Source organism: Martes martes (assembly GCF_963455335.1).
Source record: "Martes martes genome assembly, chromosome: 10".
In the NCBI taxonomy this organism is placed as follows: Eukaryota; Metazoa; Chordata; class Mammalia; order Carnivora; family Mustelidae; genus Martes; species Martes martes.
The window spans coordinates 46,346,876-46,418,800 of NC_137898.1; the positions used below are offsets into that span (position 1 = coordinate 46,346,876).

The 71,925-nt window shown below is 40.9% G+C and overlaps 2 protein-coding genes across 5 annotated transcripts in view; one reads left to right on the top strand and one right to left on the bottom strand.

Moving 5' to 3' along the window:
• The first annotated feature begins 10,177 nt into the window (after positions 1-10,177).
• On the top strand, positions 10,178-32,403 carry CYP2R1 (cytochrome P450 family 2 subfamily R member 1). Of its 3 annotated transcripts, none has more exons than XR_013967506.1 (6): positions 10,178-10,474; positions 18,954-19,095; positions 19,699-20,331; positions 20,927-21,256; positions 22,084-26,196; positions 31,678-32,403. XR_013967506.1 is itself a non-coding variant. In XM_080815289.1 (6 exons), exons 3-6 carry the CDS (start codon positions 19,074-19,076, stop codon positions 22,257-22,259), a joined length of 1,161 nt encoding a protein of 386 aa, XP_080671415.1. In that variant the 5' UTR covers positions 10,336-10,474; positions 13,129-13,265; positions 18,954-19,073; the 3' UTR covers positions 22,260-32,403. The 3 variants fall into 3 exon arrangements, 2 of the variants coding, with proteins under 2 accessions (XP_080671414.1, XP_080671415.1); XM_080815289.1 differs by adding an exon at positions 13,129-13,265 and having other exon boundaries at positions 10,336-10,474; positions 22,084-32,403; XM_080815288.1 differs by having other exon boundaries at positions 22,084-32,403.
• A 28,550-nt stretch (positions 32,404-60,953) lies between these two features.
• The window catches only part of PDE3B (phosphodiesterase 3B), a 180,297-nt gene continuing 169,325 nt past the window's right edge, over positions 60,954-71,925 (bottom strand). For both annotated transcript variants that reach the window (XM_080817439.1, XM_080817438.1), the window contains 4 exons: positions 70,191-70,394; positions 68,187-68,348; positions 64,119-64,374; positions 60,954-62,692 (listed from right to left, as the gene is read on the bottom strand). In XM_080817439.1, the coding sequence (XP_080673565.1) occupies positions 62,478-62,692; positions 64,119-64,374; positions 68,187-68,348; positions 70,191-70,394 (837 nt within the window). In that variant the 3' untranslated portion in view covers positions 60,954-62,477. The remainder of the gene's footprint in view (positions 62,693-64,118; positions 64,375-68,186; positions 68,349-70,190; positions 70,395-71,925) is intronic.

A 71,925-nucleotide genomic window follows, 5' to 3' on the forward strand; every position in this document is an offset into this window, starting at 1 on the left:
TATTCATTAAAGTATCTATATAGCTTTACCACAGGGAAATTTTGGAAGCTTGACTATAAACCTAATTGTAGGATTGTGTTCTAAAGATACCAACACATAAATACAACGCCCACAAACTAAAAGTTTAGGCCAACAATGAGGTACTTACATTCTATAAATTGTTTAACTTAAATTCAGGAATGATATTTCCAACTTGTCTCAATTTAAAAATCAACATTTATGCAATTTCACCATAGGCTTTTTGCTAAAGTACATCAGCAAACAGTCTTCTCTATTTTCTCTGTTTTCTGTCGTATTTGCTAATGCATCTGGTTCTCTAGGAAAATAGATGTGTTCAAAAGAAAACACAGTCAGGTCTTTCAGAACCAGACTGATTACAGTGAAAGACAAAATGTCAGAACATAAATTACCCAAAGATATGTGTGTGGGGGATATGTACGGGGAACTTTCAGTTTTGCAGCAGAAAATTATGTATTTACTCACTTATTTCAGAGTAAATCCTAAAATTTCCTAAATAATTAAATAGATTAAAGTAAAAGAGACATTTTGCACCAGGAGAAAATTTCTCCACTCAATTTATTCTGTTTATAAATCTGCTTAACCAAATTAATCCATTTTGCTTAAACTGGAACTCAAAAATCTATGAAATGACTTTGCAGTGCCTGACATTGTCAAACCTGGTGTGTAACTCACTCTAACTCAAGTGAGGCAGCTGAGCAAAGGGAAAGAGGACAGCCCCAGGAATCAACACACTGTGTTTTTGCTTCTGCCCTCCAACTGAGTACGTGACCTTGAGTGAATCTGTCCTCTCAGGACCTCAGCTTCCAAATGTGTAAAATATAGCTTGAATTAGATTGAATGTTTCTTAAGTTTCCTTCTAATTCTAAAATCCTCTAAAGTTGCTGTAAGCATTGTACCATGTTGACCCTACTCTACTTTCCTATATCAGTTCACCCTAAGCTTTCCAGAACTGTTGCCAAGGGGTACAATGTTGTATCATTGTGGAGGGAAGCATAATCAAGAGAATTACTGCTCCATCCCCCAGATCAGAAGAGTGAGAGGTTCTCAGAAGAATGTTAAAGAGGAAAGAGCACTATGCCCTCAGACCAGGTGTCAGTAGGTCTTATTCCTGCTTTCTGAAACACAACTGCCCTTGTGTCCAGGCCCTTGCTTCTCTGAGAATAAGTTGAGTATGGATTGTGCCATGCCTTGCTGTGGACAAATGCCCCCCAAGCATTTGCCTGATGAATCAACCTAGAGACAAAACATTTCTTCTTTTGGAGCCTGCAAATTGGCTTGCAACACTCTCCCCAGAAAGCCCTCTAGTCTTGACAGAGGAGACATTCCCAGTGCCAATCATCTGGCATGGATTTGGGACTTAACCATGTGGCACTTAACCTGGCACTTAACCATGTGTAAGGATGGGAGGATTCAGGAGAATAAAACAGGAATCTTACCTTCCAGAAATCATTCTCATCAAAGGATTAATGAAAAAGAGAAAACACTGAAAGGTGAAAGCTGACCGGAGTAATAAGGGGTCTGAAGGTTGGAGCAGCTCAGATGTGTAGTTCACTATGGCCCAGAACATTTTAAGGCTCCCCAGTGAAAGTAGCCTGCTGCAGGGGTCTCGGGTGGGATAATTTGGGATAGGCAGAATGTAGAAAGCCAGGTATTCTTGTCAGAAGTCTCACTGGCCCTCCATCTCCTGTTGGCCCAGAAAATTGCCCACTCCCTCTCTCATACTCAAAATGCTGGTCTTCAAACCCCAGAGAAATAAACCTTCTGTCCCACCAGCCATGTAAAAACATCTCTTCTGAAGAACGGAAGATACTTTCAAAGTTTTGGGAAGAAAATGAGCTGAATAAGATGGTCCAAGATGCAGAGTGATGGACCAGGTTGGTCACTCCAAGAAGTAGACAGGTTCCACACATGACATCAAAGAATGGCTCAGGTTATGTTCCACAATGATTAAAATTATTTTTTGGCTCAAAGGCAGAAGCCATGCGACTCTCTTCTTGTGTCGTCTGGGAGCCACTGCTGTAAGGCTTCTTATCTTGATTGTCCTTTGTCATTGTCAGAGAATTAGGGCTCCCAAAGCAAGGTTTCTAGGTAACTGAAGTTAATCCTTCAAGTTCTAGCAGTTTCTTTGTGTTTTAGAATCTTAGCCAAACTGGGACACCTGGAGGGCTCAGTCAGTTAAGCATCTGCCTTTAGCTCAGGTAGTGATCCTGGGGTCCTTGGGTCGAGCACTTCCTTCCATTCTGGTGAAACACAGGTGTGAGTGTCCATAATGGAATGTTCAGAAGAAACGCATTTGTGCTGGTTGCCAACACTGTACACTGGGGGAGGAACGTGAGGTGAGTACCCAGGGCTCAGACAAGAGATGCAGCCATCCAAGAGCTGGCAGGGAGCCCTCAAGACACTCATCTGACACTGTCCCTCAGAATGAGCCCTGGAGGGACAGTTTCCAAAGGCCAAGAAAGAGGCCCTGGCTCCAGCCCAGCAACACTGTCCTCTCTTGAGACAGATCCACACACAGAAGTGTGCAGAGCCATATACAGGGTTTTCACATTTCCCCAGACATCCATTCCACCCTACAAACTGAAGATGGGATTCCTGCATGAAACAGTAAAATCCTTTACTTCCTGTCCCACCCAACATCCTTGTCATCAGAAAATCCATAGACAAACTTTACTGATCATTTTCTACCACTCAAGGAGAAAATACAGGAAGGGGAACAAAGTAAGCTATTTTTCTTTGCTGAGCAATGAAAAAATATGATAAATGGTGACAAGAAAGGATCTGTGTTCTGAGGGACATTTAATGGTTCCTGAAGACCCCCCCCCCCACCATGACTATCTCCCAAGAGGTGTGTGGGTGAAGGAGGAAGCAGCTCATTAGTGCTATTCATCTGTCAGACTGCTTGTCAGGACTCCAGTTATCCTGCAAATGTAGCAGGGGGGAATGCCAAAGGAACGCTCCTGACTTTAAGTGAATGGAAGGTTATTTTTGAAATGAAGATTAATTTAAAAAATCATTTAAAAAATCATTTAAAAAATAAATGATGGAATGGGACCATTCTTTAACTGAATACCATACTGAATAATAACAGTTGTAACCAGCCCAGACGTGGCACACCTGATGTTGGGAAAACAGGCAGGGCTGAATCTTAAGGAATCTCTAAAGGTAATAATCTGTCAGTCATTCGTAATAGGTAATCGATAAATATTCTGTGCCTGGAGATGCTATGAAACACCCTGTTTCAGTAGGTAGATCTTCCATACCTGGAGATCCTATGAAATAGATCTTCAGACCCTGGGGATATCCACATACCAATCAGTGAGCTCCAAACAGTTAAACAGCCAAACTCTAAGGTTACCTAATTGGCTGGCTTCATCTCCACTCTATTTGCATCAGAAATATAGAAGTGAGAAACTGGAAACACTTTCAGAAGATAGGCCTTGCTTAATATGTGGGGACCTGTGCCCTTGATACTCTCTTTTTGGAATATTTTCCCCCAGATTTCCCTAAGGTTTTCCTCCTGTGGTAAGCAGAATACTGCTCTTCCCTGCTAATATGTCCACATCTTAATGGCCACAACCTATGAATAGGTTAAGTTTCGTGGCAGGAGAAATAAGGTTGCAGATGGAATTAAGGTTACTAAACTTGGGACTCTGGGATGATCACCTGGATTATTCAGACAGGCCCAAAATAACCACAAGGGTCTTTATAAGTGGAAGAGGAAGGCAGAATAGAGTCAGATCCAGTGTGACAAGGACAGCTGGCCTGGAAGATGGAGGACTGGGGACACAAATCAAAGAATGTGGGCAACTGGAAAAGACAAGGAAATGGATTCTTAGAACTTCTAAGAAGGAATGCAGCCATACCACACTTAGCATTTAGCCCAGGAAGACCCATTTTGGACTTCTGAGCTCAAAAACTGTAGGATAATAAATGTCTTTGTGTGTGTGTGAATGTTTTAAGCCACTGTTTGTGGTAATTTGTTACAGCAGCAGTAGGAAACTAATACACCTCCAATGTCATTTTTTTCCCAAATGTCATCTTAAAGAGACATTTCTTGATGTCTCTCTCACCCACTAAGGTATCTCACCAAACTCCATTTGATTATAATTATCTGAAGTTATTTTGTTTATTCCTCTTCCTTCTCACAAGAGTGTAAATTCTAGAAGGGTGGGGACTTTGTTGCTCTTTTCACCTATGTATCTCCATTGCTTAGGATACTGGTACCTAATAGGCATCCAATAAACATTTTTTATAACGACAAGCCTTAAGCCTTTGAAGACCATAACACTCTTGCCACTGCGGATCACAGCTAGAGGGCAGCTGTAGTAGAGTCCCATGCCTGGACAGGTCCTATGTTGCAAGGAACTGCTCAACGGTAAAGAGGAATAGGAATGAATACCAAATGGGAATTCCCAAATAAGCAATCAGTTGCTTAATATCAGGTAATTTAGCAAACTTGAATAGTAAGTACTGATGTGATCTGGAGTAGTGTTGTTGGGATCCGAAGCCAACAGCCAAGAAAATTCTTGAGATGTTTTTGGTGCAAAATGTGGTTTTATTAAAGCATCAGGACAGGAGCTACGGGCAGAAAGAGCTGCTGCCCTGGGGTTGTGAGGAGCAACTGATTATGTACTTTGGGGTTGGAGGAAGTAAAAGATAAGGGAAGTTCCAAAAGGATGTTCATATGCTGAAGAAGACTCACAGGATTCCTGAGGCCTTGCTATTGTCAAACCAAGGTTATTTTTCCCTCTAGCAAGGCATTCACATTAAGACAGTTGGGAGCTTCCTAGAGGAATATTATATTCTTCCTGCTTCAAGTATTTGTCAATGGGCTGTGGGTTAGAAGGACATTTAATTTTATCTACATTTCCTTCTGCCTTTGTTTCCTACATCCCCACCCCCACCTGAATTTCGATCCTTAAATTTTTAAGGTTGCTGGGGGTGGAAGGTCTTATCTTCTGTAACTTCTTCCTGCTGAATAGGAGCATAGAAATGACCCTCTGGGTCAACATTGGTCAGTTGGGGAATTTATATATAGGAGTTAACCAAAGGCAAAGGCAGCCAATCCAAGGTAGACGACATATATATAAACCTCCTTGAGTAGAAAGGATCATTTGCCAGCTGAAAGTTATGGCATTGAAGGAATCTTGGCACCAGGGAAGGAGACACCAGAAAGGACAATAAAAGAAGGTTAGTATTATAATAAGAGAACTCTGAATAAAAAGACCTATGATCATTAACTAAAATTATCTTCCAGCCCTCCAGTTCTTTATTGTCGTTTGAAAAGAAATTTGAGGTCTTCCACAGGTTCACAGGAATAAGAAGGCATGTTAGTTTGTTCATTGGTTTCCTGTGAAGGAGATACATGTTTTTTCTAGATAAAGTGTGAAGAGTGTCCCTTTAATTGTATTGCAGTGGGAGCACAAATATGACCCACCCAATAGGGCCTCTACCATTTTGGAGTTAAATGCCCTGCTATATTAGACTTGTGATCCTCTAAATAAACCATGTCTCTGGGGTTCGTATGGGGTGAGTTGCTTGTGACTGTCAGATAAGGTTTAGGGAGGATATGGTTTGTGTATTCATTTAGAGATTTATGAATTAACCTAGTCGTAGTGAATAATTAGGAGCCTTATAGTCTCCATCTGTTGATAGGTCTGCAGTGAGAAAAGGTTTTCCAAACAGTAACTCAAAGGGACTTAACCCTATTGATTGTTCTGGGGCAATCCCCCTTCTGAGAAGCCCTATGGTAAAAGAATAATCCAGTTTTCTTGAGTCTCAGTGCTTAAAATCTAATATCTACAAAAATGTGTTATTGAAACATTTTCTCTCTATAATAACTCTCATTTTTAATCAGAGCCAAATCGGGACGAATTTGATCATAAAACAAGTCTAATTTTAATAAACTTGGCCTAATGATTTATGTAAGTTCAGCAAAAGTACTGATTGATCATATAGATCTTTTGGAATTTGCTTTGCTGGAACTTTCTATAATAAGGAATCTCTAGGTTGAGCTTTTAGTATCCTCTCTAGGCCAGAAGCCAAGCCAAGTGCTTGCCATCAGACATGCCTGTAATACCTGTAGATTTGGGCAAATTCCTCTTCTGGAGGTCCCTAGTATATCCTGAGGTTCCCACACCTGCCAGGAAATGACATTCTTTACTCACCTGATAAGACCACTGGGAACTCTGTAAGCAAGGTATCAGGCCAACTAGGCACTTGGGTGGCTCAGTCAGTTAAGTGTCTGCCTTTGGCTGGGGTCATGATCCCAGAATCCATGGATAGAGCCTTGTGTGGGTCTCCCTGCTCAGTGGGATATCTGTTTCTCTATCTTCCCCTCATCCTCTCTCTCTCAAATAAATACATAAAATCTTTAGCAACAACAACAAAAAGTATCAGGCCGACATTTCCAAGGGGTTTTATTGGCTTCATGCTTCATAAAGTCAACCTTAGTTCCTTAAAGCTGTCTGGTCATATCTGACTCTATGCATGTCTCTCAAATATGACATTCCAGCCAAAGCCTCGGTAAAATAACTAATGTCTCCAGTGGTGTCCCATTACAAGCAGAACACATTCTTACTGAACTTATGCGCATGACTATAATTGCCATGAAATAAAGAATACTTATGGAGACCTTTTAAATTTCAGAGGGTTCAGTTAGAGAGAAAGGTTAGTTTTCAGTTTGTTCACAGAAGAATATTTCATCTTATTTTTTGTGCCATAGGTATCATAAGAGGAAGTTTCCTTAGTCTGGAAGAGCAAATATTAAAGAACCAGCAATGTTTTAAACAAGAGTCACAAAAACCATAATCTTCCTCAGTTTAGTTAGTTCTGGAAATTCTTACCAATTTTAGTTTGCGGATTTTAAAGATATTAAAAAACTTGTATTTGTTATAAGTCTTTTTTATGAATCTCCTTGAAGATGAAACATGTTTTGCAAGAGAATGCAAACGATAATTATAAATGACAGAAAGACTAAAAAATGGACATGGTTGAAGATCTGATGAGAGGTTACAATATAGATGTCAGGGAAGTCTGGTTATTTCTTTGACACTTAACACTTCAGAATCAGAATATTAAATGATGGCCTTATACCAGAACATATTAAAATATTAGGAATTGCATATCATCTCTAGGATAGTTGTCGTATTTATCCAAGCAATACAACCTAAGGCTTGTGATTAGTTTAACAGTGCTTCCAGGGTAACTTAACATACCAAATAAAAAGGCCTTATGGGTGAAGAGACTTCATTTACAATTTAGATCTTGGGAAGTTTGTTTAAAACCTTCAAGTTATAACACATGGCTGAATAGGATTACGGATCATTACAAAACTTATTCATTTCACCAAGGTTACAATAAGAGATTCCAAAGGCAAATATGTAGGGTTATATAGTTATTAGCAAAACTTAGCTCATTTAATATTGAGAAGTTTTAACCAAGTGATCAGAGACAAAACATAGAAACTGGTTTTCTAGGCAGACAAAAGAGAAAAAACTTTGTTTACTTTTTCTTGTCAAGCACAGACCAACAATTCAAGAAAACTTTGTCTTTTTAACAGAGAGAAAAGTAGAATTTCAATCTTATAGCACTGTACTTTTAAAGGAATTGGAGTTTTTTATTTATTTATTTTTAAAAGATTTTATTTATTTATTTGACAAAGAGAGAGCACAAGTAGGTAGCCAGCAGGCAGAAGGAGAGAGAGAAGCAGGCTTCCTGCTGAGCAGAGAGCCAATGTGGGACTCAATCCCAGGACTCTGGAATTATGACCTGAGCTGAAGGCAGATGCTTAAAGACTAAGCCAACCACGTGCCTTTCAGTTACTTTAAATACCAAATTATGTTCCACCTGGGTCCAGTTAAGAGTCGATCAATTTGTTCCCCATTGTCATTTTTTACTGGAGACACTGGTGAGGAAATCTGAAGTGGATGCTCTTAAGTCCGAAGGGGTGCTCTTCGCTTCTCTGCAGAGAGGAAGGAGGAGCCAGTGGTGCCAGGGGCACCCAGATGGAGTAAGAACCAGTTAGGCAGGCTGCAACCAAGGTGGTGCAGAATTAGGTGGGGAGGGGAAGGCAGATAAAAGCCGAGAGTGCAGAGAAAGAGGTCTCCCGTTCCTAAAGTCTGTCAGCTTGGACAGATGAGCAGACACAGATTTTCTTTCCTTAAATCTTGCCATCCAAATTGTTTCCAGTAGGTTAAAAGTCATCCCAAGAGAGAGTTCCTGGGAACTGAAAAGAGAAGGTCCATTACCAAGAAAATCCCCCTGCCAACTCATGGGTAGTGCCCCACACTCAGGGTAGGTCAGAGGTTCTGAGTGTCAAAGCGTCAGGAAGCATCCCTCAAACAAAATCGCTAAGATCACCACCAGCTGTAAAGGTCCTGTAGGAGGGAGGCCTGCCCCTGCACACCCCGTTCCCCATCACATTCTAGACTACAGTGGGTGCTGGCATATGGAACATGAGTTTGACTTACTGTGAAGGTCCCGCCCTGAAGTGAAGGCCACAAAGAACTCACTATTTTTAATCCATGGAAAACACTAAGAAGAGTTTTACAAGAGGAAAATTCCCAATGTTGTGACTTAAGTAGTTAGCAGAGGACATTGTCAGAGAATAGTAAAGATAGAAATCTATCATGATCCAGGCGACATCCCAACACTTTAAGTCTTTATAGCCAGCTTTGCTAGGAAATGGTCCCCCACTGGGTTATAATTCAGTCAGGTACAGGTTTCGGCTGACTCCCAGCGTGGGTCTTGTGGCCAGAAGTGGCTAGACCATGGATGTGGAGGAGATCACAACAGACCAATGAAGAGGAAAACTCACACAGGAGTCTTAAGATTGGCAGCCATCCTGGTGACTGAGGTGGCCATCCCATGCTCAAGACAGACAACTTTGCATAAGGGCAGGAATAAAGAAAGGGCATCAAGTTTCTGGGTCTTATTACCATTCAGGCCAGGTTACTACCAGCCAGAAGGCAGGCAGGCTTCTCCCCATAGAGTAGTCACAGCTAAATGATTGCAGCCTGAGCAATCAACATGAAAGTTTTGCAATAAGACCATACTCCTCGAAAAACCCCTGGAATGAGTGTCAAGGGAGAGGAAAGTACTCACCAAGTTGGCACCGTGGCTCAGAGTCCAGATGAAAAGACTCCAAGCCCCATGTTCCAGCACCAAATGACGAGTTTTTGGAGTAGTGTTGTTGGGGTCCGGAGATGATGGCCAAGAAAGAATTCTTGAAAAGATGATTTTATTAAAGCACAGGGACAAGATCCATGGGAATACAGAGCTACTGCACCGGGGAATTGGGAGGAGCAACTGATTATATACTTTGGGGTTGGAGGAAGTAAATATAAGGGAAGTTCCAAAAGGATGTTCATGTTGAATACCTGAGACTTTGCTATTTGTCAAGCCAAGGTTATTCTTCCATCTAGAAAGGCATTCACATTACGACAGTTGGGAGCGTCCTGGAACAATGTTATACTCTGCCTGCCTAAAGTATTTGTCAATGGGCTACAGGTTATAAGGACATTTAATTTTGTCTACATTTCTTTCTGCCTGTTTCCTACACAAGTACCATCCCTAAGCAAGGGCAGATTACTGAGTCCTCTGTGATTGCCAAGAAGTAACCAGTTTGGGAAGACCAGAAAAGAGTGAAAAGATACATGATTAACTCAGGTTACCTGAATGTTGTGAAATCACAATTCTTAGGAGAACACATACAAAAAATCAATGCGTAAAATGACAAATGAGTAAAAAAGAACAGATAACTTTTTTTAATATTGATGAGTCAGTTCTCAAGTGTTAATTCTTAAGATTGGCAGGTTTAGTTCAAGACTGAGTTCTGATAAACTTTGCAGTTTTTTCACTCTTAAATATTTAAGAGTTCCAAAAGTTCACCTCCAGAATGGGCTGGGGTAAAGGGAGGAAGGATCCTTCTATCCCAGAGACCGAAGTTGTGCAGTATTCCACAAGCTCTGGGTTAACACCCTGGAAAAGGCCCCCACGCTCCACCTCGCCTGGAGCCACGCCCAGATCCAAAGGGTAGCACCCGCCTCCTGCGCCTAGACTCTGAGCCCGGCAGAAGGAGGAGCCACTGTCCAGTGCGGCCAACCAATGGCCAGGGAACGGGGGCGGGATCTGGGGGGTATCCGACCAATAGGAATGCGGCCGGGCAAGAGGGCGAGCCTGGTCCAAGGTGGCGGGGTTCTTAGCCCTAGCCCCCGGCCGGGCTATGTGGAACCCTCCGGGTGCTGCGGCATGCGCCGCGGCGCTCGGAGGCGCCCTCTTCCTGTTGCTCTTCGCGCTGGGGATCCACCAGCTGCTGAAGCAGAGGCGGCCGACTGGCTTCCCCCCCGGGCCGTCGGGCCTGCCATTTATCGGCAACATCTACTCGCTGGCCGCCTCCGGCGAGCTTCCCCACGTCTACATGAGAAAGCAGAGCCAGATGTACGGCGAGGTACAGCCCGACGGGCTCCGGGTTGGGAGGGCCCGGGCCTTCCTCAGGGGTGGACTTGACGGCCGCTCCTGGGCCCTACCTGTCGAGACGCCCCTTCCGTGTACTAGCGACTTGGACAGAAACGGGCTTCCGGGGTCGGGGTGGGTAGGAGTCCCACTGGAGGCCGCGCCCCGCCAGGGAAACCCCGCCCAGCCGGGACCTCCACCCTTCCGACGCCTAGCGGGATCAGACGGGGAGCCTGTGGCAGGGCTCGCGCGCCTGCGCCGTGGGTCCCGGGTCCCGAGGGCGCCAAGGTTGTGCTCCGCGCCTGCGCAGTGGGGCCCCGGGCTGTTCGGGGTGTGGTATTTTGTTTGCTTGTGGGGTTTGTTGTGGTTTTTTTTTTTTTGGTCGGCTGGTGGGTGCTAGACGTGTGTGCGGTTCTACCCGCGGCTTCTCGTGAAAATGAGACATCCAAGTTCTAGGTCCAGATTAATGTTAATCTCAGAATGGCTGGTCTAGGCGTCTACTGTGCGTATTAGAAAGCGCAGGTGAAGGCCCCAGGCCAAGATAGGCTCTGGAAAATAAGTATGAAAGAGCGAATGAATTAATGAGTAAAAATCGGTGCGGAGTCCTACAGCGCAGTGAGCAGTGTGGGCCTGACTGGCCAGGAACATCCTCAGAGCAAACACTGGGACTGCGCCGCCGCCGGGGGCCAGCCTCCCTTCCAAGGTGCCCTGACCCAAACTCACAACAGTCCCGCCGAGCTACTTCCGGCCTTTGCTACTGGGCAGAGAAGCAAAGTGCGGCACAGAAATGCTGAGGGACTTGCACACAGCCGCGCCGCTGCTCCCTGCAGAGCGAAAGGCCAGAACTCCAGCGTGTGATGGGAAGCGTGTCCTGACCTCAGAAGAAGACAGAAGTTTCCAGAGCATTGGTGCAGGCCGAGCTCACCTGTTCTGTATTGAATCCATTCGTGCCTTCACGCCTGTGCAGCAACAAGCCAGGCTCTGCCAGGTGCCGAGGATGCGGTGAGGAAGGCAGACACTGCCTGATGTTAGGGAGCTAGAGCCCAGGGAGAGAGCGCGGACTCTTAAATATCGACCACAAATTGTGAGTGCTTTGAAGGAATAGTATAGTGTTGCTGTTAGCCAATTGTGGAATTTCGGGTTGGGGCTTAAGTCTTTATTTAAACCAGTGTTTACAGGAATTATCCTAGGTTTCTGCACCTCTCTAATGGTTGACATTGTAAAAGGGAAAGTAGTCTTACGTAAAGCAGAGGCATATAATTCTTACATTTTATTGTCAACCTTCCAGTGCTTTAGGAATTGAATGGATTTCTGTGATTGCCATTGAACGTATATGATCTCTGGCGTGTTGGTACCGTAATATTCTCATAATATTCTAGAGAGGATTCTAAGGTATGGAAGCATGAGACTAGAAGTTGAGTCCTCTTGTCGGGTAAAACTCAACTTTTCTCTGAATTTTAATTTTTCCTCATGAATAATAATAATAATTAGAACCAGTAAACTGCTACTCAAATGTTCTTGGTTATTAATTGCAAAAGAATTTATTAGACCTATAACGTAAAAAGTATCTTTAAACCAGTTATGTAAAATGCTGTCTTGCAGAATAGGAAGTTGTTTTTCTTATATTCCGTGTGCTGTACGCTTTATTCCCATGACTTATTCCATAACTGAAGGGTTGCACCTCCCGCTCACCTCCATCCGTTTTGTCCACCCACCCACCCTCTCTCCTCTAGCAGTCACCAGTTCTCTGTATTTATGAGTCTGTTTCTGCTTTTGTTTGTTTTGTTGTTAGATTTTACATATAAGTGAAATCATATGGTATTTTTCTTTTTCTGTTGGACTTATTTCACTTAGCATAATAGCCGCTGTGTCCATTCATGTTGTCATCTTTTTTATGGCTGAGTAATACTCCATTGTATATGTATACATTATATTTCATCTTCTTTTTTTTTTATTTATTTGTTTGACGAAGATCACAAGTAGGCAGGCCGGGGGTAGGGGGGTGGGGAAGCAGGCTCCTTGCTGAGCAGAGAGCCTAATGCGGGGCTTAATCCCAGGACCCTGAGATTATGATCTGAGCCGAAGGCAGAAACTTAACCCACTGAGCCACCCAGGTGCCCCTATATTCCATCTTCTTCGTACATTCATGTATTGATGGACATTTAGATTGGTTCCATATATTGGCTATTGTACTTATTAATGCTGTAATAAATACAGCAGTGCATATATCTTTTTGAAATAGTGTTTTCAGTTTCTTTAGACAAATACCCAATAGTGGAATTACTGAATTGTATGCTATTTTTTTAAAGATTATTTTAGAGAGAGAGAGAGAGAGCGGGCGCATGGGCCCACACAAGTTACAGGAGGGGCAAAAGGAGAGAGGAAGCAGACTCCCTCCTGAGCACAGAGTTGTTCCTGAGGTCACTATGTAAGTCAAAACCAGGAGTCAGACGCAACTAACTGAGCCACCCAAGTGTCCCTGTATACTATTTCTAATTTTAATTTTTTGAGGCATCTCCATACTGTTTTTGCAGTGGCTGCAATTTACTTTCTCACCAACAGGGTACAAGGGAACCTTTTTCTCCACATCTTTGCCAACACTCATTATTTCTTCTCTTTTTGATACCAGCCTTTTTTTTTTTTTTTAAGTAGGCCCCATGCCCAGCGTGGAGCCACTTGGGGCTTGAACTCACAGCCTTGAAATCAAGACCTGAGCTGAGATCACGAGGAGGGACACTTAATCAACTGATCCACCCAGGCACCCCAGATACTAGCCATTCTGACAGGTATAAGGTGATAATCTTATTGTGGCTTTGATGTACATTTCCCTGTTCATTAGTGATGTTGAGCATCTTTTCATGTGTCTTATGACATGTGTATGTCTTCTTTAGAAAAATGCCTATTCAGGTCCTCTGCCCATTTCTAATTGGATTGTTTTTCTCGTGTTGAGTTGTATAATTTCTTTATATATTTTGGATATCAAACTCTTGTTGTATGTATCATTTGCAGATACCGTCTCCTATTCAGTAGGTTGCCTTTTCAGTTTTTTGTTGCTGTTGCTGTTTTTGTTTTTTTATTGGTTTCCTTTGCTGTGTAAAAGTTTTTCTTTTGGTGTAGTCCCAATAGTTTATTTTTGCTTTAGTTTCCCTTGCCTGAGGAAACCTATCCATAAATAAATTGCTAAGGGAAATGACCAGGAGATTACTCTCTATCTTCTCTTCTAGGATTTTTATGGTCTCACAACTCACATTTAAGAAAGCCATCCAGTTTCATTCTTTACATGTATTGGTCCAGTTTTCCCAGCGCCATTTGTTGAAGAGACTGTCTTTCCTCCATTGCATATTCTTTTCTCCTTTGTTGCAGATTAATTGACTATATAATCGGCAGTTTATTTCTATGCTCTCTTTTCTGTTCCATTAATCTGTGTGTCTGTTTTTGTGCCAGGATAGTAGTATTTTGATTATTATATCTTTGTAGTATATCTTGACATCTGGGGTTATAATACCACCAGTTTTGTTTTTCTTTTTCAAGATTGCTTTAGGTTTTCAGGGTCTTTTATAGTTCCATACCAATTTTAGGATTATTTGTTCTAGAATTTCTAGTTCTGTGAAAAATGATGTTTGTATTTTGATAGGAATTCATAAATCTTTAGACTGTTTTGGATAGTATGGACATTTTAAAAATATTGGTTCTTCCAATCCATGAACATGGAATATCTTTCCATTTGTGTCATCTTCAATTTTTTTTATTAGTGTTTTATAGATTCCAGAGTACAGGTTTTTCACCCCCTTGGTTAAATTTATTCTTGGATATTTTATTATTTTTGGTTCTATCATAAATGGAATTGTTTTATTAATTTCTTTTTCTGCTACTTTGCTATTAGTTATGGCAATGCAACAGATTTCTGTATATTGATTTTGTAGTCTAGAGCTTTACTTATTCACTTGTTACTTCTGATAGTGTTTTGGTGGAGTCTTTAGGGTTTTCGATGTATGGTATCATGGCATCTGCAAATAGTTTTACTTCTTTCTTACCAATTTTGGTGCCTTTTATTATTTTTCTTGTTTGATTGCTGTGTCTAGGACTACCAGTGCTATGTTGAATAAAAGTGGTGAGAGTGGACATCCTTGTCTTGTTCCTGATCTTAAAGGAAAAACTCTTTAAAGGAAAAACTCTTTTTCACCATTATGTGTGATGTTAGCTGTGGGTTTGTCATATATGGTCTGTATTATACTGAGGTATATTCCCTCTAAACCCACTTTGTTGAGAGCTTTCATTGTGAATGGATGTTGAATTTTTTCAAATGCTTTTTCTGCATCTATTGAAATGATCATATATTTTTTTAAGATTTTATTTATTTATTTGACAGACATAGCCAGAGAGGGAGCACAAGCAGGGGGAGTGGGAGAGGGAGAAGCAGGCTTCCCACTGAGCAGGGAGCTGCATGCGGGGCTTGATCCCAGGACCCCGGGATCATGACCTCATCACAGAAGGCAGAGGTTTAACGACTGAGCCACCCAGACGCCCCTGATCATATTATTTTTATCTTTCATTTTGTTTATGTGGTGCATCACTTGGATTGATTTTTGAATATTGAAACAGTCTTGCATCCCCAGAATAAAAAGAAGGAGAGTGCACCAAGAAAGGCTTCGTAGAGGATGTTCCCTAAAGACTTGGTATGGCTTAGACAGTATGGCAGTGAAGGGAGGCATTTCAAGTGAGAAAACAGCCCAAGCAAAGCTTGAAAAGTGGGAGACAGTTGTTTATCAGTTTTCATCAATGGCTCTTTTCTCATCCCTCTCTTACTAGCCCATCACCAGTGGTGTTCTGTAATAGTATACTTAGATTTATGTCTCCATATTCAACATATAGTTATCAATTACCAGCATCTGCTACATACTGTCCTAGGTACGCAGATATAGTAGTAAACAAAACAGTAGTAAAAATCCCTGTCCTAGTGTAGCTTACGTTCTCCTGGGTGCCGAGGTGGGCGGGGAGGAGATGGACAATATAAATAGAATAAGTAAATCATATAATACATCAGAGTACAGAGTGTGAAGTCAACTAAATTAGGTGGGAGGAGATGGAGAAGGCTAAGGGGTAGAATTTTAACTGGGGTTAGAGCAGGCCTCACCACAAAGAAGACATTTGAGCAAAGACTGAAAGGAAATGAAGGAGCAAACTCTAGAAATAACTGGGGAAAGAACATTCCAGGCCAAAAGAACACATACAAAGGCCATGAAACAGGAGGGTGTCGTGTTGAGAATCACATATAAAGAAACAAGTTGAGAGGCTGTTGTGATAACATGGGGGAAAATGAAGATGGCTTGGATCAGAGTGTCAGGGATGGAAGGGTAAGAAATTGCCGTCTCCTGCTTATATTCTGAAAATAGGAGCAATGTGATTCAAAGCAGTGATGCAGGGTTGGGAAGAAACATAGAGTCAACACCGGCAGTTTGGGTCCTGAACAGCTGGAAGGATGGATGGAGTGCTCATTACCGTGACACTGAAAAATTGTGGGCAGAGCTGGTTTGCAGGGAGGGGAAGAAACTTGATGACCACAGACTGACTTCTAGAAGGGAAAGAAAGTGTTTCACAAACCTTTACTCAAAGTCCTTGAAAACAGCATATACTAGAATAGATGCTACTTCAAATGACAGTTTCCCCAGTTTTTCCCTCAAATAGGGGACCAAATATTTGAGTGAAGGTAGATTGTGTAACAACTTTCTCAAGCCATGGCTCCTCCTTGGTCTTTGTAATCCAGTGTCCATACCTGGTAGCTGCCCCCTGCAATATGACTCTCCTGTTTGTTTTTGCTCCATATTAACACAGCTTTCAACCCACGGGGTCTTCTACCATTCTTGTGAAACCATCCGTCTGTTTTTTCCTGCATTGGAACAACTAACTGCCTGTTCACTAATGCCATCCTTTCCTGCTGTGATACTTGTGATTTATTATAAGAAATACATACTTGGTTTTTATTTCTTCCCTTGGAATTTCCTAAGAGTTGAAAGTAATAAAGGTGTCTTTTGTTATTCATGACAAACCCTTTTCAACCACACCTGAGTTTATGCTAAGGAGATACTTTTTGGACAGTCCCTAAAATGGGAGTTTATTGCCAGGAGAAGCAATCACGATTAGAGGGTTCGAACTCTCAGTCATACCCTCACTACCTCTGGGAAAGGGAGAGAGGCTGGAAGATGAATCAGTCACCAATGGCCCATGATGTAATTAATTTTGCATAGGTAATAAACATCCATAAAAACCTCTCAACTAGAGAGTTCAGAGAGCTTCCATGTTGGTGAATGGGTAGAGGTGAGCAGAGGATAGAAAGCATGCCTGGGCAGAACCTGGACCCTCCAGTCTCCTTTCCCCATACCTTCCCTATGCATATCTTCCATATGGCTGTTCCTGATTTGTGTCCTTCTATAATAAACCATTAGTCTAGTAATTCTTTCCCTGAATTCTCTGAATCACTCTAGGATATTAGTGGGACCCAAGGAGGAAGTCGTGGGAACCTCTGATTTATAGCCTGTTGGTCAGAAGCACCTGGACTTGCGAATGGCATCTGAAGTGGGGACAGGGAGCAGTCCTGAGGGACTGAACCCTTAACTTGTGGGCTCTGACACTATCCCTGGGTAGATAGTGTCAGAATTGAGTTAAATTCTAGGATACCTAGCTGGTGTCCCAGAATTGCTGAGGTGTGGAAAACCCACACAGCTGGTGTCAGAGAGTTAAAGTAGAGTGTTGAGATTAGAGGAGACACAGGAGAAGGCATTTTCCCTCTATATCTGTTAAAATTACACTTCTGGGAAATGACTTTAAGACCATTCCATTACTGCTTTGGGAACTGAAAGAGTCCCACTTTTGCTCAGCTGGTAGCCATTCTCTTGGCACTGAAACTCTTACACTGCCTCTTTTGACTAATGCCACTGCTTGTCACACGTAGTCCATGCTACTTCCCCAAGGTTCTGGACGTTTCTACTGCTTGGTTGGCAGAGCCTCTCCCTATGCCAAAGACTCTGTTGTTCAGCGGGTGCTTCTGTTCCTACTTGGAGGTCTTCACCACAATTTTTTTTCCTGTCATGAATTCTGCTGAACTTCTGTTTCCCATTAAACTTCCTATTTGGGTTTTTTCCCCCAAACTAGTATAAACCGTAGTTTAAACTCCTCTACTTATTTGCACAGAGATGAGGGTTGACTCAGTATTTTGGCCCTAAAAAGCTTTCAGCCAGACCCTGAGAGAGTCTTTGCACCCCACTGATAAATTAGTATTGTTCCCTCATTGGACTAGCTAGAGTAGACTACGGGAGGTGTTCTGTTGTAAGTGAACCTGAGCTGAAGTGCATGAGAAGCTCCAGCAAGACATAGGATGGATATTCTGTCTTGCCTTCCCCTTAGCTGAGGGGCACCCGCCTGTGCCTATGTGGTAAATGCCTTTTCTCCAAGATCAGATTCCCTTTGGGGCCAGCTGTGTTAACTTCATGAAAGTCAGGGACCCAAATAAAATGAGCCTTATTATAATATGTTTATACTTCAAAGTTATCTCTCAGGTAATCCCCTCCCCTATCTAAGCCTGGAGTAATAAATAATATAGAGATGATGCTGCTTCCTCACTTATCTTGGAAATAAAAACAGATTCCTAGATCTCACTGAATGCGTTGAGTTGGAATGAATCTTAAGAGCATCCGAAGCGGGGCGCCTGGGTGGCTCAGTGGGTTGAGCCTCTGCCTTCGGCTCGGGTCATGGTCTCGGGGTCCTGGGATAGAGCCCCGCGTTGGGTTCTCTGTTCGGCGGGGAACTTGCTTTCCCCTCTCTTTCTGCCTGCTTCTCTGCCTACTTGTGATCTCTCTTTCTGTCAAATAAATAAATAAAATATTAAAAAAAAAAAAGCATCCAAAGCAAGTATCATATTTCCTGCGGCTACCCTGAAGCCCAGAAAGGTTAAGGGTTCTGCCCAGGTTCCTATATTTCTTTAATGACAAAACTTAAACTAGAATCCAGGCTTTCTGAGCCCAGTACTCTCTTCCTTATACCATTTATAAGATTATGTTTTCAGGGGCGCCTGGGTGGCTCAGTGGGTTAAAGCCTCTGCTTTCGGCTCAGGTCATGATCCCAGGGTCCTGGGATTGAGCCCCGCATCGGGCTCTCTGCTCAGCAGGGAGCTTGCTTCCTCCTCTCTCTCTGCCTGCCTCTCTGCCTACTTGTAATCTGTCTGTCAAATAAATAAATAAATAAATCTTTAAAAAAAAAAAATAAGATTATGTTTTCAGGCACTGACCGGGTAATGAAATCATCATGGTTGCTATGCCTTGTAGAGAGAAGGCACTCAGAAATTGTCATTTGAATAATGCATCCTGCCATTTTCAGGGAAGTAACAAATACCTGGAAAACTGGGCTTAGCACTTGTGGATTTCCATAGTTTTATTTCTCCATTTTGTCATTTAAATGTTGTTTTTCTTTTCTTCTCAAAGATCTTCAGTTTAGATCTCGGAGGTATATCAGCTGTGGTTTTAAATGGCTATGATATAGTAAAGGAATGCCTTGTTCATCAAAGTGAGATTTTTGCAGACAGACCATGCCTTCCTTTATTCATGAAGATGACAAAAATGGGAGGTATGTTTATTTTCACCTATTTAGTGAATTTTGTGGGGACACAGACACTCAATTCATAGTATCCTCCTTTTGCCTTGAGTATTTCCACCACACTGACACCTCATCCAGGCTTCCTTAGACTCTCCCAGGGTTACCTTGGTAGTAGCATATGCCTTTAACAGGAGAAAATCTGTCTTCTAAAATCTAGAAACAGAAAAAGAAAATTTCTGATCCTATAAGGATGATTTTCAGTTGTTTTCTTAGTCCAAGATAAAATTTGCCCATAGAACATGCAGTGGTTTTTCTTTTGTAGATAACGCTTATTGTAATAGTTAGATAATAAAGTCACTGGGTTTAGTTCATCCAGGATGAATTACACAGGACTGTCTAGTTTCTTGTGGTGGGAGAATTACAGGTCTTTTCTGCCTGTCCCCAGATAAAAAGTAGGCAAGCTTTATCTGTTGACAATATTCTGTGGCAGGGAACAAGGGCTAGTTTTAGTTTTAGAGAAAGATAATTTGGAGAAGCATGACTAACCATCCTTTTTTACTCTGTAGCATTTTCAGGTGTTTGATACAGGAATGTAGGAATGATAAAGTTTTTTTAATACTTTTTTTTTTCCAGGCTTACTCAATTCCAGATATGGCCGAGGATGGGTTGATCACAGAAAATTAGCTGTAAATAGCTTCCGCTATTTCGGATATGGCCAAAAGTCTTTTGAATCTAAAATCTTAGAAGAAACCAAATTTTTTATTGATGTTATTGAAACATACAAAGGTAGACCTTTTGACTTTAAACAGTTAATAACAAATGCTGTTTCAAACATAACCAATCTGATCATTTTTGGAGAACGATTCACTTATGAAGACACTGATTTTCAGCACATGATTGAGTTATTTAGTGAAAATGTGGAACTGGCTGCCAGTGCCTCAGTCTTCCTGTATAATGCCTTTCCATGGATCGGCATCTTCCCTTTTGGAAAACATCACCAGCTGTTTAGAAATGCAGCTGTGGTCTATGATTTTCTCTCCAGACTTATTGAAAAAGCTTCCATCAACAGAAAGCCTCAGTCACCTCAGCATTTTGTCGATGCTTATTTAGATGAGATGGATCAAGGTAAAAATGACCCATCATGTACTTTCTCCAAAGAAAACCTCATTTTTTCCGTGGGTGAACTCATCATTGCTGGAACTGAAACTACAACCAATGTGCTACGGTGGGCAATTCTTTTCATGGCCCTTTATCCTAACATTCAAGGTGAGGGTCCTCTTGACCGCAGGGCTGTCCTACATCTAGGGCTCACACATGTTTTAGAGCCTTTGGCTAAGTACAAAACATTTTATTTAGGAATTTCTGCTGTGCTAGCCAAGAAGAAAAATATTTCATACTTATAAAGAGTTTTATATCCGTTCTCTCAAGTCATGTAAGAACCTCAGAGATAGGTCTTATTATGCCTGTTTATAAAGGAGGGGAGAGGCTAAGTAGCTGATTTGCCCAAGCTCAGCCCCTGGAGTGGCAGAGCTGGGACCTGAACCCTGCTTTTTTTGTTTTTAATTCAAGTTTTATGTTTCATTATTTCCCTTGCCGAGAGTGATGTTGTTCTAATTGTTGATTTATTTAATTTTTATTTTTATTACTTTTAATGTGTTTTTCACAACAAAGATACTCAGAACATTGGTTTCTGGCGGCACACAACATATAGCATATTTTCAAATAGAACTCCCAGATAGTGAAAAGTCTGAATCTGGCTGTCACCATACCTTGTTGACTTATTATAGGTTATCCAGAGGAAAATGACTTTGGATAGAATTCTAAGAATTGCATAATAACTTGAACACTTTTTCTCTGACAGGACAAGTTCAGAAAGAGATTGATTTAATTATGGGACCCACTGGGACGCCTTCTTGGGATGACAAAAGCAAAATGCCTTATACAGAGGCAGTTTTGCATGAAGTTTTAAGATTCTGTAATATCGTGCCGTTAGGGATTTTCCATGCAACCTCTGAAGATGCAGTTGTACGTGGTTATTCCATCCCTAAAGGCACAACAGTAATTACCAACCTTTATTCTGTCCATTTTGATGAAAAGTACTGGAGAAACCCAGAAATATTCTCTCCTGAGCGATTTCTGGACAGCAGTGGATATTTTGCCAAGAAGGAGGCTTTGGTTCCTTTTTCCCTAGGTAAGAGAACTTTCATAGGGATACAACTTTAGGACAGAGGGTAATGATGATTGATGATGTATGACATCTTAATCAGAAGCATTCTGTTGTAGAATTAAAGATTCCAACTCTGAAAATACAGCAGTGATTCTTGCAGGAGTGATTGGTATAATGAGAGGTCATTAACACCTGTTTCTACTCAGCAGTTAATTCGGTAATTAGAAAGAAAGTGTTGAGAAGGTCTGGCTTCTTCTGAAACTTTTTTGCTTGTGGATTTTGGCTTGTAATCAAAACCTGTAGAGCTAGAAGTCACTAACAGGTAGCTTGAGAAACTGAGACTCAGGGGAAGAAATGACATCAGAATTTGAAGTGCAACTGAAACATAGCTTTCTTGGCTCCTCGTTTATTGTACTTCGTCTCCAAAAATATTACTTCTGCGATGAGAAAGTACATGGACCACAAGACCCATGGAAGACGGACTGGAAACTCTTCCTTTCATTGGGAAAGAGTTCACTTTTAGTCATTTGAAATGAAATGCACTTCTGGTCTATAGAACAAAATAAGGCATGCCTGAGAGATGATCTTTCATGGCATATCGTGGGCTGTGTTGCAGCGTGCAAGGCAAGGGTGGAGGGGGATTAATAAGCTTACAGAAGTCCATGATACAAGAGAAGGTAAAGAAGTGGGCTCTGGGAGCTGAAGTGCCAGTTGTTATTCCTTTTAATAAGCATAACTGCCTCTAACTTTCTTTTAAATACCAGATCTCCTGAATGGTACCCATATAGTAGATGTAAATTTTGGTAAATACTATGGATTTTTAAAAATTATGTCTGTTCTTTTCTGTTTAGGGAAAAGGCATTGCCTTGGAGAGCAGCTGGCTCGGTTGGAGATGTTCCTGTTTTTCACAGCATTGCTCCAGAGGTTTCACGTGCATTTCCCACACGGGCTGGTTCCCGATCTGAAGCCCAGATTAGGCATGACATTGCAACCCCAGCCCTACCTCATCTGTGCAGAAAGACGCTGAAAGTGCCTGGACATCTTGTGGGAGAATGTTATCTGGTGGCCTTTCAGCCCTGAACCTTGTTTATCTAATCAGTGTGTGTGTTTGGACAAAAAGTCACAGCATCACAAAGCCAAACGAACACAGACATGTCTTTGAAAATAGTACTAAAGCAGTAATAAGCATTAGCTGTGGTTTTTTCCAAGCTTTTGTGACTTCTAAGTGGAATTATCTGTGGAGGAAAACAAAGGTGCAAATGACAGATGTTGCTTAAGTAAGCCGGGCCATGGATGCCCTGAGCAGAGCCTGACTTTTCAGTCTCTTGTTGAGCACCAGGTACCCCTTTTCCTTTCTTGACTCCATCTTGCTCTTGTCCAGGGGGCTTTGCTTCCAAATGCCAATGCCAGTTCCCTTCTGATAAGATATTATCATTAATGGGTAGTGTGGTAGGAGTCCAGTTTAATAGAGGACTAAAGAAATTAGAACCTAAATAAATGAGTTTGGAGTAAAGAGATATTTTAGACATAGTGGCAGGTAATAGAGGAAATATCTACGTATTTAAGAAACTGCCAGTGCTTTCAAATCTTGCTCCCTATTATGTCTGCATAAGAATTACCTTGTTCTTATTACAAATGAGGGTCCCTGTGCCCCGGGTATTCATCTGACCACCAGTTCAGTAGAAGGAAATTACAGTAATGTAATTATAATAAAAGATGATACTCCAAAAGTAATTATTCTTTATAGGCACAGACATTTTTCCTAGTACCATTTTTTTCTAAACCATCACAGCTGTTAAAGATGGAATCGTTTTACCTTTTAAAGGTCTCCAGCCATTTCCTGTTATTTTTACTGAAGAGTAAAAATACTGAAGAGTAATTACTGTTATTTTTACTGAAGAGAATACTGTACAAATCCAAAAAACATGCTTTAGAGCCCAGGTAAATGTGTACATTGGGACACTTGAGGGTGATGGGCTTCTAGTAATAATGATGCCAGGAAAATAAGCGTGAACTGTGACTGTCCTGCTCAAACTGGTATGTATATTCACCCACTTATAGTTGTTGTAACGTGATTTCTTCTAAGGTCATACATCAAGGATTTCTGCTCTTGTAACTTGGCTCGTGAATAGTTACAGCCTTAGAGTAAATGCACTTAACAACGACTTCTGTTAAGAATATGAATTTAACTTTAATATTTTCAAGTTTCTGTGTGATGAATCAGGAGTCTTTGCATCTCTGATATATTAAGATGTTTCTGGTTGCAAGAGGAAAAAGTCCTGGGCAAATTTACTTGAATGGTAAAGGAGAAATTAGGCGGTAGTGTGGCAGTTTGAGAGTAGGTATGACCTACATGCTCCACAGTATCATCAAGGATCTCTTGTTCACATCCCTCAATTTTGCCTCCCAGATGGTCTCAGCTTTATCTTAAGACTGACTTATGGAAGTACATATGCTTTGCCTCCTTGTTGACACTGAGCTTGGATTGTTTCTGGGGGAGTAAGGGAGCTTTTCAGATATTCTCCCAAAACTGTTCTTTGTGTCCCATAGGTCCTAACTAAGTTACATGCCCATCTTTTAAACCTATGTCTTTTGAGTGGGATTATGGTTCACTTAGGCCTGACTACCAGAGCCATTGATGGAGATGGCTTCCCGCAAAGTGCATGTGCTACATTGGGGCAGTATAGTTATCTAAACAAAAATAAGGAGACTTAGGAGGAGAAGAGGAACTCCTGACTAGCAGACTAATTATGATATCTAACTCACTGCCCTCTAACCACTTACTAAGCCAAGCAACTTTCCCACCTGCTTCCCTGACTCTTGACAATTGTAGTCATTCAAATTACTGTTTGATCTTTGCTTTTCCTTTGACACAGCAATTCTGTCATCCCTGGGCCTCCTACTTACTGTCATTTCTCCTATAAATGCTTAGGTTGAACTCTCTAGACTGGGGATTCTGGAAGCTTGGTGGTTTTAGCAAAGAATTTAGTGAACTGGAATAGATTATAATCCAAATTAAGGAGGTCTTATTTTGCTCTTGAGTACTATCACTGGTTTTTTTCTAGGATGATTAAGACCTTCATAAATCTACAGAGAACATGCTATTTATTTTCTTTACCGTTAGAAATTACCTAAAGGAATGTTCTACTTTTTCTTACTGAAGTTAATGCCAACCTGACAAAAATCTTTTACAAAATGTAGATTTTTAACTTGTAAAGGTAAAAGAGCTTTAATCCCACTTAATGGGCTCATGTTGTAGCCAAGAAATAGGGTTCAGATAGGGGAAGTGATTTCCCTAATTCATTACAAAGGCATGTCCCTCATCCCATATTCTTTTTACTCCTAATGATTTTTACTACGCTTTACAGTTTATTGTAAGGTTGGTTTTTATATAGTGTCATACTGCATTTTTGGAAAAACACACAAAAAAACTTTTGAATATTTAATTTATTTGAGAGAAAGAGATAGCAAGAGAGAGCAGGAGCAGGGAGGAGCGGGAGAAGCAGACTCCCTGCTGAGGGATTGCCCCCTCTATCATAAGAATCAAATCAAAGGTAATAATTTAAAACTGACAAGTAGGAGAATTTTCAGTGTAATTTAGAGTACAAAAGTAAAGGATAGTAACATTGCCTAAACTTGGATAGTGGAAGATATGGAGGAAGTACAAGCTAATGTTACTCATAAAAGAAAAGCAGATACTGGCCAAAGACACAGGATTCAAAGATATTACAGAAAGGTGGAAGTATAAAGAAAACCACTAAATCAAAAATACAAACCTTTCTAAATGTTAAAACTAAAATTACTTTTTTTAGGGCACCTGGGTGCCTCAGTTGGATAAGCAGCTGCCTTCAGTTCATGTCATGATCTGGGAGTCCTAGGATTAAGTCCCACGTTGAGCTCCCTGCTCAGTGGGGAGTCTGCTTCTCCCTCTGACTCTCCCCCCTCTCATGCTCTCTCTCTCTCTCAAATAAATAATATCTTAAAAAAACTAAAATTACTTTTTTAGTAAAGAGCAAATATGAGAGAACTAAACTAAGTCTCTACATAAAGTCACATAAAGCAATGTAGACAGGCGTATCTCCTCTATTAAAATAAAAAGGGGTTCAGGTTGGATCACAGACAAAACCTAATTCTGTATCGTGCTGTACATAAGAAACATCTAAAACAGATTAAAGGTGAAAAAAGGGTGGGCAAGGGCATACCAGACAACTGCAAATAAAAAGAAAGCAGGACTCATGGTCTTAATAAAACAAGGTACAATTCAAAGCAGAAAACATAAGCAAGACAAAGAAATGCACTTTCTAAAATTCTCAAGGAAGTTATGACAGTTATGAATAAATGTTTTACCTAATAACATAATAGCATCTTTCTTAAACCAAAAAACAACAAGAGCTACATGGAGAAATATGTAGAAGTACCTTAATACTAGGAGACTAATTCACTTCTCTCAGCCTAAGGCAAATCAAGTGGACCAAAAAAAAAGAAAAAGAAAAAAAAAAATGAAGTAAAGAAGACCATACTACATAATCAGTACAGTGGTAGATCTGACAAATACACACCAAATTCTATATGTGATAGTAGAATATGCCATTTTTACAAGTGCCATCTAACAGGAAAATTGACTTTATCAGTGGATGAAAAGTGAGCTTTGATAAATTCCAGAAGTATAAATAATACACATTTCATTCTCTGAAAATAATACAATAAGAATGGGTATTAATAAAAAAAAAAATAAGAAAGCCAGAAAATGAAGTTGCCCCATACCTTGAAATTTTATTTTCTCTCTCTTTTTTTTTAAGATTTTATTTATATGCCAGAGAGAACACAAGCAGGGGGAGCAGCAGGCAGAGGAAGAAGCAGCCTCCCCCACCACCGCTGAGCTGGGAGCCTGATGCAGGACTCAGTCCCAGGACACTGACCTGACCTGAGCCAAAGGCAAATGCTTAACTGACTGAGCTGCCCAGGTATCCCATATATCTTGAAATTTTAATAAAAATTACAAACTTTGGGTAAAGGGGAAAAACAAACCAAAATTGCAGAATTTCTAGAAAATGATAAAAACTGAATGTCAGGATCAATGGAATCCAGCTAACGAAGTCCTCGGAAGAAAACTCATAGTCCTAAATAGTTATTTCAGTGAAAAATGGAATGTTGAAAATGAATTAAGCATACTGTATTTTTAAAAATAGAAAACAAACCAAAGGAAAGCATAAGAAAGGAATTATGAATTCCTGACAGGAATTAATGAGTTAGACAATAGAGAAATAGAACTAGTAAGTTGGATCATTTTTTAAAAATTCTATTTATTTATTTGAGAGAGGGAGAGCCAGAAAGAGCATGAGCAGAGAAGAGGGCAGAAGGAGAAGCAGACTCCCCACTGAGCAGGGAGCATGACTTAGGGCTGAATCTAGGACCCTCAGATCATAACCTGAGCTGAAGACAGACACTTAACTGACTGAGCCACCCAGGCACTCCAGGTCTTTTTTTTTTTAATCAGTGCATTAGATCAAGAGGCAGCAAATTATACCCTACAGTCAAAATTTGGCTGTTTTGTATGGCCTACAAACTAAGAATGGCTTTTATATTTTTAAGTGGTTGAAAAAAATACTTTGTGACACGTGGAAATTTTCTGAATTTCAAATTGAGTGTTCCTAGTTACATTGGAATGCAGAAGCACTCATTTTTAAAAATATATTCCCTACAGTGGCTTTTTGTGCAGTGATGGCAGAATTGAGTAGTTGTGACAGAAAGTGTATGTGGCACTCTCATGTCTTATCCCTTTGCATGCTGCTTGACACACTGCACATCAGTGATATGGTTAGAACATGGCAGCATTCCCAACTCTGTGCATATCTACATGTTGTAGCATTTTATTTAAAAACCTTAAACTTAAATGTAATTTTTTTACCAGTACATATCCATCACATCAAACAAAAACAAGAAGAGAGAGAAAAGTGAATTTTAAATGTCATGCTTTTAGGATAGTGGAGTATGGATTATTTTCACCAAATTAGGTGGCAAAACATGATGTTTATTATGGAATAACACTTTAGCTCTGCCAAAAGACTACAGTCTGCTTTGACGCTACCACACCAAGCACTCCCCACGATATCCCTCACATAGGACAGCAATGGTAAGAAAAATTAGGTATTTTTAATGATATCTAACAGTCTAACAATTTCTTCCCAAAAAATGAAAATGAAGCTGCAACCAAAGTAAGTTTCTGAGTGGCTCATTTGTTATCCAAGCAGAGAAAGACATTTATTACTTGTGAATTAATTATATTTAATTGAAGCAGCCAAAGAAATGTGTCCAGAAAACAAAATTTAATAAGACTCCTAGTCGTTCAGTGAGAACAGTGGCTCAGAGTTGAGGACATTGGAGCAAGGTTGATAGTCAATTAAAAACAATACAGATGATTTTGAGTGATTTTCCAGTCTCTTGGTGAGTAAACACATGTTACCCATACTGTTCAGTTGTTTATTCAAGAAATCTATGCCAATTTTGACCAAAAATTTAGCCTGGGTGACTGGCCTGCATGGAACAACTGCAGGAGAGGATATTTTCCAAGAAGATGGGAAAACACTAATTCATAAAAAGGCACAGACAAATTGTGGCTTATCAGCAGGTCCTTTGCACAAAATACTTGAATCTGTCATGCATTACAAAACTGGTGTTGTTAACGGGAAGCTTCATTTATTCTGATGAACCTTACCATCATTAGTTTTGTGAATTTTTCTCAGAAATAGAAGCTGTCTATCCTGACTTGCTCTACCAAGCTACAATTCACTGACTTAGCAGTGATAACATTTTATGGCAAGTTTTTTAGCTCAGGACCAAAAGTGAAATTTTTCTGAATAAAAACAACCACTGTCAGCCACTGTTACCAGATACTGAATGGCTTTAGACACTAGCTTTTACAGCAGATTTGATTATTCTTAATGAGTTTAACCTAAAATTATGTGGCAAAATAGTACCCGCATAGGAAACATCCTGAGGTGAAGTTGTTTCAACAACCTAATAACACTTTGAAGCACAGTATAGTTGACCCTTGAACAATGCAAGACTTAGGGGCACCAACCCCTGTGCAGTTGAAAATCTGGGCATAACTTTTGATTTCCCAAAAAACTAATAGCCTACTCTTGACTGGAAGCCTTACTGATAACATAAAATAGTCGATTAATACTATGTTATGTATATTATATACTGTATTGCAGTAAATCAGAGAAAAAAATGTTATTAAGAAAATCATAAGGGGCACTTGGGTGGCTCAGTGGGTTAAGCCTCTGCCTTCAGCTCAGGTCATGATCCCAGGGTCCTGGGATCGAGCCCTGCATCGGGCTCTCTGCTCAGCAGGGAGCCTGCTTCCCCCTCTCTCTCTGCCTGCCTCTCTGCCTACTTGTGATCTCTGTCAAATAAATAAATAAAATCTTAAAAAAAAAAAAAGAAAGAAAGAAAATCGTAAGTGTGGTGCCTGAGTCACTCAGTCTGTTAAGCATCAAGCATCAGACTCTATTTCAGCTCAGATCATGAACTCAGGGTCATAAGATCGAGCCCCTTGTTGGGCTCTGCACTGGGCATGGAGCCTGCTTAATATTCTCTCTCCCTCTTCCTCTGCCCCTCCCCCCTTACTTAAATGCACTCACTCTCTCTTAAAAAAAAAAAGGAGAAAATACCAGTACTGTAGTTTAAAAATCTGTGTGTAAGTGGATCCGCTCAGTCCAAACCTGTGTTGTTCAAGTGTCAATTTTAACATCAAGCTATTTTATATACTTCTTGTGCTGTCAAAAGTTAAAACGAGGGGCACCTGGGTGGCTCAGTGGGTTAAAGCTTCTGCCTTCAGCTCAGGTCCTGGGATCGAGCCCCGAGTTGGGCTCTCTGCTCAGTGGGGAGCCTGCTTCCCTTCCTTTCTCTCTGCCTGCCTCTCTGCCTACTTGTGATCTCTATCAAAAAAATAAATAAAATCTTTTTTAAAAAAAAGTTAAAATGAGAAATGAGGCCTTCATCCCCACACATCTTTACAGCAGATATGTTTGTGAGCTCAAACTAAAGTTCCAGCAGCACTTTTTCAGATCTGAATGCAAATGCAAAGGAAATTTCCATATTTGAAAATTTATTTAACTATGTGATCAAAGAGCTTCCATCTAACTTCCAATTGCAGGTGATTAGTCTGTAAAGTAATGACAAGGTAAAAAAGGCAAATATTGAAGAATTTAATAGGATTCAAAAAATGCCTTCCCAGTAATTAATATACTCAATTAAAACCAGATGCTCATGGATTGATATCAGTATTTGACAGTACCCATCTTTGTGAAAAGGCACTTTCAAATATGAAATCTGTAACTCTTATTACAGATCAGCATTAACAGATGAACATTTGTAATGTTTTGATGATAAGAAACATGAACTTTGAACCCTAATTAAGCAAAATTTTATCTCCCAGAAAAGAATGCTGCTTTTCTCATTAGTGAATCAATATTATCTTTTAAGTACTTAATAATTATTATATTTTGAATGTTATCAATAAAAATTTTATAGAAAATTTTCACTCTTGTTCTATAAGTACCAACATAATATTTTGGCCTGCAAAGCCTAAAATATTTACTATCCACCCCATATAAAGAAGTGTGCTGACTCTGGAATTAGACAAGCAAACTAAGCACTCGCTAACTTGATTAATCAAGGAAAAGGGGGACAGACTAAATACTCAAAATATGAAATGATAAGGGTAAATAATCACAGAAACAGAATTTTAATAATCATTTGAAATTAACTTACATAACTCAATGCAAAGAAGTTTGAAGATCTGAATGAATCGATAAACTATGAAAATAGAATTTACCAATATTAGGGTACCTGGGTGGCATAGTCGGTTAGGTGTCCAACTCTTGGTTTCATCTCATTGTGATCTTAGGGTCATGAGATGGAGCCCCACATCAGGCTCTGCTCAGTGTGGAGTCTGCTTGAGATTCTCTCTCTCTGCCTCTCTTTCTCTCTAAGTAAATACATACATACATATATACATACCAATATTGACCCTAAAAGAAATAGGTTCAACAGATCAGTTTTCATAAAGGATGTAGTTGCCAAAAACGTAGCCTTCAAAAAACTATTTGAGCTGATACACTAATAATGAAGTAGCAGAAAAAGAAATTAGGAAAACAATCCCATTTACAATTGCACCAAAAATAATAAAGTACCTAGTGACAAACTTAGGTGGTGAAGGACCTGGACATTGATGAAAGAAATTAAAGATGACACAAGCACATTTAAAGATAGTCCATGCTCACGGATTAAAAGAAAAAATATTCTTAAAATGTCCATACTACCCAAAGCAACTTACAGATTCAGTGCCCCCCCATCAAAATACCAACAGCACTTTTCACAGAACTAGAACAAATAATCCTAAAATTTGTGCAGAACCACAAAAGACCTTGAATAGCTGAAGCAATCTTGAAAAAGAAAAACAAAGCTGGAGGTATCACAGTCCCAGATTTCAAGATATACTCTAAGATTATCACAAGTAATCAAAACAGTATGGCACCAGTGCAAAAATAGACACATAAATTGATGGTACAGAATAGAGAGCCCAGAAATAAACCCACCCTTTTACAGTCAATCTACAAGATAGGCAAGAATATGCAATGGGAAAAAGAGAGTCTCTTCAACAAATAGTGTTGAGGAAACTGGACCACTTTATTATACATATGCAAAAATAAACTCAAAATGGATTAAAGACCTAAATGAAGCCCACAACCATAAAAATCCTAGAAGAGACCATAGGCAACAATTTCTCTGACATTGGCCATAGGAACAGTTTTTTAAGTTATACCTCCTCAGGCAAGGGAAACAAAAGCAAAAATAAACTATTGGGGTAGCTGGGTGGCTCAGTAGGTTAAGAATCTGCCTTTGGCTCAGGTCATGATGATCCCAGAGTCCTGGAATCACATCCCACATCATGCTCCTTGCTCAGTGGGGAGTCTGCTTCTCCCTCTGCCCTTCCCCTTGCTCATGATCTCACTCTCTCTCTCTCTCAAATAAATAAATAAAATCTTAAAAAGAATTTCAAAAAAGCAGGGCACCTGAGTGGCTCAGTTGGTTAAGCATCTGCCTTTGGCTCAGGTCATGATCCCAGGATCCTGGGATCAGGCCCTGCACCGGGTCCCACGTCAGGCTCTTGCTCAATGGGAAGCCTGTTTCTCCCTCTCTGCTGGCCGTGCCCTCTGCTTTTTTCCTATGTGTGTCAAAATCTTTTTTAAAAATTATTTATACACACACACACACCCCCTGTTGGAACTACATCAAGATAAAAAGCTTCTGAACAGCAAAGGAAACAGTTAACAAAAGACAAACCTATTGAATGGCAAGGATATGGGGGGAAATGTATACATTTAATGTGATCAGGTGTTTTGTTTTTTGTTTTTTGTTTTTTTTTGTTTAAATAGAACTAGACATGCCATGTGACTTCCAGGGCTTGTCTAAAGGCATTGCAATTTTTCACCTTGGTCTCTGAGCTCTCATTCTGTGGGAAGCTGGCCACCATGTGCTGATGACCCGCAAGCAGTCCTGTGGAGAGGCCCGCATACAGAGAAACTAAAGGCCTCCCATCAGCTGCCAGGACCAGCCTGCTCACCACATGAGTGAGCCGCCTTGAAAATAGATCCTCCTCAAACTTTGAGATGACTACAGACCCAGCTGGCATCTGACTGTGATCTTAAGAGAGATTCTGAGCCGGAACTGCTCAGGCAGCCATTTCCTGACTCAAGAAAACTTCAATAGGCGATTATTACCAGTATATCATGGGGTGATTTCTTAGAGAGCATTAGCTAATGAATACAAAGAACAGTGGATAAAATATGTCCCCTTTTTGTATGAAGTGGAGAATAAAAGGTGTGTGTGTGCGCGTGTGTGCACGCATGTATGCACTTGGGTTTGAATAAAAAACATAGATGGATTAATACAAACTAATGAAAATGGTCAATCCTAGGACACTGAGAGAAAGGGTAAATGAAGATGGGATGGAAGTGAGACCTCTTAGTGTGTTCATCTTTTACTAAGTTTTTGATTATCAGTAACTATTTATTATGGATATAATACAAACACATATAGTGACTATAAAAATATTAGATGGATACTTATGGATAGAATTGAAACCACAAAAAATAAAGGTATTTTTGAAAATTAAAATTCATTTTTTTTTACAAAGTATTAATACCCAGATTAAATTGGAAGCACGAAGGACAGAAGTTAAGCATGGTTATTTTCAGAGGTCCCAAATGATTTTAATGTGCAACTTATATATATAGAAACACTCTCCTAGGAGAAGCTCTTTTTCAACTTTCCAGAACTAACAGGAACAGTAATGGAAAATTTAAACAGTGCTATAACTAATAAGAAATTGAATTCATAATTTTCTTTAAATGTCTACAAAGAAAATTCTAGGTCTAAATTCACCAGTGAACTCTAATGATAATCTTATACAAATACTTCTAGAGAATAGGAAAAGAACACAAACATACCCCAAATGATTTTTTTTCATGCTAGAATAACTCTGATACCAAATTCATGTATATTTAAAGAAAAGGAAATTATAAGCCAATCTCACTCATGAACAGAGATGCAAAGAAATGGGTATGTGTAAATCACACACATAACCAATGTTCTTATGAGGACACCCATCAGATCTGATTAGGGCCTCCATAATAGCCGTATTTTAACTTAATTGCCTCTTTTTAGGCCCTGTCTCCAATTACAGTCACATTCTGAGGTACTGGGGGGTTAAGACTTCAAGTTAAGGGATTAAGACCACACGTGGATTTCGGGGTATATAATTAAGCACACAACAACAAGGTAATGCAGAATTCTGGGGCCAAGATCTAAACAAAAGAGGAAATCTGGAGAAGTGAGCGTGGACTGTATCACACTCATTTTCTCCTTTAGTTGTGAACCAACCTGGGGGAGGCAACTCACAGGCTGAGAAGCACAGTTTTTGATAGAGTCACAGAGCTAGGGGCCAGAAACTTGGAGAATATAGCCTACCAAGGGATCCTAAAAAAATCTTCACTCTTACTCTGAGTGAAAAAAAGGGCTACACTGAAGTTGAAGCCCAGGTTTGATTTGCTTCAGTTGCTGGTTGGACAAAGGTGATTCAGAATTGCTAATCTAATGCCCCAGCACCTTGCCAAAGGCAAACAGATCCCCTCTAGAGGAAGATAAAAATCCTAGGCCTCAAATATTTTTGAATTGAAAAAGTTCAATTTTTCATACACATTGTTGGCACTCACTGATAACTAGCATGTCAGGAGACAAGAAAATGACTGAAACCAAAAGAAACAACAGACGACAGAAACCTTCAACAGATCCAGATAATAGAGTTACCAACTGCAAACTTGACAATAAACATGCTTACATACATACATTTGTAGCAGACACTAGTAGTCTTTTTTTTTTTTTTTAAGATTTTATTTGACAGCACACAAGAAGGGAGAGTGGCAGGCAGAGGGAGAGGGAGAAGCAGGCCCCCCACCCCACAGAGCAGGGAGCCCGATATGGGCCTTGATTCCAGGACCCCGAGATCATGACCTAAGTGGATGGCAGATGCTCAACCGAGCCACCCAGGCGCCCCACTCTTAGTCCTCTACCATGATTTATTTACTAAGTGGATTCACTCACTCCACCTATGCCCCTACTCATACCCCCAAGTGTAAGGTGCTCATACTCTTTCCCAGAACTGTCCTCAATTGATGAGGGCATCTCTCCTGGGATTCGTTAGGAAGTTAGCCTGAACCCCCTCATCCCTGCCCCAGCAGGCAGTAACTGACTAATCCAGGAGTATTTAAGTTATATAGACAGACAGCTTGCTTCAAAGAGGACAACCATGTGATGCTCTTGGTGCTTCAAAACTCCATCCTCTGGGATCAGTCTGAGGACTTCAGCCACATCAACATCTTGGGCTTCTTCCCATGCTTTATTCTGCGCTACTCAGAAGTTTTCCCGCAATAAATCAGTTGCACAAGAATCCCTAGCTCAGGCTCTGCTTCTAGGAAACCTAACATGTTCAAGATTCAAACATTCATCAGAGAAGTAAAAATCATAAAATAGAAATTCTAAAACTAAACCATAAGCTAGCTAAATTAGAAGAACTTAGTGGATAGATTTAGTAGTAGACTGAAATGTAATGAAGGAGTGGCTAGAATTAAGCACAGAGAGATAAAGGATGGAAAATGAGAAAAGTGTAAGAGATGTAAGGGATATAACAGCATTTGTGAACTTGAAAACTCAGAGGGGGAGAAGAGAAAGAATGGGACAGAAGTAATACTTAAAGATGTAATGGCTAAGAATTTTCCAAAACTAGTAAAAAGACTTTTAAGCCAGAAATTTGAGAAGCCCTATGAAGGCCATACAGGGTAAATAGGGGGGAAAAAAATCACTTCAAAGCAACAGTAAAACTGATAGCTAACTTCATAATGGGAACAGTGCCTATCCAGAAGACAAAGGCATGGTGTCTACAAATCCTGCAAGAAAATAATCTAGAATATTACCCTCAGCCTTGAGAACCTTCACTCCAAAAGGTGAAAGCCATTTCAGACAAGGAGAAGTCAGGTGAGCGCCTTCAGCAGGGAGAAGAGGGGACTGAGATGGAGAAGAGGCATGTGAGAACTTCTGGGGAGACAGCAATGTTTGCTGTTCATAGCATCTCATTTTGCTGCATGTATTTCTGTATACACCCTTGTATATTTGTATATTTGTATATTTCACAAAACATTAAATATTTTACACATTGTACTTTTTTAAAAAAGATTTTGTATATTTATTTGAGAGAATGAGAGTGGGGTGCAGGCAAGGGAGAGGGACAAGCAGACTCCACATTGAGCCTAACTCAGGGCTCAGACTCATGACCCTGAGCTGAAATCAAGAGTCAGATGCTCAAACAACTGAGCCATACAGGCACCCCTCATTGTACTCATTTTTTTTTTAAGATTTTATTTATTTATTTGACAGAGAGACAGAGATCACAAGTAGGCAGAGAGGCAGGCAGAGAGAGAGGGGGGAAACAGGCTCCCCACTGAGCAGAGAGCCTGATGTGGGGCTCGATCCCAAGGCTCTGGGATCATGACCTGAGCCAAAGGCAGAGGCTTTAACCCACTGAGCCACCCAGGCGCCCCCATTGTACTCACTTTTAATGTAAAAACATTTCATTTATTAATTATCTCCTAAAGCAGATAAGCCTTATAATGAATGAAGAATACTGAATATTTTTCGTATGTTGTTTGTAGTAATGATTAATAAGAGGTCTGCAGTGTTGAGATTTATAAGAAATATATCTAGCCGTTGATAGAACAAAAATATATTTCTCATAAATATTTGGTCTTCATTCATAGTTATCAGCTTACAGCTCCCAAAACCCTTGGAATTTCCTGAGTGATAAGAGCAAGGAGAGCATCTTTTGCTATAATTTTGTCTCTTGTCCTCAGTTTCTAAATAAATGCTTCAGAGCCATTAAGGTGAAATGGGTTTCTTGTTATTCGTAACAATCCTCTTTCCCCCAAAGCTGGGTTTATGTTAATGAGGTGACTTTAGGGTAATGCCTAACTGTGAGGACTGGTTGTCAGGGGAACCAATCATGATCCAGAGGTTGGAACTTGCAGTCCCACCCCCTGATTTCTGGGGAGGAGACAGGTTTGGAGGTTGAATCAATCACCAATGGTAAATGATTTAATTAACCAGGCTTGTGGAATACAGCCGCCATGAAATCCCAGAAGGAAGTGGTTTGGAGAGCTTCACAGTTGGTGAGCCAGAATGCTTCCCTGTGCTGTTGTGCTGGGTCCACAACTCCCTAAGGAGAGGAAGCTCCTTTGGGAACTTACCTTTGGAATCTCTTCATCTGGCTGTTGGTTAGTATCCTCTAATATCCTGTGTAGTAATATGGTAACTTGTGAGTAAATGGATTTTTTTAAGTTTCGTGAAGGACTCTAGCAAATTAATAGATCCCAAGGAGGGGGTTGTGGGAACCTCCAGTCTGTAGTCAGTGGGTTGGTCAGTGATTGGTGTCTGAAGCAGAGGACAGTCTTGTGGAACTGAGCCCTTAACTTGTGGAATGTGATGCTATTTCTGGATAAATGGGGTCAGAATCGAGTTGAATTGTAGGACACCCAGCTGGTGTTGGAGAATTAATTACTTGGTGGTAATGTGAGAAAACCACATTCCCACATTGGAATTGGTCCTGATGAAGTTCTAGAACATAGGTGAGGTTCGGTGGGGTGAGGTCCGGAGCCGATGACCAAGAAAGAATTCTTGAGACATCTTTGGTGCAAAATGGTGGTTTATTAAAGCATGGGGACAGGACCCGTGGGCAGGAAGAGCTGCTGCCCTGGGTTGTGAGGGATGGCAGGTTATGTGCCCTGGAGTTGGGGGGTGGGCCGGTAAGGAAAAGGGCGGTTCCAATAGAACTTTCATATGCCAGAGAGGGCCTACAACGTACCAGACCAGAGAGGCAATGCCAGTGTCAAGGTTGTTTTTCCCTTTTAGCAAGCCATTAACATTAAGAGAGTTGGGACTGAAAGGTCCCCCACTAATGGGTCCGTGATTAAAGGAGCGAGACTGATATAAAGTAAAGGCCAAGCAAAGCTTTATTCCACGCCAAGCATCAAGAATCGAACCGACTGGCCAGGGCCGAGCCTCTTACAGAGAGGGCGACCCCTCCCTGCCTTACAGACTAACTTTTATAGAGCAAAGGCCATGTGGTTGGGCCTGGCCACGCACAGGTGGCCAATGAAATTGTAACACACAGAGAAAGCTGCACAGTCCTGCTAGGTCACACACGGGTGGCCAGTTGAATTACAGTTTACCCTAGTAGATATTTGACTAGCCTATCACCTTGGTCAGAATTGGTGCCCAAAAGGCGGGACCCACACTCCTTGGTAGCTAGGGAGACAGTATGCGCCCCCACTGATTGGATACCTTCACCTGGCCTGACCCACCCTTATATTTGGGCTTTGTTACCTGGGACTGGTTTCCTGGGCTTGCTTTTAAGTAAGTCCCTGAGGGGAGGCAGGATCAGTTTAAGTTTTACTGCATAAACAACAAAATCACTGGTTAACCCAAGATGGAATCCCTCCGGCTAAATAGGCCCTTACAGGGACATTCCTAAAGAATGACACATTTGTCCCACCCAGGAGTGGAGGGGGTAAGGGGGAGATTGCGAGGTGTCAGCCTTTTGCTTTGTCCTCAGCCAGCCTTCTGCTCCTTCATCAGTTCTGGAAACTTTAGGTTTAATTTTGAAGTAAAACTTAACACTTAAAAATTAGAATTTTATTAAACTCTGTATTTTTGGACTTTTCTTTAAAAATGAAGTTCTGGGGGCGCCTGGGTGGCTCAGTGGGTTAAGCCTCTGCCTTTGGCTCGTGTCATGATCCCAGGGTCCTGGGATCGAGCCCCAAATTGGGCTCTCTGCTCGGTGGGGAGCCTGCTTCCCCCCACTTCCCCATACACCCCCTCCCCCCCGCCCACTGCCTGCCTCTGCCTACTTGTGATCTCTGTCTCTCAAATCAATCAATCAATCAATCTTTAAAAATGAAGTTCTGTCAAAGCTGGACTGGCGTTTGTTTTGTTCTAAGATTTTATTTATTTGACAGAGAAAGCAGGACAGGGGGAGCAACAGGCAGAGGGAGAGGGAGAAGCAGTTTGCCCGGAGCAGGGAGCCCTATGTGGGGCTCAATACCAGGCCCCGGATCATGCCCTGAGCCGAAGGCAGCCGTTTAACGACTGAGCCACCCAGGTGCCCCTGGACTGGCATTTTGAATCGCAAAAAAATTATAGCTTAGTTTTGGCTTTTTACATGATATATCCAAATTTACTGCACCAAGTCCACATCATTAATTTATAATTTCTGTCTGGTCTTGTAGGTATTTAAATATGTGGCCTCCACTTAAAATTTCTGAAAAAAGCTCTCACTTGTGTTCCACTGTGAATCTGCTTCTACAGGCTAAATATTCTAGGTTCTTTACATGATTTGGTTGTTACTATTCTTCTCTGGATCTCTTCTCCTTACTGTGGATTTGTTTGTGTATGCAAACACACTGTTTTGAGGAAGGGAGTTTAAGAAACCCCTCCACCCCACCTTGATCTTTTTTTTAAACCAGAAAAAAAAATACAGGTAAGTAACAACAGCTCCCAGTGTTTTTAATAGTAGTGGTCTTATTAAACCAGCCCTTCATTTATCCTTTACTAACAGCAGTTATTTGAACTTAAATAATGCAAGGAATCTATTCTTCATGAATTTCATCAACTCAATGGTGCATTTTCATATCTTTATTGATCTTCTGTATCTTCATTTAGCCTGATAATACTGAAATAGCTATTAGGGGAAAATAAAGATGAAACTTCAGCAAACAGATGCCTTCTTAATTGTTTTCCTGATGAAATGAACTTGAATATTCTCATTAAAATCTTATCCTAAAAAATCCGAGAAACCCCAAATGGGAATTTTGACCATGTGAAGCTTCTTCAAGAGAATTAAAATGACTCTAAGACCCTAAGTTCGGGGACCATTTCCAACCTGAAATAGGTAACAGCAGAATTTGAGACTGTTCTATAAAAATGCAGTAGAAATTTGTACACTGATAGCACATGACAAAAATGCTAAGCTTTCTTTCAATTAATTGAAAAAAAAATCCTGTTTCTCAATTCCGTGGGATTTTCTCATAAACAATGATATCATTTATAAATAATGACAGTTTTGTGTCTTCCTTTCCAATTATTATGGTTATTCTTACTAAGGTTAGAAGCTCTAGTACAATGTTGCTGAAAGTGAGGATAGTGAGCATTCTTACCATTTTAAAGGAATGACCTTTCACCATTTATATGACATTAACTGCAGTTTTTCTTCATGCCCCTATAACTTCATTTTGTTTCTATTCTAGGTTTGTCTTCTTCCCCCTTCCTACCCTCCATCCTTCTATCATTCTTGTTTTCTTCTACTTTAATGATAAAAGGGTGGATTATTTATCTCCTTTATTGAGATGATCTTTTTTCTTTTTTAATGGGCTAATGTGTTTAATTATGTTATTTTTAAATTGAAATATCACCGGTATACAATATTATACTCGTTTCAAGTGTTATCACACCGTGATTCAACATTGAAATATATTGGGAGCCCTTACCATGGTGTTTACCATCTGTACTATAAGGTTTTACAGGCGAGATAAACATGACACCAGGCGAGATAGGCGCAAGGCAAGATTTATTAAAGGCGCCCTGCGGCAAGGTTCCTCGACTCCGGAGAGGGGAGTTGGGGAAGTCCCCTGCGCGAGGATCGAGTGGGTCTTTTATCTGGGTTAAGACAGGGCATATAAGCCATATAAGGTACGGTATTTGGTGACTGGAGGGTAGGGGGAGTCCTGATGTTCCTGTTTCCTGCAGAGGTATCGGTTAGTAACGTGTCCTCCGCATATGTCCTTCCTGCGGGAGAGTCACGGGTTAAGGAAGGGGGCGGCCATTTCTATTGTTCCACCTGCATTCCTGGAGCCGCCGACCGGAGATGTACCATACAACGTTCTCACGTTATTGTCGACAGTATTCCCTGAGCTACAGTTCCCATCCGTGTGACTGCTGTATTTTATAAGCGGAAGTTCGTACCAATTGATGCCCTTCACCTACTTCACCCATCCTTCCAGCCCTCTCCTCTGGCAACTACCAGTTTATTTATTTATTTATTTAACAGAGAGAGAGACAGAGAGACAGAGACAGTGACAGCGAAAGAGAGAACACGCAGGGGGAGTGGGAGAGGAAAAAGCAGGCTTCCCGCTGAGCTGGGAGCCTGATGCGGGGCTGGATCCCAGGACCCTGGGATCATGACCTGAGCTGAATGCAGATGCAGACGCTTAGTGACTGAGCCACGCAGGTGCCCCAACTACCAGTTTGATACCTGTATTTACAAATCTGTTTTTATTTTTGTTCATTTGGTTTTAGATTGAAAATATATGCAAGATTATATGGTGTTTTTCTTTCTCTCACATATTTCACTTTGTTAGCTTAAGGACCTCAAGTTCTATCCGTGTTGTCACAGATAGCAAGATTTCTTCCTTTTTTTATGACTGAATAGTACTCTGTTGGACATACATACCACATTTTCTTTATACATTCATCATCAGTGGACACTTAGGTTGCTTCCATGTCTTGACTATTGCAAAGAATGCTGCAATGAACTTAGGGGTGTGTGTACCTTTTTGAGTTAGTGTTTTTGTTTCCTTTGGATAAATATCCAGAAGTGGACTTGTTGGATCATATGGTAGTTCTCTTTTTATTTTGGGGAAAACTTTCATATATTTGTCATAGTGGCTGTGCCAGTTTACTTTCCCACCAACAGCACACTAGAGTTCCCTTTTCTGGGGTGCCTGGTTGGCTCAGTAAGTTAAATGTCTGCCTTTGGCTTGGGTCATGACTAGGGTCCTGGGATTAAGTCTCTCATAGAGCTACCCCTGCCCGCCACTCCCCCTCTCTCTACGAATAAATAAAATGTTTTTCTTTTTTTTTTTTAAAGATTTTATTTATTTATTTGACGGAGAGCACAACCTGGGGGAGTGGCAGGCAGAGCAGGTAGAGGAAGCAGTAGACTCCCCACTGAGCAAAGAGCCCAGTGCAGGACTCCACCTGAGCCAAAGGCAGCCACTTAACCGACTGAGTCACCCAGGAGTCCCAATAAATAAAATCTTTTAAAAAAAAATCCCCTTTTTTAGGGGCAGCTGGGTGGCTCAGTCATCAAGCATCTGCCTTTGACTTGGGTCATGATCCCTGGGTCCTGGGATTGAGCCCTGCATTGGGCTCCCTGCTCAGCGGGAAGCCTGGTTCTCCCTCTCCAACTCCCCCTGCTTGTGTTCCCTCTCTTGCTGTGTCTCTCTCTGTCAAATGGATAAATAAATTCTTTTCTTAAAAAATTCCCTTTTCTCCTCTTTCTTGCCAGCACCTGTTAGAACGGTTACTATCAAAAAGGAGGGGCACTGGGTGGCTCAGTTGGTTAAGCATCTGCCTTCGGCTCAGGTCCCGCATTGGGCTCCCTGCTCCCCAAGGAGTCTGCTTCTCCCTCTGACCCTCTCCCCTCTCATGTTTGTGCACTCTCTCTCAAGTAAATAAATAAGATATTAAAAAAAAAAAAAGACAGCAGGTGCGAGGTGATCACTCATTGCACTTCTGATTTTGCACTTCCCTGGACTAGTGATGTTGAGCCCCTTTTCGTGCACGTCTTGGCCATCTGTTTCTCCTCCCTGGAAAAAGGTCCATTCAGAGCCTCTGCCCATTTCCTAAACTGCATCGGGCTTTGGTTTTTGTGGTATTTGTTTTTTTTGCTCATGAGTTGTATGAGTGCTTTGTACAGTCTGGGTATTACCTCTTATCAGATAGGGCCCTTGCAAATATCTTCTCCCACTCAGTGAGTTGCCTTGTTTGTCTTGTTGGTGGCTTCCTTCACTGTGCAGAAGCTTCCGGTCTGTTGTAGTCCCAGTTGTTTGCTTCTGCTCCTGCTGACCTATCAAAAGAATCCATGTCAAGGTTTGTGTTTTATGGTTTCATGTAGGTCTTTAATCCATTTTGCATTTATTTCGTATGTGGTGTGATAGAGTGGTGCAGTTTCATTCTTTTTGCTTGTAGTTGTCCAGTTTTCCCAGCACCATTTATTGAAGAGACGGTGTCTTCCTTATTGCTTATTTTTGCCCCAGATTAATTGACCATATGAACCTGGGTTAATTTCCAGGTTCTCAGTTCTGTTCTATTAACCTATGTGCTGATTTTTGTGCCAGGATGATGCAGTTTTGTTGTTTTGAATGCTAGTGGTCAACCATTATCTTTGTTGGTGTTTTTTTTTAATTACATGCATATTTTTAAGTAAATTCTACCCCCAACATGGACTTTGAACTCATGACCCTGAGATCAAGAGTCCCGTGCTAGAGGTTCCTGAGTGGCTCTGTTGGTTGCATCCAGCTCTTGGCTTTGGCTCAAGTCATGATCTCAGGGATGTGAGATTGAATCCTGAGTCGGACTCCATGCTGAACCCTGAGCCTGCCTTTTTTTTTTTTTTTTTTCATTTTATTTTCTTTCTTTTCAGTGTTCCAGAATTCATTGTTATGCATCACACCCAGTGCTCCATGCAGTACGTGCCCTCCATAATACCCACCACCAGGCTCACCCAACCCCCACCCCCCTCCCCTCCAAAACCCTCAGTTTGTTTCTCAGAGTCCACAGTCTCTCATGGTTCGTCTCCCCCTCTGATTTACCCCAACTCACTTCTCTCCATCTCCCAACGTCCTCTGTGTTATTCCTTATGCTCCACAAGTAAGTGAAACCATATGAAAATTGCCTCTCTCTGCTTGACTTATTTCACTCAGCATAATCTCTTCCAGTCCTGTCCATGTTGGTACAAAAGTTGGGTATTCATCCTTTCTGACAGAGGCATAATACTCCATTGTATATACAGACCATATCTTCTTCTTTTTTATTTTATTTTATTTATTTATTTGACAGGGAGATCACAAGTAGACAGAGAGGCAGGCTGACTCCCTGCTGAGCTCCCCCTGATGTGGGGCTCAATCCGAGGACCCCGAGATCATGACCTGAGCCAAAGGCAGAGGCTTAACCCACGGAGCCACCCAGATGCCTCTGGACCATATCTTCTTTATCCATTCTTCTGTTGAAGGGCATCTTGATTCTTTACACAGTTTGGCGACTGTAGCCATTGCTGCTATATACATTGGGGTAGAGATGGCCCTTCTTTTCACTACATCACTATCTTTGGGGTAAATACCTGGTAGTGCAATTGCTGGGTCACAGGGAAGCTCTATTTTTAATTTCTTAAGGAATCTCCACACTGTTTTCCAAAGTGGCTGCACCAACTTGCATTCCCACCAACAGTGTAAGAGGGTTCCCCTTTCTCCACATCCTCTCCAACACACGTTGTTTCCTGTCTTGTTAATTTTGGCCATTCTAACTGGTGGGTGTAAGGTGGAATCTCAGTATGGTTTTGATTTGAATCTCCCCAATGGCTAATGATGATGAACATTTTTTCATGTGTCTGTTTGCCATTTGTTTGTCTTTGGAGAAGTGTCTGTTCATATCTTCTGCCCATTTTTTGACATGATTGTCTGTTTTGTGTGTGTTGAGTTTGAGGAGTTCTTTATAGATCTTGGATATCAGCCCTTTGTCTGTAGTGGGCATGTGCGAATATCTTCTCCCATTCCGTGGGTTGCCTCTTTGTTTTGTTGACTGTTTCCTTTGCTGTGCTAAAGGTTTTGATCTTGATGAAGTCCCAAAAGTTCGTTTTGCTTTTGTTTCCTTTGCCTTTGGAGACGTATCTTTTTTTTTTTTTTTTGGAGACGTATCTTGAAAGAAGTTGCTGTGGCCAAAGTTGAAGAGATTACTGCCTATGTTCTCTTCTAGGATTTTGATAGATTCCTGCCTCATGTTGAGGTCTTTTATCCATTTCTAGTTTATCTTTGTGTATGGTGTAAAAGAATAGTCGAGTTTCATTCTTCTACACATAGCTGTCCAATTTTTCCAGCACCATTTATTGAAGAGACTGTCTTTTTTCCACTGCATATTTTTTCCTGCTTTGTCGAAGATTAGTTGACCATAAAGTTGAGAGTCCATATCTGGGCTCTCTATTCTTCCACTGGTCTATGTGTCTGTTTTTGTGCCAGTACCGTACTGTCCTGGTGATCACAGCTTTGTAGTAAAGCTTGAAATCTGGCAACATGATGCCCCCAGTTTTGTTTTTCTTTTTCAACATTTCTTAGCAATTTGGGGTCCCTTCTGGTTCCATTCAAATTTTAGGATTGTTTGCTCCAGCTCTTTGAAAAATGCCGGTGGAATTTTGATCAGGATGGCATTGAAAGTATAGATTGCTCTAGGCAGTATAGACATTTTAACAATGTTTATTCTTCTGATCCATGAGCATGGAATGCTCTTCCATCTCTTTGAGTCTTCTTCAGTTTCTTTCATAAGTGTTCTCTAGTTCTTCGAGTACAGATCCTTCACCTCTATGATTAGGTTTATTCCCAGGTATCTTATGCTATAGTAAATGGAATCAATTCTCTAATTTCCCTTTCTATATTTTCATTGTGGAGCCTGTTTATGATTTTCTCTTTCCCTGACCCTCTCTCCTTCTACCCCTTCTTTAGTGCACATGCATGTCCTCCCTCGCTCGTGTGCTCTCTTAAAAAAAAAAAAAATCGCATGTTCCACCAAATGCGGCAGTCAGCCAGGCACCCCCGGGATGATACGGTTTTGATTATTATAGTTTTGTACTATATCTTGAAATCTGGGATTGATACCTGCGACTTCATTCTTTTTTTTTTTTTTTTAATTTCTTTTCAGTGTAACAGAATTCATTGTTTATGCACCACACCCAGTGCCCCATGCAATACATGCCCTCCATAATGCGACTTCATTCTTAAGATTGCTTTAGCTATTCTGGGTCTTTTGTGGTTTCATACAGATTTTAGGATTATTTGTTCTAGTTCTACAAAAAATGCTCTTGGTGTTTTATTTTGTTTTTGTCTTCTTGTTTATAATTTTTATTGTTGCATTTTGTTTGTTTTATTTTTTTTTAAGATTTCATTTATTTATTTGACAGAGAGATTACAAGTAGGCAGAGAGGGTGGCAGAGAGAGGGGGGTAAGCAGGCTCCCCACCAAGCAGAGAGCCCGACCTGTGGCTCCATCCCAGGACCCAGAGACCATGACCTGAGCCGAAGGCAGAGGCTTTAACCCACTGAGCCACCCAGGCGCCCCCTCTCGGTGTTTTGATGGGATTGTATTGAATCTGTAGATCACTTTGGGTAGCATAGACCTCTTAACAGTAATCTTGCCATTCAGGAGCACGGTACATCTTTCCATTTTCTTGTGTCATCTTCCATTTCTTTTCATCGGTATGTTATAGTTTTCAGAGTATAGGTCTTTCACGTCCTGGGTTAAGCTCATTTCTAAGTATTTTATTCTTTTTGATACAGTTGTAAATGAGATTTCTTTTTCTTTTTCTTTTTTTTTTTTTTGAGGTTTTAATCATTTATTTGACAGAGAGTGAGCACAAGCAGGGGGAGCAGCAGGCAGAGGGTGACAGAGAAGAGCCTGACATGGGACTCGATCCCAGGACCCTGGGATCATGTCCTGAGCCGAAGGCAGATGCTCAGCTGACCACCCAAGTGTCCTGTAAATGAGATTTCTTAATTTCTTTTCCTGCCAGTTATTGGTTCATAAGAATCCAACAGGTTTTTGTATGTTTATATCTTGCTGCTTTACTGATTTCATTTATTCTGCTAATTTTTTGGTGATGTGTTTAGGGTTTCTATATTTGTTATATCATCAGCAAATGGTGAATTCTACTTTTACCATTTTGGTGCCTTTTATATCTTTTCCTTGTCTGTGTGCTATGGCTAGGACTTTCGATACTTTGTTTAATAAAAGTAGCAAGAGTGTGTCTTTTTCCTGATCTTCGGGGGAAAGCTTTCTGCCTTTAATTATTGCTTATTATTTAGCTATAGGTTTGTCACGTATGGCCTTTAGAATGTTGAGTTATGTTTCCTTTATACCCACTTTGCTTTTATCATAAATGGATATTGAATTTTGTCAAATGCTTTTTTTTTTTTTGCATCTATTGACGTGATAAAATGATTTTTATCCTGCATTAGGTTAGTGTAGTAATACCACATTGGCTGATTTGTGGATACTGAACCAGCCTTTCACCCCACAAATAAATCCCACTGGATATTGGTAAATTATCCTCTTAATGTATTGTTGAATTTGATTTGCTAATATTTTGCTCACGGTTTCTGCATCTATGTTCATCAGGGATATCAGCCTGTAATTTTCTTTTCTTGTGTTTTTCTCTGGTTTTGATATCAGGGTAATAACAGCCTTGTAGAATGAATTTGGAATTGTTCCTTACTTTTCAATTATTATTTTTTAATAGTTTAAGAAGAATAGGTGTGAACTCTTTAAATATTTGGTAGAATTCAACCTGGTCTTCAACTTTTTTATATTGGGAGCTTTTTGATTACTAGTTCAATTTCATTACTAGTAATAGACCTGTTCAGATTTTCTGTTTCTTCCTGATTCAATCTTGGAAGGTAGTATGTTTCTAGAAATTTTTCTATTTCTTCTAGGTTGTCTAATTTGTTGACACAATTTCTCCAGGTGTTTCTTATGATCTTCTGTATTTCTGTGGTCTAACTTCTGTCCTTTCTGGTTTTGTTTATTTGAACCCCTCACACACACTTTTTTTTTTTTTTTTGATGAGTCAGGCTAAAGTTTTATCAATTTCATTTATCTTTTCAAAAAACCAGCTCTTAGTTTCACTGATCTTTCCTATTGTATTTTTAGTCTTTATTTCATTTATCTCCACTCTGATCTTTATTATTTCCTTCCTTCTATTAACAGGTTTTTTCCTCTTTTTTTTTTTTTTCTCTATTTACATGAGCTGTAAGGCTAGGTTTGAGATTCCTCTTGTTTCTTGAGGTAGGCTGTTTTGCTGTAAACTTCCCTTTTAGAATGCCTTTTGTTGTGTCCCAAAGATTTTGGACCATTGTGTTTCTATTTTCTTTAGTCTCAATGTATTTTTGATTTCCCCTTTGATTTCTTCATCGAGCCATTGGTTGTTTAGTAGTATGTGGTTTAGCCTCCATATGTTTGTTTTTGCAGTTTTCCTCTTGTAATTTCTAGTTTGAAAAAGTTGTGGTCAAAGAAGATATGTGATAGGATTTTAGTCTCTTAAATTTATTGAGACTTGTGGACTAACATGTGATCTATTCAAGAAGATGTTCCACGTGCACTTTAAAAAAATGTGCATTTTGCTGTTTTTGGATAGAAAGTCCTGTATGTTTCTGTTAAGTCCATCTGGTCTAAGCTGTCATTCAAAGCCACTGTTTCCTTAATGATTTTCTGTCTAGATCCATTGCTGTAAGTGGGGTGTTAAAATTCCCTGCTAATGGATTACTGTCCATTTCTCTCTGTTAATATTTGCTTTATATATTTAAGTGCTCTTATGTTGAGTGCTGGAATTTACTATTTTTATTAAAATTTACCATTTTTATATCCTCTTGTTGGATTGATCCCTTTATAACATGTAATGCTCTTCTTTGTCCCTTGTTACAATCTGCAGTTTAAAGTTTACATCATCTGATAGAAGTATTGCTATCCCTGTCTTTTGTTTGATTCTGTTTACATGGAATATCTTCTATCCCTTTATATTCAGTGTCTGTGTGTCCTTAGATCTGAAGTGAGTCTTTTGTGGCAGCATACAGATGGGCCATTTTTTTTTTCTTTTAACTCCTTCAGTCACCCTATGTGTTTGTTTTTTTTTTTTTTTTAAGATTTTATTCATTTATTTGACAGACAGAGGTCACAAGTAGGCAAAGAGGCAGGCACAGAGAGAGAGGGGGTAGGAAGCAGGCTCCCTGCTGAGCAGAGAGCCCGATGTGGGGCTTGATCCCAGGACCCTGAGATCGTGACCTGAGCCGAAGGCAGAGGCTTAACCCACTGAGCCACCCAGGTGCCCCACCCTATGTGTTTTGATTGGACCATTTAGGCCATTTACACTGAAAGTAATTGTTTATGTTTAAAATTATTGATAGGTACATTTGATTTCCCTGATATGAGGAAGTGGAGATGCAATGTGGGGCGTTTGGGGGGTAGGAAAAGAATAAATGAGACAAGATGGGATCGGGAGGGAGACATACCATAAGAGACTCTTAATCTCACAAAACAAACTGAGGGTTGTGGGTGGGGTGGGGGTAGGGATAGGGAGAGGGGGGTGGGGTTATGGACATTGGGGAGGGTATGTGCTATGGTGAGTGCTGTGAAGTGTATAAACCTGGCAATTCACAGACCTGTACCCCAGGGGCTAATAATACATTATATGTTTATTTAAAAATTTTTAAATTATTGATAGGTCTGTACTTATTGCCATTTTGGTTATTTTCTGGTGGTTTTTGTAATTCTTCTGTTTCTTCTTTTTTGTTGTTGTTTTTTAAGACTTTATATATGTCTTTGTGAGAGAGAGTAAGCTCCTGAGTAGGGGAAGGGCAGGGGGAGAAGCAGACTCCCCACTGAGCAAGGAGCCTGAGGCAGGATGTGATTCCAGGACCCTGGGTCATCATGGCCTGAGTCAAAGGCATTTAACTGACTGAGCCACCCAGGCGCCCTCTTCTGTTTCTTCTTTTGCTCTCTGTTTGCCCCTGTGACTTGGTAACAGTCTTGAGCATTATGCTTGGATTCCTTCCTATTTCATCTGTGTCTATTATAAGTTTTTGGTTAGCATTTTCTGTGGGGTTCATATGCAACACTATGTATATGGCAGTATATTTTAAGTTAATAGTTGTGCTTGAACACATTTTTTTCCCCTAAAGGTTTATTTTAGAGAAAGAGTGAGAGCAAGAGCACAAGCAGGGGGAGGGGCAGTGGGAGAGGGAAAACAGTGTTCCAGGGGAGCGGGGAGTGTTGGGGCTTGATCTTATGACCCTGAGATCATGACCTGAGCTGAAACCAAGAGTCGGACACTCAACCGACTGAGCCACCAGGTGCCCGTGTTTGAACACATTCTTAAAAGCACCACAGTTTTACTCCCATTCCACCTCCTAATTTTTGTATTTGCTGTCGTATTTTACATTCTTTCACTTGTGTATCCCTTAACTAAATACGGTACATATAGTTGATTTTACTGCTTTTGTCTTTTAATCTTCTTTTTAGTTTCATAAGTGATCACTCTTGATCTACTACTTTTTTTTTTTTAAGATTTTATTTAATTTGACAGGCAGAGATCACAGGTAGGCAGAGAGGCAGGCAGAGAGAGAGGAAGGGAAGCAGGCTCGCTGCTGAGCAGAGAGCCCGATGTGGGACTCGATCCCAGGACCCTGGGATCATGACCTGAGCTGAAGGCAGAGGCTTTAACCCACTGAGCCACCCAGGTGCCCTTGATCTACTACTTTTACTACAAGTTTGCTTTTGCCAGTGAAATTATTCTGTCATAATTTTCTTCCTTCTACTTATGGCTTACTCTTATCCCACTTGAAGAATCTCCTTCACACTTCTTATATGGTCGGGTTAGTGGTGATGAAATTCTTTAACTTCTGTTTGTCTGGGAAACTCTGTATCCCTCCTTTAATTCTGAATGATAATCTTGTCAGGTAGCGTAGTCTTGGTTGTAGACTTTTTTCCCCTCCTTTCAGCACTTTGAATATGTCCTGGCGCTCCCTTCTGGCCTCCAGAAATCTATGCTGAAAAATCAGTTGAGAGCCTTAAGGGTTTTTTCCTTGTTTGTAGCTAGTTGTTGTTGTTGTTGTTGTTTTCTCTTGCTGATTTTAAGATTCTCTCTTTGTCTTTGATTTTTTGCTATTTTAATTATTATGTTTCTTGGTGCGTGTCTCTGAGTTCACTTTGCTTGGGGCTCTCTGCTTCCTGGGCCTGGATGTCTGTTGCCTCCCTAGGTTAGAGAAGTTTTCCATTATTATTTCTTCAAATAAGTTTCCTGCCCCCACTTTCTCCTGTAATGTGAATGTAGTATGCTTGATATTGTCCCAGATGTCCTTTCACCTATCCGAATTTTTAATTTTTTTCCCTTTCAGTTTGGATGATTTCTACTCACCTGTCTTCCAGATTGCTGATCCATTCTTCGACCTCTTCTCATCTGCTGTTCATGCCTTCTACTGTATTTTTCCTCTCAGCTATTGTATTCTTCAGTACTGATTAGTTCTCTTTTCTATTTTCTCTTTGTTGACATTTTCACTGAGTTCATCCACTCTTCTCCCAAATCCAGTGGGCACCTTTATGACCATTGTTTTGACCTCTTTATCATATCAACTGCTTATCTCCATTTCATTTAGTTCTTTCTCTCACATTTTGTCTTGATCTTTCATTTGGAACACATTCCTGTCTCCTTATTTTTGTCTGTTTCTTATGTATTAGGTACTTGAGCTCTGTCTCTTGGTCTTGAAGATAATGGTCTTATGTAGAAGGCATCCTGCAGGGCCCAAAGACACAATCCCCCCAGGTCACTGGTCACCAACCACTCCAGGGGTGTCCCCTGTGTGGGCTTCATGTGCCTTCCTGTTGTTTCTGGGTGGCCGCTGCTGCCGGCACGGTGGCAGTGGGACTAGCCCCCAGCATGGCTGGCTTTGAGCCTGGCTGCAGCTGCTGCAGGTGCACTGGTAGATAGAGTTGGCCCCCTCAGTGTGGCTGGCTGCTAAGACAGGCTCTGCACCTGTTTTAAGTGTGTTGGTGGGCAGGGCTGCCCCCCCAACTTTCCCCAAGGTAGGAGTCACTCTGGAGGGGCACTGGCTTTAACTGAGGCTGCCTGCCAGGGTGAGCGGGTTGGGCGACATAGGCGGAGAGTGTCGGAACTGATGCCCTGGGCATCATACGAGCTAGGCTGAAGGGAGGCAAGAAAATAGTGCCTATCAGCTCTTCTGTTCCTGGAGAAGATTCCTACAGATCCCTGCCCCTCTGGCATACACCCTAAAATCAGTACATTTTCTTCATGTATGACCCAGGTGCTTTTCAAACTGATGCCTCTGTACTGGATCTCCCAGCAAGGCACTGTGCCTCTGAAGAGTGGAGTCTGTTCCCTAGAACCCTCCTGCTTTTCATTGGTTTTCAAAGAGAGACAGTATGGGGGCTAGTCTGTCCAGTGCAGGTCCTCAGGGCAGGGCTGCTTGATCTGGAGCTTGAACCTGTCTCACTCCACAGGGAGGACTTTAGCACCTGTCCCTCTTGTTTGGGGGTCACCACTAGGTGCTCTTCAAACTGTCGTCCCCCCTCCCCCCAGTATTTTCACAGTTTCCTCACTGGGTCTTGAGAGTGAGCCTGCATACAAGCCCTCCAAGAGTGGAACCTCCATTTTCTAGAGTACTTTGGGACCCCTGGGTGTCAGCCCCATTGGATTTCCAAATGAGATGTTCCAGGGACTCCTCTCTCTCTCATGCAGATCTCAAGGGCTGGGGTGCCTATGTGGGACACCAACCCCTTGCTCCTCTGGGAGAGGTGCCTGTCTGATGAGATCCTTCCCTGTTCTGGGAAGGTAGAGTATTTTTTTTTTTTTTCTCCCAGATGATGCCTCTGTCTCTCCTACTCATCTTGGTTTATTCCTTTTACCCTTTGTTGTAGAGAGAAGCCCATCCAGTCTTCAGGTCTTTTTCAGAGGAAAATGATCCATACGTAGCTATAGATTTGCTGTGTCCATGGAAGGGAGTGAGTTTGGGATCTTCCTATGTCAGCACTTTTTTTTTTTAAGATTTTATTTATTTATTTGACAGAGAGGGGAGCCTGGGTGGCTCAGTGGGTTAAAGCCTCTGCCTTTGGCTCAGGTCATGATCTCAGGGTCCTGGGATCGAGCCCCATATTGGGCTCTCTGCTCAGCGGGGAGCCTGCTTCCCCCTCTCTCTGTGCCTGCCCCTCTGCCTACTTGTGACCTCTGTCTGTCAAATAAATAAATAAAATCTTTAAAAAAAAAAAAGAAATCTATTTATTTATTTGACAGAGAGACAGTGAAAGAGGCAACACAAGCAAGGGGAGTGGGAGAGGGAGAAGCAGGCTTCCCACCGAGCAGGGAGGCTGATGTGGTGCTCAGACCCCGGGATCCTGGGATCATGACCTGAGCCACCCAGGTGCCCCAGCATTTTCCATGATAGACTTTTTTACATGAATAACCTTCTAGTGGTGATTCCATCTCCACTTCCAGCCCCCTCCCTCCCATAACGCGGGATAAACCCAACTTGCAAATACATTATTTAGGAATTCACATCTGTGTCATGAATGATATTGGCCTGTGATTTTTCCTTTCTTACACTATTTGTTGGGTTTGATATCACAGTAATAGTAGCCTGTAGAATGCATCAATACTGCTCCTTTTTGTATATATAATCGAGAATAGTTTGAATAAGATGGGAACACTTAGTTCCTTGAGTGTTTGTAGAATTTGCTTATAAAATCATCTTGACCTGGTGAAGTTTGTTTGGGAGTAGATTTTTAACTATTGATACAATTTATTTATTTACTATAGGCCTGTTCATGATTTCTAACTCTTGGGTGAATTTTGGTAACTTATGTTTTATTATTTAGGAGTTTTTACTTTTGTCTGAGTTTTCAATTTTATTGGCATAAAATTTAACATACTCTTCTATCTTCCTATTCCAGAGCCTTTTTCATTCCTAGTATTAATATTTATATTCCTTCTTGGTCGTTAAGAAATTGCAGCAGAGTTTGATGTTTGTTTGCTTTTTTTTTTTTTCCTTTTGGTTCTGTTTCAGCTTTAGGGTTCATCAAGCTTCTTTGTTTTCTATTTCATTGACTTTTTTTTTTATTTTCCTTATTCCATCGTTTTGTTTTGTATTTTCCACATTCCATTCTTTATTTTAAACAAAAGAAAGAAAAACCAAAATCCTGGGGTTGGGGGAGGAATGTATTTCTCATGGCTCTGGAGGCTAGAAGCCTGAGGCCAAGGTGCCAAGCTGGGTTATAGCGAGAGCACTTCTAGGTAACACGAGCCCCCTGTTCCTCTGTATCCCCATGTGGTGGAGGCTCCTAAGGGAAGTGGCTGGGCCCTTTTTTAGGACCCTGATCCCATTCACCAGGGCTCCATTTTTATGACCTAATTAGCTCCCAGAGGTTCCCCCTCCACACACCACTGGATTAGGAATTGGGGATTAGGTTTCAACATAGGAATTTTGGGGTGAGGGGGGGCACAAATGTTCAGTCTGTTGCAATGACCTCATCTAAGTCCATGACCTCTACTATCTGATAGTGTGGTTCACAGTTCTTAATCATGGTTTCTTAGTTTTACTGGTTCAAAGTCTTAAGGAAGAATGTGAAAGACTAATTTCAGTCCTTGGATTTATTTTCCACTTGGGTTAGGTATACATTCTTGAATCAGTCAGCTGTGGACAGAAGGGTGGGGTCATGTGATTTCAGCATGGTGGTCTAGCCCACGGAGAGACAGAAGTTTCCCCAGAAAGGGAAGGCAGTCAAGCTACTATCTACTTTCCATTCAATCCTAAAATTGTCTCTGCTCTTTCTAGAGGGTTAAGGCACTGCAGGTATTCCTGCCTGTTTTTTTCCTGCTGAGCTCAGCTGCAGGCATGGGGGACCTTCACTGGCAAGCTCAGTCCTGACCATTTCTGGACTCAATTTACACAGCGTTAACAACACCTCGAGTGCCCTATGTCTGTCAGCAAGCAGGATCTAAAATTTAGTCTGGTGGCCATGAGCAGCAAGCATCTTGCTGTCTACCATGCTGGTTTTTACCCCGACCTCCTTACTAGGTATCCCCGCTCTCAGCCCCCAATTGAGATATAATTGATATATATTAGTTTCAGGTGTACAACAGAATGATTTCAGGTTTGTATATAGTATGAAATGATCACCACAATAAGTGTACTTAACATTCATCACCACAGTTAGGATTTTTTTTCTTGCAGTGGGAACTTATAAGATTTATTCTTAGTAACGTTCATATATACAATAGAGGATTATTAACTATAGTCACCATGTTGTACATTACATCCCCAGGACTGACTTATTTTAACTGGTAGTTTGTATCTTTTCACAAACTATACCCATTCTGTCCACCTCCCCACCTCTGGCAACCACCAATCTATTCTCTCTACCTGAGTTCATTGTCAACAGTTAAGATTCCACATATAAGGCAGATTCTGCGGTGTTTTTCTTTCTCTCACTTATTTCACTTGGTTAGCTTAAGGACCTCAATGTCCATCCATCTTGTCACAGATAGCAAGATTTCTTCCTTTTTTATGGCTGAATAGTATTCTATTGGACATATATGCCACATTTTCTTAATTTATTCATCAGCGGACACTTAGGTTGCTTCCATCTTGACTATTGCGAAGAATACTGCAGTGGGGGCACTAGGGTGGCTCAGTCGGTTAAGTGTCTGCTTTCGGCTCACATCATGATCCCAGGGTCCTGGGATTGAGCCCCGTGTTGGGCTCCCTCCTCAGTGGGGAGCCTGCTTCTCCCTCTGCCTCTGCTGCTCCCCCTGCTTGTGGTCTCTCTGTATAACTAACTAACTTAAAAAAAAATGCTGCAATGAACTTGGAGGGGGTGTATGTACGTAGTGTTTTTGTTTCCTTTCGATAAATACCCAGAAGTGGACTTGCTGGATCATATGGTAGTTCTCTTCATTTTGGGGATAACTTTCATGTTTGTCATAGTGGCTATGCCAGTTTCCTTTCCCACCAACAGCACACTAGAGTTCCCTTTTCTGCTCTTTCTTGCCAACACTTGTTAGAATGGTTACTATCAAAAAGGAGGGGTGCCTGGGTGACTCAGTTGGTTAAGCATCTGCCTTCGGCTCAGGTCATGATCCTGGAGTCTCAGGATTGAGTCCCGCATCAGACTCCCTGCTCCCCAGGGAGTCTGCTTCTCCCTCTGACCCTCTCCCCTCTCATGCTTGCACTCTCTCTCAAGTAGATAAATATTTTTTAAAAAATTAAAAAGACAGCAGGTGCGAGGTGATCACTCACTGCACTTCTATTTGCACTTCCTTGACTAGTGATGTTGAGCCCCTTTTCGTGCACGTCTTGGCCATCTGTTTCTCCTCCCTGGAAGAAGGTCCATTCAGAGCCTCTGCCCATTTCCTAAACCGGATCGGGTTTTGGTTTTCATGGTGTTTGTGTTTTTTGCTAATGAGGTGTTTGAGTGCTTTGTACAGTCTGGGTATTACCTCTTATCAGATAGGGCCCTTGCAAATATCTTCTCCCACTCAGTGAGTTGCCTTGTTTGTCTTGTTGGTGGCTTCCTTCACTGTACAGAAGCTTCCGGTCTGCTGTAGTCCCAGTTGTTTGCTTCTGCTCCTGCTGACCTATCAAAAAAATCCATGCCAAGGTTTGTGTTTTATGGTTTCAGGTCTCACATGTAGGTCTTTAATCCATTTTGAGTTTATTTTGCATATGGCATGAGAAAGTTGTCCAGTTTCATTCTTTCACATGTAGCTGCCCAGTTTTCCCAGCACTGTTAATTGAAAAGACTATTCTTTTAGCATTGGATATCCTTGGCTTCTTTCTCATAAATTGATCATATATATGGATTTATTTCTGGGCTCTCTCTTCTGGTCCTTTGATCTGTTGATAATTGTTTTACAATATAGGTTGAAATCAGGAAGCACGGTATCTTCAGTTTTGGCGGGGGTGGTTTGAGATTAGTTTTTTGAGAGCGAGCAGGAAGGTGGCAGAGGAAGAGAGAGAGAAGTTGACTCCATGCTGATTGCAGAGTCCAGTGTGGGGCTTGATCTCACAACCCTGAGATCATGACCTGAGTCAAAATCAAGAGACAGTCGTCGTCTAACTGACTGAGCCACCCAGGTGCCCCTAGTTTTGCATTTTTTATGATTCCTTTGGCTATGTCTTGTGGTTCCATACAATTTGCCAATTATATCTCAATCTTAAAAATGCCACTGGAATTAGGTAGGGATTGCATTGAACAGATTGTTTTGGGTGGTCTGTACATTTTAACACTATTCTTTCGAACACGAGCACTGAATTTTGCATTAATTCAATTTTCTTCAATGTGTTATTCACCCTTTTCTTTGAAGATTCGTTTTTTCTATTATGCTCAGTTAGCCAACATAGAATATACACCATTGGTTTTTGATGTAGAAGCTTTATTTTAGAAAGCATATGCATGAGTATGGAGGGGAGGTGGAAGGGGAGATGGAGAAAGGATCCAAGCAGATTCCGTGTGAAGTTCAGAACCAGTCACCAGGCTCAGTCTCACAAGCCTGAGATCACGACCTGACCTGGAACCAAGAGGCAGTCACTTTGGCAACTGTGCCAGCCCTATGTTGTTCACCTTAGTTGTGTTTTATGTATTTTCTTTGACATTGTAAATGGGATTCTTAATTTCTCAGATATTTCATTATTTTATAGAAATGCAAGAAATTTTTTATTTTGCACCCACCATCTTTACTGAACTTGTTTTAAGTTTTTTTTTTTTTTTTTTTTTGGTGACGTCTTTAGGGTTTTCCATATGTATATAACATTGTGTCATCTGCAGGTAGAGGCCATTTTACTTCTTCCTTTCTTACTGGAAGTTTTCATTTTTTTCTCTGAGTGCTCTGGCTAGACTTCCATGTTGAATAAAAGTGGTGAGTGTAGCATCTTTGGTTTTTATTTTAGGTTAGCTGTGGTCTTTTCCATACATGGTCTTTGTGATGTTTCTTCCATTTCCCACTTTGTTGAGAGGTGTTATCATAAATAGATGGTGAATTTTATCCTATGTTTTTCTGCTCTACTGAGATCATGATTTTTGTCCTTCATACAATACAGTATATCTGTATTGTTTTTCTAACTTAAGCTAGATCCTTATCTCAGTAACTTACCAGCCTTTTTTTTTTTTTTTTTTCTAATATAAACCTCTAATGCCCTCAGTTTCTTTTCAAGTGTCATTTTCACTACATGTTAATTTTTGGAAAGTAGTACAGGTATTTTAATTGTTCACCTCTACTTATGTTTAAATGCCCATTATGATTTATTTAGCCTGGAGTTATTTAGGAGCAATTTCTTTAATCTGTCAAGCTTACACAGAAATAGGTAACAAAAAATAACTGAAGACTAAAAGCCTTGTGGTCAGAGAACATAGTTTATATGATACATATTCTCTGAAACTTACCGGGACTTGCTTTATACACAAGTGTGTGGTCGAGTTTTATAAGGCTGTTCACTGTGCTGTTTTACATTTTTATTAACTTTTGGTCTGTTTAACTTATTCAGTGTGTTAAATCTTCCATCCAGATCATAAAAATGACATTTTTTTCTTCTGTAGTTCTAACAACTTTTGGCTTATGCATCTTTGAGACTATTAGGTAAGTACTTGTATTTTATGTACCTGGTAAATTTCCTTTACAAAACAGAGATAGTAATACAATGTCTACCTTAAAAGGTTGGTGATAATGTAAACTAACACCAAATCACAAATCACTAAGAACACTGTTTAACATTAGTACATTGTAAGTACTACCTAAATGCTGGCTTTAAAAAAATCCTGATAGATTAGATGTGCTAATCCAAAATACTGACTACTTATATTTCTTGTAGTATTGATATTTTAAAATTATTTAATATTATTTAAAATATTTTAAAATTTGTTCCTGCTTTACTTCTCCCTATTTGTCCTGTTGTTTCTTTTCTCATTTACGACATTTGATCAAGTTTTTTTACTCCCCTATCAGTTTAGAAGTTATATACTTTTTTAAAACTTTACTAGTTCTCCTTAATTTTAGAATTTTTCCTAATTTAACAAAGTCTAAAGTTACTATCTTAATTTCCATTTTGAAACCATGTAAGACCCTTGACTTTATCTCTTGATTGACATGTTGTTATCCAGGATTTTAAGGCCTACAAAATATTTTTTTTTAAGATTTTATTTATTTATTTATTGAACAGAGAGATCACAAGTAGGCAGAGAGGCAGGCAGAGAGTAAGGGGGAAGCAGGCTCCCCGCTGAGCAGAGAGCCCGATGTAGGGCTCAATCCCAGGACTCTGAGACCATGACCCGAGCCGAAGGCAGAGGCCTAACCCACTGAGCCACCCAGGCGGCCCTACAAAATATTTTTAAGATTTTATTTATTTGACAGAGAGAGAGAGAGAGAGAGAGAGAGAGACATCACAAGTAGGCAGAGAGGCAGGCAGAGAGGGGAGAGAAGCAGGCTCCCTGGTGAGCAGAGAGCCCAATGCAGGGCTCTATCCCAGGACCCTGAGATCATGACCTGAGCTGAGGGCAGAGGCTTAATCGACTGAGCCACCCAGGTGTCCCAAGTGTTTAGTTCATATAAATAATGAATGATTTAAGACTTACCTAAATACCTTATTAATCTGTTTACTTTTCCTTCTTGCATTGCCTGTCTTCCCTCATTTTTCTTTTCTCAAGTATACACTTTCAAACATTGCTACTCTTAAGTGTGGTCAACAGACCAGTAGCATCAACATTACATCACCTGAGAACTTTTTTAAAAAATAAGCTCTTAGGGACCTACTTTTAAGAAATACAGACTCCTGGGGCACCTGAGGGGCTCAGTTAGTTAAGCCTCTGCCTTTGGCTCAGGTCATGATCCCAGGGTCCTGGGATTAAGCCCCTCATCGGGCTCCCTGCTTAGCAGGGAGTCTGCTTCTCTCTCTGCTTGCTGCTCCTCGTGCTTGTGCTCTCTCACTCTTGTTCTAGCTCAAATAAATAAAATCTTAAAAAAAAAAGAAAGAAAGAAATACAGACTCCTGAGGTCCACTACAAATTCACTAGGTCAGAATAAGCATTTTAACCGGACCACAGAGTGATTTATATGTGCGTTACAGTAAGCTTTAGAAGCACTGTTCTAAAAATTTCATTAGGTTAGGTCTGTTGATGGGAAAAGATCAGTGTTTATCTGAAAATGTCTATTTTAGCCTTAGTTTTGGTGATTAAGTTAACAGACTTATTTATCCCTCCCTTCCCCTCCGCACTCAGCACTTAGCAGAAAATGTTGTAGTGACTTCTGGCTTCCATTTTTGGTACTGAAAAGTTGTCATCTGTCTTGTGGCCGTTTGTACCCGGTGAATTTTTTTTTCCCCTTAAGTTCCATGCCCAACATGGGGCTTGAACTCAAAACCCTGAGGTGAAGGCACAAGTTCTACCAGCTGAGCCAGCTAGTCGCCCTTGCACCTTGCTCATTTTTTATCATTTTGAATCTTATTCCCTTCAACATTTCATGCATGGTTATTTTATATTGTTTCGATAAGGCTATGCAGCATCTGCAGTCATTGGTAGCCTAAATCTGCTATTCATTTCTGCCATTCTCCTTTGTGGTTGTTTCCTTGTGTTTGGTGACTTTTATCAAAGTTCTCCGGAGAAAGAGAACCAATCGGATACACACGCACCCCTGCCCCTCCACCTCATGCACAGTCTACTCCTCTGGTATACCCTCTCGCAGGGAATGACACGGACAGTCGCCCGAAGCAGAAATCGGAAAGTCCCTATGTTCTTCCTCCCCCCATATCCAGCAGTCATCAGGGCAAACGGAGTCTCCACCTCAGATCAACAGTCTACTCACTTCTCTGTTGTCCTATAATCTTTCCATGTCCAGATCAGGGAGACCTCTCCCCATGTCCAATCTCATTCCTCCATCTGACGTAGTACGTTATTTGAATGATCTTCATAAAATATAAGTGTCATCAGGTCACTCTTCTGGATGAAAACTTCTTCCTCTCTCTCCGCCTGCCTCTCTGCCTACTTGTGATTTCCGACTGTCAGATAAATAAACTCTTAAAAAACAAAAAACAAACAAAAAAACCCTTTTTCAGTTCCCCATTTCCTTGAGGAAAAAAGTTTAAATGGCATGTCATGCTTTACCAAGCCCTTCAGTAGCCGTCTCTGTGCCCCTCCCCGCCAGCCACCCTCAACCTCATTTGGCTCCTCTAAAGTGGGGATGCGTCCTTGTCTGGGCCTTTACACACACTGTTAATTTCTTTCCGCAACCAATTACCTCCAAGGTAAATCGTAATTCTTGCCTCTGGGAAGCTGTTCATCCCCGCTCCCCGGGCCAGTCACCACCCCTGCCCAGTCTCTAGAGCTGCTTCGATCAGCCTGGCAACTGTAAGAAACCAGGGTTGGCTTTATTCATTTTTAAAAAATTTTTTAAAGATTTTATTTATTTATTTGACACGGAGAGAGATCGATCACAAGTAAGCAGAGAGGCAGGCAAAGAGAAAGGGGGAAGCAGGCTCCCGGCTAGCAGAGGGCCCGATGTGGGGCTTGATCCCAGGACCCGGAGATCATGACCTGAGCTGAAGGCAGAGGCTTTAACCCACTGAGCCACCCAGGTGCCCCTATTCATCTCTTTTGTGAAGTTCATTCCTATGAGATGCAATCTAGAGAGAGGAAATTTTTGACTTTAGCAATGCTAGAGTTTACAGGATTCTTACAAAAATAGAAAAGGCCAGTAGCACCAACAAAGAATAGCAGGAAATAGCCTTCAAATCAGGAAATAACTTTAAAAACATTTTGTTTTTATATGGAAAAAGACTGTATGGGTAAGCACACAGCTACAGCACTACAAAATTATTTCCAAGACCAGTGAGTTAATACAATAGCAAATTCATGATGAAAATTATAATAACATTAATCTGGTTCAGTAGTAACCAAAATAGAATGTGTAATTTGGCTTATGTTAGAGAGAGCACAAGTGCGGGAAGTGGCAGGCAGAGGGGAGAAGCAGGCTCCCCACTTGATCCCAGGACTCCAAGATCATGACCTGAGCCAAAGGCAGATGCTTAATGGACTGAGCCACCCAGGCATCCCTTCTGGCAACTTTTCAAGTAGGATTGCATTTAATAGCACTGTGTATACTTAATATAGTCAGATTCATTTCTTAAAGTTTATGAATTTGCTTCAGCTAGAATACTTCTTGGTGTTTGGTCTATTTTAATATGTCAATTATTTAGCAAAGGATAAATTTAAAAGTTAAACTATTTAAAAATGAGTTCTTGGTAATAGTATTTTTAATAAAAAACATTCCTTTTGAGAAAATACATACCTTAACCCCCATACAAAATTTTAATAGGAAATCTGAGTCTCATTATGCATATGTGCACATGCGAATTTATACACATGTACTTTGCAATAGCAGAAATATACTTATGCAGGATGCAAAGTGTACACCAGGGAAGTAAGAGCCCAGGATATATACATTTAAAGTGCAAACTCAATAAATTAGTTAAAATTTTATTACTCAGTAATGTGCGACCAGGTTACAAATTATGTGGCAGTGGTAGCAAAAGTGGCAGGAAGGAACTTCACACTCAACATGTCTAATAAATAAAGCTTGGTGATCCATTCAATATTATACAAAATCAAAACTTCCAACACTTCTAAAGATCTTTAATATCTTTGAGAAATGCCAAATATTCTAGGTAGGTAAGAAATTGCCTGATATTACACTTAAAAGGAATCATCTTAGAAAATTAATGGTTTTACTGTCTAAAAAGCCTTAGATCCAAAATATGGTCTCCAAGAAAAAAAAATTTAGTCTCCCATCCTGTTAGCATTTAGGCTGCTCTTTAGATCATCAACAACCTTTCACGACTCAGGTACATATCTGTATGCAAGGAGTTCATGAACATTGTAAATATGGTCCATTTTCTTTGCAATTAAGTATTCCTACCATTTTTTTCAATTAGACTCACAGTTGGGTTAGCAGTACTCAGTAGTCCTAGGTCACTTCTGTCATGTAGTCTCAAGGCAGCAGGAAATGAACAAGGATGGGTATCAGTTTTACAGTGACTAAACGTGTGACACCTAACATAGGATCCGGATATAAGCACATAATTCAATTATTCGCGGTGGCTTTCGGAGCTCCTCCTCTTTCTTTGATTAGACTTGAATTTATCTAATGAGGAATAATGCTCATTTCATAAAAGGTTAACATCTTTAGGACAATTCCTTTTCCTTCTGACAAATCTGTATTTATATTAACTAAATGTTTAAAAGTATGAATCCTGAGCAACAGTAGTAAGAACCATTTTTGACTAAAGAAAATCCCTTCATTGTTACACCCGAAACAGCTTTAAAAATTCAAGCACGAAATGTAAGTCAGTGAGACTGGAACTCAGACTTCTGATGTCCACAGCAAACCTGAATACTCCGAGCAAAAATCGAACACACGTAGTAGGTGACACACAACAGCAAGAAGCATCAGAGATCGATGCACCTGGATTCTCTTATACTTAATGAAGGTCACTCGGTTTTTCATGGATAAACGCAGCTGGGAGCACAGCTCTGAGCAGTTCTTGCACTGAACAGGCCCCTTGGAAAGGCAACACTGGATTCCTTTTTAGATGGGCACAGACTCCCCCTGCCAAAATATTCGAAGACCTAAAAGACACGTTCAGAAAAAAACCAAAGGAATCCCGTTTTCATGAAAGCAAAAAGTTCTGGCCACTTTGGAAACTGAAGTCACTTGAATTTTTAGTTCTAGCTACCATTCGTGAAAGGAAGCGTGTCCTACCCAGCAAAGCATCATTACGACAGAGCACTGGTGTACCAGTGAAGGCGTCCAGGCACAGCTTCGCGACACGGGTCAGCGGGAGCCGTGCTCCAAGGGTACGTGTGGAGTCCGCATGGCGAGGAGCCTCTCACAGTGGCTGGGCCTGTCCCTGCAGGAACGGTCCACCGCGGGTCCGCACACTGACCCCGGGCACAGCCCTCCAGGCTTCTTCCATACGCCTTTTCTTTCATTCCAACGGCCTCTCCTCCTCTTCATCTGCTTCTTCAATGACCTGAATGTCATCTGCTTGAGGTAAGGAAGGATTTTCCGCCTGCAGTTTATTCCCATCAACTTTACATTTCTCTTCTTCCTCTATCATGTCCTTCCATATCTTGTGGTTTTCGGTGAGGTGGTGCATGAGCTGACAAAATATTCGCCGTCTGCCTTTCCTCCTTTGCGGTTCTGCGAAATTTAAAAGCAATATATCGTGATCGTAGCAATACAGTTCCCTCGTTCATTCACTAAACATCTGAGTGCCTGTTACTTTCCAGGCACTTATTTCAGGCACTGGGGTTGTAGTAATAAACAGTAAGACGGAAATAATCTGCACTGTGGAGCCCATATTCTAATGGAAAGACCCAGGTAAGCAACAGGAGAAGGGAAACGTGAGCTGGTGTTAGTATCTGATGAAAACAAAGCAGAGAAGGGGACCAGGGAAGACTGGGTGGAGTGCGAGGGGAGGAGGGGTCCTAAAGTTTCAAATGATACATAGCAATGTGAAGTTCAACAACCTTTTTAGGATTTTAGGTATTGAATTAAACACCATTACCAAGGTTTCAGTGAATATAAATAATTTTTGGAAGACAGTCAGCTTGTCCATGATGATGCTCAGAGGGTAGAGGCAGATGACGACTACTCTTCCTGACGGTGTCCCTGAACGCAGCTGGGAGGTGGGGGCAGTTCTTCGTAATTGTCTGTTCTCATTAAGAGCATGCCTGGAATGCTAGATATAATTTAAATTCTACTTTACTTGACAGAGAGCAGGAGAGAAAGGGAGAGAGCACAAGCAGGGGAGTAGCAGAGGGAGAGGGGGAAGCAGGCTGCCCACTAAGCACAGAGCCTGATGTGGGACTTGATCTCAGGACTCTGAGGTCATGACCTGAGCCAAAGGCAGACACTTAACCAACTGAGCCATCCAGGTGCCCCCTCAAATATTCTACTTTAAAGAGCAAATAACTGATTTCAATTATAGCTACAATGGTGACAAGTCTTTTTTTCTCTATTTATAGTCACTGCTTTATATAGAAAACTATGTCCCTACAGTTTGGCAATTCAAATCCATCACAGCCCTAAACTTGCTTCTCCCCTTAGAGGTAGAGAAGCTATGTTTCCTCTTTTCCCAACTGTTGTGATCCACCTTCCCAAACAGTAGGAAGGCAGATTAGCAGATGTGGTTGCACTAGCCACGCGAAGCACCTCACCTCACAAAGTCAGACATGGTGACAGCCCTACAGAGCGTGCAAAGGCGAGGCCTCCTGCAGCAGACTGGCCCCGAAGAGACAAAGACCACGTGTGACCACGTGAGCACGTCCCCCAGCACGCAGGAGTTACTCAAGAGCCCATTCAGTCTGAACACTCAGAGAGTAGTTACTTAAGACACAACTCCTGAATCTGTATCTTAAAGATGCAGGGGCTTATTAGCTGGTCAAGCGTCCGACTCTTGAGTTCAGCCCAGGTCATGATCATGGGGTTGTGAAATCAAGTCCCGCCTGGGATTCTCCCTCACCCTCTCTCTAAAACAAAACAACCCCAAAAAACAGAGATCCAAACTTAATTTTACTAATTGTAAATATCCATTTAAGAAATCACAGCATCCCTATATTCTTACTAGGATTTAGACTGTCTTCTATTTCTTCATCATCTGTATCTAATTCTTCACCATCTTCCTCATCGTAACAACTCTCAGTGTCCTCGTCCTCTTCTGCTTCTACCCACTGACCCGGCAGCAAGCCAGCAGCGTCGTAGGAATTACACAGAGGACCCACAATGTGGGTGATGAAAGATTCTTGGAGTTTTGCTAGTTGAGGTGAAGAACGATCCATGAAGGGACTGATGGGCAAACCGAGGTTTGCTTCTTCATCTCCCTAATCATTTTAAAAAGAAAAGTACATTTTGAACTGTTGAAAGAATAACCATTGAGCTTTCCTATTAATATCATCCTGTGGTTTTTTTTAATATGCATAGTCTACATCAAAATAATTTTTACAAAGAAGTGTCTAATTACTCTGTCATTTCAACTGTAAGAATTTCTCAGATATCTTGAGAAATCCTAAATGAGACTTTCACACCTCACCAGTCAACCAGGATGATTAATGTTCAGTGAACAAGAAAAACATACACACACACAAAAAACAACAAATCAAACAACCTGAAAAATTTTATATCTCTTTCTCTAGGGAGAGATGGTATCAGCAAGTTGTTGTACCTTAAATGCCCAGAGTTGAATTTTGCAAAAGCCTTTCAGCACCCTACCCGTTTCTAAGAGCAGAAGCAGAGGTATGGGCAGCTGAGATGAGGCTGAGGTGAGGAGTCCGGGTCCAACCGTCTGCCCGACGACACCCTCCCCTGTGGTCTCCAGGGCTTTGGGGAATGTAATTTGAGATCAGACAGATGCGGTTTTCAAACCCTGCTTTTGCTACGTTCTACCTGTGCGGTATGGAGCATGCTCTATGCCCATTTCAGGTGTAAAATCTTAATAATCTACTTTACAAGGTTGCTGTGAGGATGAAAAGCAGTATTGTATCAAGTATTTAGCACAGTACTGAGGATTCCCCAAACGGTCCTATCGACCTTTTGGTTCCTAGTGTCTGAACTGGTGGGGAATGTATAAAGTCCAGAATGAACCGTGGGCAAGCAGCGTCTATCTCTGATGAGGCAAACTGTCCTACAGAAACAACTAGAAACTCTTCTAGTGACTGGCCCATTATCAAAAAAATCTATTTTACCTTCTGTGAGGAAGAAAACTGTTGTTTACAGAAAAAGAAAAAGGAAAAAACAAATAAGCCTCAGTTGGGTTTATCCACAGGATTCTAGAATTTTGTAAGTTTGGCTTTTTTTTTTTAATAGAAGTTTCACTTTTTTTAAAGACCATGGTACTTAAATGGCTATAAGGATATAAAGACAGGATAATTAAGATAATAAAAAGTTCAGCAAGATTAGAATTTTGCATCCATATCCGAAGGATGCTTAGTAGCATAACCAGATTGCAAAAGTCTTCATGACAACTCTGTGTGGTACGATGTCAGATGACCTTTTTCTCCTTTAACATAGGAATAATGAAACTTACAAAGATTAAGCGAAACTGTCTGAAATAACATTTTTTGTGACAGGTCTGGAATTATAGTAGCTGACGTTTATTGAACACTTACATGTCAGGAACTGTTCTAAGAACTTAATTAATTCACCTAATTCTGACAGCAACCTTATGAACTAGATACCATCAAATATTCCTATTTTATCAATGAAGAAACTGAGGCACAGAGAAGTCAAGTAACTTACCTAAGGTCACATTACCAGTGAAGAAGAGAACCCAGGCTTCAACCTCAAGCATGTTTTCCCACTTTAATAAGAATTCTATATATTTTAGGGGCGCCTGGGTGGCTCAGTGGGTTAAGCCTCTGCCTTTGGCTCGGTTCATGATCTCAGGGTCCTGGGATTGAGCCCCGCGTTGGGCTCTTGGCTCAGCAGGGAGCCTGCTTCGCACCCCCCCCCCGCCCCGCCTGCCTCTCTGCCTACTTGTGATCTTTCTCTCTGTCAAATAAATAAATAAAACATCTTTAAAAAATAAAAAATAAAAAAATAAAAAAATCTTTAAAAAAAGAAAAAAATTCTAAATACTTTAAAAATATATTATAAATAGGGGCGCCTGGGTGGCTCAGTGGATTAAAACCTCTGCCTTCGGCTCAGGTCATGATCCCAGGGTCCTGGGATCAAGCCCCGCATCCGGCTCTCTGCTCAGCGGGGGGCCTGCTTCCCTTTCTCTCTCTCTACCTAATTGTGATCTCTGTCTGTCAAATAAATAAATCTTATATATATATATATATACACATATATATATAATAAATTGGGTCTAAATGAACTTTTCTAATGTTCTTTGAATTAGTGAGTCTTCTAAAGTTGGCATATACTATTACTTTTTTGTTACTTCTGTTTGCACAGATAATATAAAGATGGCGCTTTCCTTAATGTAAAATTCGTCTTTTGTGAATATGAGCTGAAGCCCGAGGCCGGCTTTAGCCATCTTTGAGAATGAAGATGGTAACATGCTAATAGTATGCTGCAATCTCTAGGTGAATATTTAACCATTTTCATCTCCAAATTATATATAATTTAGTTCAAATGTATCAAAATGGTAAAATATTAATAATCTTGGAATCCTTATGTATTCCCATGGTTTTTTCATGGCACAGTGTTTTATAACTTGTAAATAGCCCTAGGGTGGGTGAAAGACACTGCACATTCACTATTCAATACACCCCGGATGTAACAAGGTAGAACGGGTAAGTATGCACGGTTTATGGGGTCAAGTTCATCACCCCTGCAGGAGTAGCAACTCATGGTAAGAAAACTCTGTCTCAAAGGCCTCATTTGGTAGACCTCTTGATCTTGCCTGATTATTTGGGTCAACAAGGATTCCCAAGGAACACAGCTCCAAAGTCAAGATGTATCTGGTAATTTGGAGATAATGAAATGCTGGCTTGTAGGGGGATCCATATACCTCTACATCGTAGGGAGCTTAAGAATTGGACCAAAAAAAAAAAAAAAAGACAAAGATTCTGCAAAGTAGTACTGAAACCAGTAACCAGAAGTTTTGTAATGCTTAACTTTTTATGTTAACTGTAACTTTTTACCCGAATCTGCTTGTTCTTGGCATGCAGCTTGCCACCATGTTTCCACAGATAATGTTCTTGCCTGACATCAGGATAGCGAAATGTTGATTTAGTGGTTTGGTGGAGACTTAAAGCTTTACCAAGAAACCACCCAGAACCGGTCAGGACCACCAACCTTCTCTGAGCATGGATAAGTGTCCAGTGGATAAACTTCTAATGTGGGAAGGGCCTAAACCCCCACCCTTCGGTCACGCTGAGGATGCCAGTTTCTGGTCAGTATACGCAGAAGCTCCAAGCAGGGGCATACAACAGACAGGCTGCGACCCTTCCCTACTTCCTAACTTCCTTTCCTTTCCTTCTGCCATCACACAGCTCTTCTCCCGACTCTCCCGCTGTGAGGAGCCAAATCTGAGGCCTGCCACTCCAGGTGCGGCCGCCTCTCAGGCGAACTCCTTGATGCACACTCAGCCTCTCTGTGACCAGCTCCGCTGCGCGTGGGGCGCGCAAACTTGAGTTCCCTTACAGGAGTAGTATTTGAGAGATTTTAAAACTGGGAAGAACATGTTTTTATCTCGGAATCTTTAAAAACCACGAAAAACCTACTTTATGCTCATTTCTATCCCTCAAATGTCTAGCTGTCCACTCCCCTCACAACCAGGACTCTTACCCAGTTGATGTTTCTAAGGCAGGCAGGTAGTCTTTCTACAGCGGAGTTGAAAGCGGGTTGATATTCTCTAAATATAATCTAAGTACACCCTGAATCAATTAAAAACAGTTTTATCTGGAAATAAACTATCCTAAGTCATGGGTACTCAGGGTTTTAAAAGAGCCCTTACCTGTACCCTCAAGGGACAGTCGACCCATGTCAGTTGGGAATGAGCAATTTTTTAAATTTTTATCAGTGAAAAAGAGCTGAGAAAATACTAAGAGCAGCGCAAATTCTACAATTTCTGTTTTTGGTCAAAGTAACCAGACTTCCAACATTTAATGTAGCTATCCAAATCCCGAAATCTAATGCCTTTGGAGGGCAGCTCTCAAAAATCCCGCCCGTACCACATTGAACTTACCTGCTCATAAAACTCATTGACAATGCCTTCTGTCCACTTCAAATGCAAGTCCCGAACTTTTGCAGGGCCGTTGATGTCTGCCAGTTTAATGCACACTTGGCACACTAAGAGGCGATCATTCTCATTGCTCCATTCTATACCACTACTGTTTACATCGTTGGCCTATTTTGGAAAAACAGTTATTTTAGGTTCTGAGAGCACAGGAGTTTTGTTTTTTTTTTTAACCAAATTATCTTAAAACTGCTTCCTGTCTAAATTACAGGAAGGAATATGGGTTAAATTTCCCTTTGAAGTGTCATAATTTTGTTTCACTGGAGGCAGAACGCCATAAAAACATAACCATGGGTTTCAATATTTGTGATTACCACGGAAAATTGTAAGATGTACATATAACATGTTAATATATAACATACACTATAATTATATGTATATGCAAAACATCGATAAATCATTTAAAAATTGTAACTAATTCTACTTTAAAAAAGAACACTTAGGATCTACAGAGAAGTAGGCAGGCTTCATCTGTGAAGGGAAAATATGATACAGTTGAAAGAACACAAGTCTTAAAAGGTGATCCCTCTGGTTTCAAATCCTGAATCAATGATTTACTCATTGTGTAATAATAGAAAATCACTTATCCTCCTTGAATCTAACTCTTTTCATCTCTAAAACAAGAAAAGTAGTACCAATCTAGCCATATTACCATGAGGATTAATAAACGAAAAATGCCTTGTTCACAGTAAATGTTAAATACTAACACGGTTATTTAAATACAATTATCATCATTAATTAGGAGAATTACTCTGCCTTTCAAAACTCAAATTTCCTTTTGTAAAAGAATGAAGTAAATGGGCCAGATCAGTGGCTTCTGAACTTTGGTTTGAAGATAGTTTTTTGGGCACTAAACCCTTTTGTCAAAGGAAAATTTATGTAGACCACCACTATCGAAAACACTTGAAAGGAGAGCTTTTTGGATTGAAACCATGTAGGAGATCCAGAGCCCCACTCAGGGCATTCCTGAGAGACTATGGAATAGAAATCTCCGAGAAGCACAGATTCAAGAGCATTGGACTAGGTGATCTTTACCTGTGAAAACTTCTACTACTCTTAGCACTTAAATGAATTTTATTATTAAATAAAAGTTAACAAAGCTACACAACTATAAAATAATTTTAAAGGCATATGGATTTCTTGCTGATTTTTTTAGAAGTATTTTATTAATATCATTACAGCCTCATATAGGGTCTCCACCCAGGGCGTTAAATCTAGTATTCCTTTGTTATCAGTTCCTCTACCCTGAGGGTACACCTTTCCTTTACGTCACAAATGTCATCAAGGAAACAATGGCTTCCTGCCAGCCAAAGAGGGAGCACCCTCCCTCCACCGTCTGTAAAGCGGTGGTTCTCAGCAGTTCACCCCTGTCATCCGAAGGCAGTGTTTCTCAATACTAATGTGAATTCCTGACCACAGGGACTTGACCTGTTCCCTACTCATTCTTAGCTGGCGCTACTGCCCATACAGGGCAGATCCCAGGCAGTTGTCTGATGAACGCATTATTCTCTAGTGGAAGAGTGGAGGGTACTTCTCTCCCACACCAGCCAGTTTAACAAGAACAGAAAGAAGGGATTAACAGGAGAAGTGAGGGAAGCATTAACTGGCTTCTGAGAAACACATCTTCAATTTCACAAAGTAACTTACATGGCACTGCACAACTTTCTCCAATGTGCCTCTAAAAGCTTTTGACATCATGAATTGGCTTATCACCATGAGAAAGAAAGTTGTAAGTCTACGTGTCGAAAGGTAGCAAGTGATAGTACGTTTAGGATGTGTTATAATAAAAAGTTATTTTAAAAAATATTGACACATATATCACCTCCCATCAGATATTATTACTTTATGAGTAGTATTAATTCTAACTTAACATTATATAAAAAAAAACTTATCAGTAATACTGACAATAGTGATTTCCATCAGTAAAACCAGATACTAAGTTGTATCACAAACCTTGGCGTTGAATTCAGCAAGGAAATCAAAATGCTTTTTAAGATCTGTGGCAAGGATTGCTTCAATTACTAAAAAACGAAAACGCTTGAATTCCACATGATCAAGATTAAGAAGGAAGTTGTATTCTGGGCGAGAGAGATACAAATTCCAAGCCGATGCAGCATGATGATTTTCTAGAACAGATCTGTCGTTGTACAAAACTGCCTGAAAAGTAATAAAAAGGAGTCAGGCATCTCAGAGATACTAACCTTTAATAATAAACAGAGTTAGGCTAGAAGAATATAAACAATGAGTAGTTACTCTATGCTGAGCATTTTAATATCAGTGAAGAAGGGTTGTGATACTTTTCTAAATGGGTTTACTGAAGTACAAAAAGGGTAAGGCATACCTCTCCAGCAGATACATCTAGTAAGTGAAAGGGCAATTCGCTCCAAAGTTCATCTTCCCAGATACCATGCTGCCCTCAGAGATATAAAAGTGAAGGGCGCCTGGGTGGCTCAGTAGGTTAAGTATCTGCCTTCAGCTTAGCTCATGATCTCAGGGTCCTGGGATTGAGCCCCGCATTGGGCTCTCTGTTCAATGGGGAGTCTGCTTCCCCCTCTCTCTGCCTGCCTCTCTACCTACTTGTGTTCTCTCTCTCTCTGTGTCAAATAAAATAAGTAAATAAAATCTTAAAGATGTAAAGCTGAAATTTGAGGTCTACTTCACTGAATCCATGAATCTTCTTAGATAAAACTGCTGTCAGTGAAGTCATTAGAGAGAGAGCAGGTTTAGGGACATGTTTCTCATCTTCAGCTAGCATGCAATCCGAGGTGCTGATGACCAAAGATGAGGAAGCAGGAGCACCGTCCCGGGTGAGCAAGAGTCCTGCATGTCCCAGAAGGACACATTCCCACATTCTGACCCTGACACAGTGCCCGGGAATAAGAGAAGCATGAAACAAGTAAAAACACATCCCTTGGTTCAGCTGGTGTGCTACTCCACCTCATTTCAGTGCAAGACCCTCACTACTCTAGAACTTTGGAATACAGACTTTAAAAACCAGTGGCTTAGGGGCACCTGGGTGGCTCAGTCATTAAGTGTCTGCCTTCGGTTCAGGTCATGATCCCAAAGCCCTGGGATTGAGCTCCACGTTGGGATCCCTCCTCGGCAGGAAGCTGCCTCTCCCATGCCCCCTGCTTCTGTTCCCTCTCTTGCTGTGTTTCTGTCAAATTTGCTAAAATACGGTGCCAGAGGGATTTTTGTTCTTTTATATGTATGCTGTTATTACTCTCTCGGGAATTTTTTTTTTTTTTTAAATTTTACCATGGCACTCCATGTGCAGATTTTTGGTGTTTTCTCCCCATTCAACTTCTCTGGCACCTGCTGAACCCCTTCAATCCAAAGGCCATCTTTTTCTGGAACTCCACCAGTCAGTTCATGACCTGGCCCACTGTGATCGTTCATCAGTGGATGAATGGATAAAGATGTGGGGTGTGTATGTGTGTGTGAGAGAGAGATGCAGTATTTATTTAGCTATGAGAAAGAAGGCAGGTAATCCTGCCATTTGAGACAACATGGCCTTGAGAGCATGATGCTAAGTGAGTTCAATCAAAAAAGACATACTGTCTGGGACTTCTTATATGTGGAATCCTAAAAAGCTGAACTCATGGAAACAGACAAGTTTACCAGAGGGTAGGGGAACTGGAGAGATGTTGGTCAAAGGGTACAAACTTCCAGTTACAGGATGGACAAG

Bases quoted from the DNA above. Each gene is read 5' to 3' on its own strand.
- CYP2R1 (XM_080815288.1), top strand. From the start codon at position 10,250: ATGTGGAACCCTCCGGGTGCTGCGGCATGCGCCGCGGCGCTCGGAGGC. The intron at 19,096-19,698 runs GTATGTTTATTT...TTTTTTTTCCAG, and splicing joins GAAGATGACAAAAATGGGAG to GCTTACTCAATTCCAGATAT. The intron at 20,332-20,926 runs GTGAGGGTCCTC...TTTCTCTGACAG, and splicing joins CCTTTATCCTAACATTCAAG to GACAAGTTCAGAAAGAGATT.